At 44.1% G+C, this 62,802-nt stretch overlaps 2 long non-coding RNA genes across 2 annotated transcripts; one reads left to right on the forward strand and one right to left on the reverse strand.

The window, feature by feature from the left end:
- Positions 1–2,559: 2,559 nt before the first annotated feature.
- On the reverse strand, positions 2,560–21,117 carry LOC143841738 (uncharacterized). Its single transcript, XR_013232772.1, has 3 exons — positions 20,976–21,117; positions 4,300–4,557; positions 2,560–2,885 (listed from the first exon to the last, which is right to left on the reverse strand). It is a non-coding gene; the product is annotated as an uncharacterized LOC143841738 (long non-coding RNA).
- A 122-nt stretch (positions 21,118–21,239) lies between these two features.
- On the forward strand, positions 21,240–30,444 carry LOC143841739 (uncharacterized). The gene is made up of 2 exons (XR_013232773.1): positions 21,240–21,324; positions 30,056–30,444. It is a non-coding gene; the product is annotated as an uncharacterized LOC143841739 (long non-coding RNA).
- The last annotated feature ends 32,358 nt before the right edge of the window (positions 30,445–62,802 follow it).

The following is a 62,802-nucleotide window of genomic DNA, read 5'->3' on the forward strand; positions in this document are numbered from 1 at the left end:
TACTCAGTGATCTCTCCCATTGATCCTTTTATGACTGAGTCAAATAGATGATGATTATCACTACTTTTTCTACATGCCCAGAAAAGCCATTGGGGAGCAGCATATAATTTTGATGGCACTTTCATGGCTCAAGTCTGTGTAAGTGCTCTACCATCTGCTTAAGAAGTGAGCAATGCATAGTCTTCCTAATTTTTCTTCTGTTGCTCACTCATAAGAGAAGTGCATTCTGCAGATGTATCCTCCTAATCAAATCTGATTAATTCATAGAGTTGGAAAAGACCTCCAGGGCCATCTAGTCTAACCTCCTGCAGAATGGAGCAATTCGGACCTTTTTTAAAAAAGGGGGATGATGGGGGTGGTGGTCAAAGATGGAGAGGATATTCATAAATGGACATGGTTACAAGAACAGGAATATGACAAGCCTACAAGAGAGGGCAATATAATGCTGTCATTTCCCAGCTCTAGTTCGGAACCAGGGTATTCACCATTCAGTATCCCAAACCAATTAGCTCCCAGATCAAAGCGTACCACACAGACAACACAATTATTTTATTTGAGATTAGAAGCACAGTGATCAGCCTGCCACAGTGCTGCCTGGAATGGCAATGTGGTGAATGAGCAGAAATAGAAGCAAAGTATTTAATTCACTCATTAGATGGGGAAAGCACATGAATGCCAATTGCTGCCTAATTGCCAGACATCTGAATCTAGGAGACGTCACTGAAAATGAACGTGAGCAGCCCTGTCTGAGACAAATGAATAATCCTCCAGTCTCTGTCACTGACAGATTACTACTGTGAGAGATGTTAAGGGAACAATCTGTCAGGAACTCCTCCCACTCAAGGCCCACTGGAATGAACACCACTTGCAAAGACATACATTCCAGTGATCCCTCTTTACCAGGGATAGTTCTGCTTTCCAGTACCTGTCCCCAGTGAGCCACACACATGTACATACCTATGAAGTTGCCTTATACTAAATCAGATCCTTGGTCCATCATAGGACACTCACAACAACCCTATTGCTCATCCACTGTAACCTGCCACCCCCTGGAGCCTCCACAGAATCAGCCTCTCCATCAGATGGCTATCCAGCCTCTGTTTAAGGATGCTGATAGTTACCGAGGGACTAATGCAGCTGCTTATTGGTGCATCAACAGGTGGTGGCTGGGCAACTTCAAGCAATCCTGGATTACGGAGATTATTTGGATGTTTGGATGCATTTTGCTGACTGTCAGGAGAAGACTGAGAACCTCCCTGACCTCATCATAGAATCATAGAGTTGGAAGGGATCTCCTGGGTCATCTAGTCCAACCCCCTGCACTATGCAGGACACCCATAACCCTATTGCTCATCCACTGTAACCTGCCACCTCCTTGAAGTCAGTCTTGTCTACTCAGACTGGCAGCAGCTCTCCAGGATCTCAAATAGAGGTCCTTTCAACTGGAGATGCTGAGGACTGAACGTAAGCCACAGTATTTCCCTATCACTGTCCCTGTTTTAACAAAGACAACTGTGATGCTTTTAAGAGTAATAAATTGGCATAAGTTTCCATGTCAGGTTCACAGCAGGGATATATTCTGCAAAGCTACAAACATGAGAAAGTAGAGGAGTGATTACACAAAGAGGCTAGAATCCTGAATTTCCCAGAATAAGGTTCATTTAAGTATATAGCAAAGCAAAAACCAAATTAAGAGGGTAAACAAATCCACACAAAATGGAGCAGTCCCAACTGCATAGCTGAGATAGTATAGCCCAGTGTTAGTACTGGACAAGGACTGGGGAAAACCAAGTTCAGCTCTCCATGTTACTATGAAACTAGCTGTTGGACCTTAGACTGGCCCATCTCTTCTGGCCAAATCGACTTTTCAGGGTTGTTAACAAGGAGAAATATAAATAAATTGATGTAACCCACCTTGGGTGGCCATTGGGATTACCTCTTCCATTATGTCCCCCAATGTGCATTATGTTGTAGCAAACAAAATCTGTTTCAGATCCTCGGCCCCAAGGGAGTCAAATTGGCCTCCAAGAGGCCCAGGGCCTTTTCAGCCCTGGCCCCAGCCTCTTGGAATGCTCTGCCAAACGAGATCAGGGTCCTTTCAAGTATTAAACAGTTCTCTAGGGCCTGCAAGACAGGAGGTGCTCTGCCAAGCCTGTTGTTGATGCCATGAAATTATATCAGAATTCTGACCTCCCTACTTAAAACATCCAACCTACATCTACCACCAATGATATGACCACACTTTATGTGTTCCTCTATCAAAGTTAGGCTAAGAAAAAGAAGAAAAAACTATAGTTTGCTGGCCACCCTGTCTACAGCCCATCCAGCTGAAGTCCACCTGAGTGAACATCTTATTCCGCCTCTGCTTTTTTGACTTGGAGAAGGAGGCAACTGGAACCAGCTGGTCTAGTTAGTTGATATTTGATTGTTTTCAATTTTTAAAAACTTAATATTTATTTTCACATTTATATGCCACCCTTCCCTGTAGACTTAGAGTAGCTTACAACATATCATGAGAGAAAACAATGGTTAAAATATTTTAATCATTTTAAAACAATCAGATTTATTTTAAAACAATCAGATTTATTTTAAAACAATCAGGGAACTCACTACCTTCTCTCCAGTAAATGTGAGGTCAAGTTATAGTGCTTTGCTGTTGAATATTAACATTTCTGTGCGTGTTGATTTCAAACAATTTAATTTTTTTTCTTCTTGACAAAAATAACTTGATTCCAATCAGTACCTAGTGTGGTGAAATTATTTTGTAGGGTCCCCAGTCCTGCCAAAATTTGATGTCAATCAGTCTCAGGATAAGCAGAACCATCATTTATCTGTGCCATTTCCCAAATACAGAAGTACCAAAAAGTGTACACAGTCTACCATAACTGCAAGAGAAAAAGGAAATGATAATTATTTATTTTGTATGATAATTATTTGTTTTGTGAGTGTCTTTAAATACATTTTGCATTTTGTTGCATGGTCTCTATACATGTAATGGTCTGGCCAGGTGTGGGTATCAAATTAAATCAACCCATACATCAAATACAACCTTGCATCAAATAGCCAAATTCAAGGGAGGAGACAAGATACAAAGTTGTTTCAGACTAGGGTTCAGGATTCCAAAAGTCAGGCAAGCATGATAGTCTGGTCCAGGGATTCAAGGCTTTGAGGATTCAAGCAAGGTGGCATCTTACCAATGTACAGCTTACATTACATCCGCACCCCACAACTTCCCTCAAGAGGCTTTAACGTTAAATGCCAGATGCTCAGACTTAATCCTGCAATAATTCTTCATCACTTTCAGCAGGTAGCTGATGTCTAGCCATGAGGATGAGAGCTGGCTATCCATGACAGCCCTATCCAAGGCAGATAAGTACAAAATGAGCAGGAGTTTGACTCACGATGATCTGGTGGCCCCCACTAAATGCTGAGAGTTTCTATCACCGGCATCCAGCAGCCCCAACTCACTGGACCCACCCACTCTCACCCCTCTTAAAGTGGATGGGGAAAAGTGGGCAACACAAGTCAGGTGGGGGGCCTGCTCTTTCACTCTCCCCCTTCCATTTCTGGGGGGCCGGGCAAGGGACAGGCCTTCTGCCTCATTTCCCCTTCCTCTAATGGTGCTAGGAGTCCCTTCCAGGGCCACAGTTGCTTCCAAATCTGGCCCTGGATGTTACTGTGCAGCCAAGAGATATGTGGTGACTTTGGCCATGCACAACCTTCCAGCGTCTCATACTGGGGAGATCTGAAGTCAGGTTCCTCCTCAGCTGTGAAGCTCATTGGGCAACCTTGGGGCAGTTGCTTTATTTCTTGGCAAAACCTACTTTACAAGGCTGTCCTGGGAATGAAATGGGACCACATATGTTCTTTGGAAGAAAGGCAGGATAAAATTGTGCAAAGCAGTTATTTAGAACGAGGCCAGTAGGGAAACGGTTGTCTATTTTCTTCCTGACATGTGTATTAACAACATCAGCTTCTACAAACAGTGGTTCATCACTAAGCCAGATCTTTATTTAAAGTGACTGTGCTGCTCGGGGAAGGATGAATTATTCATTTCATGAGCTCTCTTGATAACAAACTCCTCTCAAGAAGAAATTGGTGCAATTTTTGTTCGTAAGAGGAACTACATTTCAGTAAAAGAAAGACTCCCTCCCCACCCCCGCTCCATCCTCAAATCTTCAGGAATTTCCCAAGCTGGCTTTGGCAGCTCCACTCCCCATTCCCTGCCCATAGCCAGGAGGCGTGGGAGGAGAACCTGGCAACCCTACCCTCGTGTCTGGACTGAGCCGTAATACTTACATAGTGTATTAGAAGTGACAACTCAGCCCATCAGAGTCTCATTCTTATGCAGAGGAAAAAAAACATATCTATTTTTCCTCGCCAGCAGAAGTTCCACTCCCAAAATTGTGGATCGACAACTTCCGCCATAGCTGAACAGCCAACAAGAGTGGAAGGCAAACGGCATCATGCTGTACTCAGAACCTCATAAGAGAAACAGCCATGAAGGATGACAGCAGAGTCAGAAGGCAAGCCAGAGGTCATTGCCCAGTAGTCAAACTGCAATAAAACATATGATATGTTTAGAGCAGCTCTCAGCAAATCATTTACTGCTAGTGCTGTAGGTGTTTTCTGTTGCTGCTGTTGTTTAGTCAAAATGCCCATTTGGATGTGGAGCAGTTCTTAAGGCCTTACGCAAATACCACAGCCTTCTCCTCCTGAATCCTTCTGTTTCACACAAAGGCTGCACAGACAATCTTCTCAGCCCCTGGGTCTGATCACCCATGAGTGGCTGCTTTGGGTGCTTCTCCCCCTTCTTAGATGCCTCATGAAATTCAACAGTTGGGGGGGGGGATATTACGACCTTTGGACAGGAGTCCTTGCCATTGCTTCAGATTATATGCTTATGTTTCCTGCATCAGTACAAGAAGAGAAGGTAGCCTATTTGAGATATAAACACAAAGGCTACTTCTCCCCAAAACCAGGTTCCCTCTATAAGCCTTTTAAGAAGGAGGCTGAAAAACATAATTAATAAATAGATTTTAATTTAAATATTCCAAATCTGTTTCTTAATGGCAGTTACCTTGCAGGCTGGAATTGCCAGGTTGTACAGAGGACTTGGACAACAATGCTTTGGGGCATGTTCTGGCCACAGCTTTATTGTGATGTACATGAGTGTCAGCAAATACCAAAAGCTATATAGCTCCCTCCCTCGTAGCACTGTGGAACTTTTTTGCATTGGCAGTTTCCCTTGCTTTTGCAGTGCATTTCCATAGGGTGTTTTTACCCATTCTGCCTTTGCTTTCACTTTCAATACATATCTCAGTTGGGGTTAAATTTGCCTTCTACCTTGATTTCCCTCATTTCAGCTTCTCAGCTTACTTTCTGGTTGCTTTCTCTCCAGCTTATATGAGAGAGCTTTTGAGGCACTCCCCCACCCCGCCAGAATCAATCAGAAGCCAATCGATTGTAATCGAACACTGTTTTTCTTTTCTGCATATCTTAAAAATAAAAATAATTTTTAAAGAAGCCAAAGTTAAAACAGAAGCATAAAAATTCCATTGGATTTGTTCTCTCCATCCCTTTTACACCCTTCAGAGGATATTTCTCCACTTATCTACTGTCTTCATTGGACTCTTGCCTCCCACTCCACACCATTGCCCTGCTCCCCCTTATTTGGTTTACAGTCTTCATCTGTTCCCATTTCCCAGTTTCAAAATATTTGCTTAAAAAACAAAACTCCATAGACTCTCCCAGCCTGGCTGCACAGCTGAGATGCTCAATGGTCCACCTTCTCCTGTGACGAGAAGCGGCTCCCTTCCCAGTTTGCCTCCTCCTTTTATAGTGCTTTTGCGATACTACCTTGTAAGAGTGTTGGCAAACACATCTACTTGCCTTCACAGTCAGTGACATCTTTCTGTTCACTGACTGGGCAGGATTATGAGTTGCCAACCTGCAGGTGGGCAATCAGGCAAACAAGACAATACACAGGAAACAACAGGCAGAAAATGGAAGTCGTATACACATAAGCAACTGTTGACCTTAAGAGCCAGATAACCAAAACTGTGCGTATTATTTGTTATTGCAGAATGAATTTAGTTATGTTATGATCCACGTAAGTTATTTTTTTATAAAGATTAATTCTCAACAAAAGCATATGTTTTTCTTTCTTCTATTTCAGCGTCATGCTTTGGAGTTGAAGGCTGGGCCCAGGTTGCATCAAAAGCAGAATGAAATACAAGACAGAAACATATGCATGTTTTTGTGGAGAACTGTAACATAACTAAATTCATTTTGAGATAACAAAAAACGTGCATATAATTCATCATCTTTCTTTTTAGGACAACAGTTGCTGTGTAGATAGTACCAATAGGCAGGTGGGGCCTGGAGATCTCCCACTTTTACAATTCTTCTCTAGATGAAAGATATCAGTTCATCAGAAAAAAATATTGCTTTGGAGGATGAACACCGTGGTACTATATCTCACTGAGGTCCTTCCCTTCCCTAAACCCTGCCCTCCAGGCTCAATTCCCCAAAATCTCCAGGAATTTCTCAACCTGGAATTGGCAACCCCAATTCAGCCATGTGATTTGTCCAGAAAACAGTAGCAGCTCAGAAGGGAAATGGACCACATTGGGCTACCAAAAAAAAAAAAAAAAAAGTGTTCCCACAATTGGAGTGTTCCTTGGGGGAAATCTGACTCCTCCCAAAAGTACAAGCTGTGCTTGGCAGCTGTCAATGAACATATTTTCAATACCAGCAGTCAGGAGCAAGGTGCATAAGAGAAAGTGGCATAGCTCTCCAGCCAAAGACTCCTCATCCTTTTCCAGTCACAGGACTCTTATAGAATCTTCTTGGCAGGGTCACATTTTGGGGGGGGGGGGAGGAGGAAGGCATGCTTCAATGATCATCCTAGTTTGTGATCAGCAGCTACATGGGCTATGTGCCAAGTAGAGCAGGTGGGGGGATGCATGAGGAGGGAAATCCCTGCTTGCATGATGAAATAAGATCCCTCCCTCCCCCCCTTTGGGAGGCTGGCAATGAGAAGGGAGATGAGAGGGGCTCCCCCCCCCACTTGGATGGGCTGTGGCTTGGAGGAACTACCAGGCAGTGGGGTAGGTGGAGGATTCCCCCCCCCCTTTCAAGGCTGGCAACATTTCAAGTCAGTCCAAAGGATGGTGGAAGATGCAAAGAAAACTGAAAGTGTGTGGGCATTCATGGCAGGAGGAAGGCACTCAAGAAATGGCGGAAATTAACTAAAATACTGATTGAGTAGCATCTTCTAGCTCTCATAATACAATTTCATTCCTCCACTACCTGTCAAATCAAGTATAACCAGAGATGGGAAATTGCCAGAAAAGATTTCCACCAACAAAGGTGTAAAGCAGGGTTTCCCTATTGTGCCCATCCATTTCAATCTTTTATTGTACAATCTAGCCTCCACTTTGCTTTCAGGAGATGATCATGCCCCATCAATTGCCTTCAAGAGAGTACCTATACTCCTCTACGCTGATGACACAATTATTCCCGCGCATGCCCGTATAAGACCAAAAAGGCTACTAAAAATGGTGTGTATGAATATTGCTCAACAAGTGAGTTTCTTGTATTGTTTTCTATGTTTTATGTAAACTGCCCTGAGCCTCTGGGGAGGGTGGTATATAAATATAATAAATAAATAAACAAACATGTTAGAACTCAGTTCCAACAAATCTAAGATCATAGTCTTTAAATAAGTGCAGAAAATGCACAAGTGGTCAGGAGAATGACAAGATGTAGAACAGGTTAAGTCCCTTAAATATCTTGGACTTCACCTCCATCGAAATAGTTCATTGTCAACTCATAAAAACATGGCAATCAATAATTCCAGGTAACGAAGGGGAAAAAGGGTTGATCAGTGCTTGAACCCAAAGCCCCACCCTGCACAAGTCACACATGACATTGCAATTCAATTTAAGAAAGCTGCATTGTTGGGGGATGGAGCATAAAGGCAGAATTCGAATCTGCAGACAGCCATTCCTGTTGAAAAGCCCCTGAATGGGTATCAGACGACAAGCAGAAGGCTCATTGCTCAAGAAGCATATCAGAACAGAAGCACAGTGTGCAGGGAATGAAAAATCATGATTCTGCTAAACGGCTGGCTTTTCTATTGCTGCTGGCTAAACATGCTTCTGCCTGCAGCTTCTTTTGTGATGCCAGCTCCAGTACACAGCTGCATCAAACCGAGTGCCTGGAACTTGGCAAGAACGCGACATATCTCTCTCGCACACTGGCCCACTATCACGCAAAAAGCATTCTAAAATGGCAATGGACCATTCACTTTCTGAAATAATGAAATGGGAATCATTTTCTCACTGTTCTTTGGCTAAATGAAATGGGCAGCTCTGAGGGGCCACCGACTGATTCTACTGCCCACCTACTTTCGGTGTTGCTAATGCACTTTTTAATGTGGCTGATTTTAGAAACAATGCAGGGAAATGACCTGTTCTATAACTGGAGTGCTTCATCCTGCAAAATGGTTAGCAAAGCAATGCATGCTGAGGTTTAGCCGACTCTGCAAAATAAATAGTCTCTTGGTAAGTTCACAAAAGATCTCATCATGGCCCCGCTATTGTGTGGTTACAGCCTTGTGAGTGCCATATGCAGTCATCGACAAAGCTACACCAAAGTGGGGATGCCTAGGACTTTGCTGAGAACATCACTCCCCCTTGTCAGACAATGGATGGATTGGTATTTTAGTCCGCCGTCAGATACTTGGGTTATATTCTAATTATATATTGTTTTATCGGGGGGTTATTGTTGTAACCCACCACGAGCCTTTATAGGGAGTAGCGGGCTAAAAGTCTAAATAATAATAATAACATGGTCACCAAGCAAATGTACCTTGCTCAAACTGTCTCCACCAACTCCTTGATTGTACTCAAGTGGATCCCCTGATCAGATGGCTTTGATTTTGTTGTTCATGTCTACTCAAACACCATGCTGATAGATTCAAGTGGGTAGCAGTGTTGCTTGCAAGTGTTTTGCTTGCTAGTGAGTGACAGAATAAGCAAAAGACACATTTGTTTCAGTGGTTTTACAATGCTTTTATGGCCGGGGAGTAAGAGATCATAACTCTTATGGGGTTATGGATTAGGAGACATGCATAAGCATGTGTGGATCTGGATATGAACAGGTCAGCAGTCATGGTGAAGAACACTAAAGGAATTAATTCTGGCACTAAATCTCCCCCCCCCCCTCCTCCTCACTAGCATTATATGTTTTTGTGTTGGGGGTCATGTTGTTGGATAGATATGAACGGCACATTGATAATTTGTGTCTCTCAACACTACCCCTGAAGAGGACATCCATCAAACTAACAAGAAACTGACCGCCTCTTCACCAAAGCAGAAGATGAAAAAAGCCCTTCTCTGATCATCCACAGACAACTGCATATTCTTATTTAAGGAAATGTGGCAGGGACATCACTGTCTCCACTCCATCACTTTCTGCCACAGGCTATGAAGTGTCCTCTAATATACTGGAGGATAAAAGAAAAACACAAATCGAAGGAGAAGAGGAATTCACCAACAGGTTCTTCAACGACCACATGAGCCAGGCTTCTTTCTGGTGCTTCATTTCCATGAGAGATGGACATTCTAATAAACTGAACAAAGGAGAGACTGTGCATTTCAATGTTAATTCCCCTATGCTTCATCTGGACTGCTTGATTTGTCTGTCTGACTGTCATATAATAATATCTATCAATCATCTATCAATTTATCCTATCTATCATCTATCTACCTACCTACTTATCTACCTACCAATCTATCTTATTTTCTTGAATTTCTATACCACCCTCCCATAAGGCTCAGGGCAGTTAACATAAAACGTCCTGAACCTACATCATAATCTAGCGGCAACAATCATAACAATGGTCCCAAAATTGATCTCAACAGATTATAACAAAATACTACAACAGATTCACAGTGTGACAACAACTCTCCACTTTTAACATGAACCCATGGGAGGTCAGCATGGCTCAGGTCATGGAGGGGGGTGTTTGGGGGACCAATAGATGATGTTGAGTCAGCTGGCTTCAACCCAAGGCCTGGTGGAGGAGCTCCCTTTTATATGCCTTTTGGAATTGTGGTCATTTAGGAAGGGACCTGATCTCTTCAGGTAGCTCGTTCCACCAGGTAGGGGCCAGGACCAAGCAGGCCCTGGCCCTGGTTGAGGTCCATCATGTTTCTTAGGGGCCAGGGATCACCAGCGAGTTGGTGGTGGCAGAGCACAGGGCTCTTTAGAGGGTATAGGCAGAGAGAAAGTCTCTCAGGTACACTGATCCCAGACCGCATATGGTTGCAGGCTACTGTTGTTGGTTGTTGATATTCTTAATTTTAAGGTGTTTCAGGAAGGTCAGAATGATGGTGGAGACACTTGCTACTTTAAATAAGCATCTGACAAAGATCCCATCTCACAGAGCTGAAGAACATCATGGAATCATGGAGTTGGAAGGGGCCATACAGGCCATTTAGTCCAACCTCCTGTTCAGTGCAGGATCATCAATGTCAGGATAGTGCTCGAGTGGGAACAAAAGGGAGATCAAATGGCAGGAGGATGGAAAAGCCAACGAAAGGACTAGTGGAGGACAGGAAATGTGAGAGAAAACAGCTGAGGAAGGGAACAAAAAAAGGGAGAGAATCCCTCTCCCAATGATGCTTGTGTATTTGAGTTTACAAAGTAGCAACATAACCTCTGCCTATCATAGTCACATGTTAAGCATGCTTCAAAGGATTTATACTTGCATATTGATTTACTCTTTTTATGACCTTCTGTCATTTCAGATAATTTTGTGCAGAGCGGAAGCCTATTCATGAAGACAGCCTCAAGGAACAGTGTAACTAAAGGGTCACATACATAACCTGGGTCTTCCTAGATCAGTGGTTCTCAACCTGGGGGTCAGGACCCCTTTGTGGGTCGAATGACCCTTTCACAGTGGTGAAGCAAGGCGAGCAGCTTGGCCGGGGGGGGGGGGTGCCGCCACTGTTGCCGCTCCTCCTGCAGGGGTCTTTCAGGAGCAACGGAGTACCTAGCCTGGAATGCCATTTCCTCTCCTGCTAATGCTGAAGAAAATTCAATCTACATGAGAATACACAATCAAAACAGCATTTACATAATGCATACCATTTTAATCCTTGATTGTGCTGCTGGTAAAGCACAATCAAGCTTTCCTTGTTAACGAATTTTTGAGTTGAGATACACACTAAATCCATATCATAATTATTGGGAGAAAGTTAAGGTGATGATTAATTTTACCAGCATCCCTCTACATGTCCCTGACTGAACAGGAAAGGGCTTGATCCCTCTCATAACCCTCTAAATAGTTGCAGCCAGAAATTTGCTGGGCAGGATTTGAACCAAACCCTGCTCATTTGTAAATATCAGAAAAGATGAGTCAGGAAGGTTGGAGACCTCTCAGTGAAGCAATTATTCTGCCATCTCACTACCTGGTTTAATTTTCCAGGGCAGCAGTAAGGGGATAATGACTCAACATGGAAGTGTCTGAGAAAGATCTCATCAAACCAGGACATCATCCTAGCAAACAAAATGTTCCTATTTGGTATCTTCGTTAATCCTTTTTCTATCAAAGGACTTCTAGCATGCTTAATAGGAATTCCATTCATTCCTATTTACCCACACTCTCCCTGAAGTGCAACAATCTCTTTGAATTAATTCCATTTGGATCCAAAGAGAACTTCAAAGAGAGGATGGGTTTGCAAAATTTCAGAATTTCCCTGCTTTGAGACCGGCAATGTTTTCCCAAGCTTTCCTATGCTCATTCTAGGACATTTATCCTGGTTGGGCAGGAGGGAAACAGGTTACATCCACATGTGATTTTTCCATTAAAACCAGTAGGAATCTACCTTCTAGTATGATTTATCTTTAAATGAGATTTCTAAGACTTTGACTCACATTGAAATGGGATGTGGCCAATATATGTATGCACCAAACCAGGTGTTCATAGAAACTGTATAATTTCAAGATTTTTGATTGGATCAGCCAGTAGTCTCAAATTGTTTCAAACTTTTCAGCCCAAGGATTGGTTTGCAAATTAAATTCTGCAGGTGTAAAATGTTAATTGTTATCTCATTCATCTGATTTTCCAAATTTTTCACCCATGAGCCATCTGAAACTTCACCTGTTTTGGTTTAGGAATAATAAATCTAATGTCTACAAAATGTAAAATATGAAGAAGTTTTAAAAGCTCTTAATCTGGTAGGTCAGTGTTCCCCAACCCCCGGTCTGGGGACCGGTACCGGGCCGTGGATCAGTCGATACCGGCCCGTGCTCCTCCTCGTCCTCCTCCCCAACTGCTGCCTCGGGGGCTGCCCTGCCACTTTTGTGCTCTCCAGCGGCTGCCACGGCTGGGGCTCCATCTCGGCGTGGCACTGTGCAGCTGCTGCTGGCAGCGCTCCCCAGTGGGTGGCGGGATGTCAGGGGCGCCGGCGGGAAAACAAGTGGAGCCGGGGCTCAGGTGGCGATGGCGACATCCCTCGGCAAAACACTACTGCCCCGGGCCTCAGTAAAATTGTCAAGCGTTGACCGGTCCCCGGTGATAAAAAGGTTGGGGACCACTGTGGTAGGTAACCATGCTGGTCCAAAGTCAAATACAAATATAGAAGTATATCACTCCTTTGATCATGAATCAACCAAAATCAGACAAAACAGCACGCAAACTTGAGTTTTCTGAAAGACTTCATCAGGTTGGTAGTTCAAAGGGGGAAGGGGGAGAAAGGTGACTTAGGAATGCACCTTTATGCTCCACCTATTGAGAATTACCTTACATTATGCATCAAATGTACATTAGAGGACTTAAGATCACCTTGTCCCATTTTTTAATCTCCAGCCTGCTAAATGGTTCTAGAGTGGCCAAAAGCTTGCACACTGTTTTGTTTTATTTTGGTTGTTCTTAATGAATGGCATGGCACAATCTATGTTTTTCATACATAAGCATGTGATAAAAAAAGATTAAAAATAAAGTTAGATGAAATTAGTCTTAGAATCAGGTAAAGAGGTCATTAAGTGATAACACCCCCGATAATAATTCTGCTTGCTCATTTTTGCAACGCTGCCTTAAAAATACAAAGTTTGGAAGAAAAATAACTTCTGGTTTCAAGTTTTATTTTAGGATTTGTTTTACTTGCATTATATATGGTAATATGTATGTATAAGACTGTATTGTTTCCAGCCATAGGCCATTACAATGCAATCAATATCATATCAGTTGATATAAAAACAGTAAAAGAATTGGAACAATACATGCGGTAGTCCAGAGATAATAAAAGACAGTAAGAATTCAGGTTTCTAGCTCTCTGGTGGGGTAATTTTGGCTTGAATTTTCCTTGCTGCTAATACAAATAGTGAAACATAACTAATTATGGGGTTGGTATCCGATAATAAAAAGACTATTTTGTCCAAATTCGCTAAGAAGTTCTTGCCACTCAAAATCTCTCAATATATTTGGTTCTTGGCTCCACGTATACTGGACAATCCAAAACATAATGATAAAGGTCTTCAACAGCAGGTTCTCTACAAATACATAGGTGAAGGGCAAAAGGTACACCGGAAAAACAGCCTGAGAGTAGGGCTGATGGCATAACCTGAAAGCGTAAATGAGCAAACGCCATTCAAAGTTTTTGTACAGAAATGGCTACTAAAGTCTGATATGAGATGGGCTGTTTTGAATAGTTTAAACAAAGGAGAAAAGTTAGATTTTATTATTGTTTGCCTGTCCAATATGGCATCAGTATTAAAGACCCAATCTCTCAGATTAGATGCATAGGATTTCTCCGACAATCTAATTCACGTCTTTTAGTAATTCCACTTCCTATGGATCACTGGATTCCTAAAGAAGGAGAGTCCTGTAGCATCTTAAAGACTGACAACATTTGCGGCAGGGTATGAGCCTTCATGAGTCACTGCTCACTTCTTCAGAGCAGTGACTTATGAGAAGCCCATGCTCTGCCACAAATGGTGGTTGTCTTTATGGACTTCTCTCCTCTCTCTCTCTCTTTTTTAACTAACATAGCTAGACTGACAGGACTACCCATCTTGATCTGGTTTCCAACAGAGTGCTTATCAGGTGGTTCTAACATGGTGCACAGTGTGAAAAATAGTTCCCAGAACATGTGGCATTTGCCTGACTCCCTCTTTGCTTTCTGTTTCTCCTCCAAATTTGAACCAAATTTGAGCCCTGTAGCACCTGTAAAACCAACACAGTTTTATTCAAGATAGGCACTTTAATTGATTCAACGGGGCTTGCTCTCAGGGACACGAAAGCTAATACCTTGTTGGTCTTAAAGGTCACAGGACTGAAAACATTCTTCTCCTGCTTTGGACCAACACGGCTACACACCAGAATCCATCTACTTGAAATGTTAAGGGAGAAGATGCCTCCTTCCAGAAACTACGTCTAACTTTAAGCTTTGGAGGGGATACTATATTTCCCAGAGTGCACTGGGCTCCACGGATATGCAACAGCCCCAAGGGGAAAGACAGTCTTCAAGCAAAGGTTGGATATACACTTTTCTTGGATGCCTTAGGATGTTTTGGGCTGATCCTGCGTTGAGCAGGGGGTTGGACTAGATGGCCTGTATGGCCCCTTCCAACTCTATGATTCTATGATTCTACAGAGAAGTGAAGGAGGTCTGGAATCTCTTATCTCTGATCTGCCTCCATCTTCCTGCCCACCAGAGCAGCCACAACAAATACATTGGAGACTGAAAGAGATGGAATGTCCTGATGTTCACCTCTCTTTGAAGGGGAAAACTCATAAGTGGCTTAAGATCATACTTTAATCCGAAGGAGGACAAGCTTCAGCAACATCAGTATGTCACCACAGACATTGTACCACTGCGAAGCAGCCCAGAGTCGAACGTGCTGTCAAGTACTACACATTCTCTCAAGTCATTAGGGGGGGAAATGCTCATTTCATCCCTGCCTTCAATTATGTGAGGTGCGTCTGATCCCAGTTTAATCTACAAACCCGACTTTGTAGTCTAATACCGCCTTGTCCCTGCTGCTAAATCCACCTGCCATAAAGCTCAGCGAGAAAAGTTGTGTAAGAAAGAGTTTGACTGACTCCCTGCCTTGATCCCCTTTCTACACACCTCCTTTTTCTAAGATGATTTGAAAGTCCAGACTCAGTGCATTTCTTTTACTTGCTCCTTTTCAAGCGTTGCTTTTTGATGCTCACCTCAGTTACTTTTCTTAGGGAAAAAAGAAATGCCCAAAGGTTTTTCTTCAGGGACCACCTTAATGATCTTCCTAACAAGGTCCCTCGTTAAGCTTAACAAAGGGGAGCTCAAGTTTAGGAGCCAATTTGGTGTCTGAGTTGAACTCCCTGCCCTCTTTTTCTCTGCTGCTTTCTGGAAGAAGCTGAATGAGACTCACCACCTTAATGCTCCTGAAAATGCCATGCCTCTCTCCTGCAGTCAGTGAGAAAACCAATTGCTTGTACTGGGGAAGGGGGAATGAAATGAGAACCTATAGCAGAGATCTTCCCAGTCTCTGTTCAAGTAAAACAGCAGTCTCCAAAGAATGTACTGCCTCCGAGCAATAAAAGACACTTTTCTAAATGACCTAAGGCAGCAATCCTTAGGTAGAGTGGACTACAATGGGACTTCTGAGTTGCCCTAATTAGCATTATCCCCTTTGTGCTCAGATTTCGGGCCCAATTGGGGTCACTGTGGGCGGGCAGGTAGTTGTGAATTTCCTGCATTCTGCAGGGGGTTGGACTAGATGACTGTGGAGATCCTTTCCAACTAAATGATCCTGTGACTCTAAGTATGGTTCTACCGGAATTTTAATTGAACGCCAGGTTACATAGATTGATTCCCTTAGAGGAAATGGCAGCTTTGGAGTATGGATTCTATGGCATCCCATCCCTGCTGTGATCTCTTCCCAAACTCCACCCTGCCAAAGCTCAGCCTCCAAATCTCCAGGAATTTTCCAATCTGGAGTGGCTAGCCCAATGCTGAAGCCAGTTTTAACAGTCTACATGTGGTAGGATCCAGATGGAGCAAGTTGGAGGAAGCAGGTTTTAGCACTTCACTTTTCCACTGGCCATCTCTTGCATACTCCCAAAAGCTATTGCTGTAGATGGAGGAGAAGGACTCTAGAGCAGGGGTAGTCAACCTGTGTTCCTCCAGACATCCATGGACTACAATTCCTATGAGCCCATGACAGCATTTGCAAATGCTGGCAGGGGCTCATAGGAATTGTAGTCCATGGACATCTGGAGGACCACAGGTTGACTACCCCTGCTCTAGAGCACCATTTTATGCAGCATGGGGAGTGTTGAAAGGAACCACTTTCCCCCATTCTTGATCAAGCAGGGTCATCACTTGCCATCACTTGGATCCAGCTGGGCCATTGTCTTCATCCCAAGCAAGGGATGTAACTCTGTTGCCTTCTCCTGTGCTGTTTCATTGTGGTTTGGCTTGGACACAGTGGACAGCAATACAGATCCAGGAGAAAATTCCCGTTAGGTGCCATAAATGGCCAGGAGTGAGCTGAGCCCCTTCAATGAAATGATGCCTTCTTCATCCCCACCAGTCATTTGGTCAAATAAGCAGCCCTGAGAGTGAACTCCAGATTGAACTCCAGACATCCAAATATTGCCTGCCTAAGAATGAACATACCAAATTCTGCAGATCCCCCTCCCCCAAAAACTCTGCATGGCCTATGTCGAGAACGACTAGTTTGGGCAGCGCGGGGGGTCCGGAGAAGGAGCGTGAGGACAGGAGCGGAAACCTAAGAAAGGAAGATACAGAGGAAGAGATCCCGACAGACCCTCTTTGGATACGAAACTTACATAAAGGGATGTGGGGAATCAGTTCGCCAGGGGTGGGGGAAACGGTAGCACAGGGGCAGTCAGTACAAGCGGGGAGAGCAAGGGAGAAACCCAGGGTGGGGTGGGGGCGGAGAGACGCGGAGTCCCGGAAGGGCGAGGTCCGCCTGAGAAGCCCGGAGGGTGGAGACAGGGGCTAGAGAGGCTACTTAAGGAAGCGTCAATGAGGAGACGGGGTTGGAGGTGGAGGTGTAGTGAAGGAACTACCCTGAACCCAGGAGCAGGAGAGAGAGTACCGACTCCGTTCTGAGACGCTGTTTCCTACAGATAAAGCCTTCTAGTCCCGGGTCTCCCTCACCGAACAACGTGGCGGACCCAAAGCGTGGCAAAGACCCTGCGGACCCTGACAGCCCACCACTCTGGAAGACAGCCAATACTACAACACTGATAATGGGAAGGGTAAGATGCCATTCATGCAAAAATACATGCCTATTTGGGTTTTTTTTTTGGGGGGGGGTATCTCATCTGCCCACCCACAGGGGATTTGTGGCAGCTATGATCCTATTACGACATTCTAATCTAGAACGAGAATAAAGATCCAACAAGCTCAACCGAGCAACTAAAAGGAAGCAGAAGTTATGGCTGCCAGTAGTGGCACACAACAGCAGGCGGCCCTAACTATGACCGAGAGTTATATAGCCTTTTGCTTCTGCTTGCATCTCCTATGAGGCACTGTTGCCAGTTCCCTTGCTCAGTAGACCAGGGGTAGTCAACCTGTGGTCCTCCAGATGTCCATGGACTACAATTCCCATGAGCCCCTGCCAGAGTTTGCTGGCAGGGGCTCATGGGAATTGTAGTCCATGGACATCTGGAGGACCACAGGTTGACTACCCCTGCAGTAGACAACAGTCATAAACACGCCCAAGGCAAGGCAGTATGGGTGCTCTATCATGTGTACCTTTATTCTCCCAGCTTTTCTGGAATCCTGGAAATATCTCATTGAACCCATCCTTGGATGCTTGTCACTCAAGCCACAAAACGCATCAAATGTTTTTAATCCACAAAAAGCTGGGTACGTGTGGGGAAACAAACGAGACTACCAAGGCAACAGGAGTGGAACTTCCCCGTGCCTTGTCACAAACATGAGGTAGTGTAAATACAGTATTTGCTGGTGTATAAGACTACTTTCCCCCCCCCTGAAAAACATGCCTCCAAATGGGGTGGAGGCATACTATACGCCGGGTGCACTTCAGTTGGGATAGACATAGCTGCCCATAGTGGCCCATATTACTATAATGTAATGTAACGAACTCTATATTTTGAGTGGAAATGTTGGGGGGTCGTCTTATACGCCGGCAAATACAGTAATCAGGAAGTGTGTGGCAGAAGCATTACATGTCGCTTTCAATCACATCAAACTACACTGTAGCGGCTCAGTTCATGGATAAAACCATTCACCACCTGTTTTCGCCTAAGCATTTGCATATAGTTATTTGGCTGTCTTGGGTTCCCTGCCCCCATACCCCAGGGTGAAAAAACGGGATGAGTGTTTCATGGTGCAGTCATTTGTACATGAAAATGAAATACCATCCCTTCAGAGGAGCACTGATCAAGGGCAGCTGCTAGATCCTGACCCGTAATTGGTGCAGCTTTATAAATCAGAAAGGAAGTTGGTTGGTACTGTACTTTAGATATAAGCACCATGGCCCACTCCAATTTCAATATTGATTTATTTAGAAATGGTATCTAGCGATTTTGGAGTGGGAGCGGAGCAAACAATCCAGAACGATGTCCCATGTGCCTCTGCTTTAATGTTGGGGGGGGGGGAGAGAAGATGGGGTGGGCAGGATTTGGGGTAGTGAGGAGCTCAGTGGAATATAAAACTATGGAGTTCACTTGCTGGGCGGTTATCACCACGTTACATAATTTTATGTGGGTTGTATTGTGGGGTTTAAAACTGCGTTTTAATATGGATTCTTGTAATTTTACAATGACTGTACCAGTACTCGACCTGGCCAGGATCATATTATAAATAAATAAAAACCAAGCAGCCATTTTCTTCATGGTAACAACTGAACTCTTTAGTATGGAGATGAACAATAATTCCAGGGGATCTTATTAATTCATTTTGACCCAGTTCTTCCTCAAAATAGTGGCTCTGATTGGGCAAGCGCTTCACTTCTTCCACAAAAAAATTGATTAAGTTCCTCTGACACCTCCCCATTTTCCTTTTGTTGTCCATGGCCAACTTGTCTCCCTGGTGGGTTTCCTGATGCATTTAAATAAATGTTTCCTGTTTGTCTTGATGTTTCTACCAGTCTCCTCCTCAAATATTCTTTTTGCTCACTTCATTATCAAATTTGCTTTGCAAAAACCCATGCAGCACCTCAGTCAGGCACACCTTCTACTTTTTAAAGAAAGCCCTTTTTTTCTTTCATGGCTTTCTATGAACCATGCAGGCATCCTTTTAGACACAATACTTTCTGTGACTTGAGGTATACATTCCAGCTGAGTCTCATTTAGTGTAATTCTGAAAAGCTTCCAAGGCTTGACTCTCTTCATCATTATCCTTTTTAACATCCTTCTGACTAGTCCTCTCATTTTTGTCCTCCTTTTGAAATTAAACCAAGCTTGATTGGTTTAGACTATGGGTGCATCTTTCCATTGCCATGAATGCTGAAGTTAATGGCACAGCAGACACCGTAGTGGTCAAGAGCTGCAGACCCTAATCTGGAGAAATGGGTCTGATTCCTCCCTCCTCCACATGAAACCTGCTGGGTGACCTTGGGCCAGTCACAGTTCTCTCAGAGCTCTCTCAGTTCCACTGAGTGACTACTGCAGTCTGAGGACACAAGGGTAGGTATAAGGGGAGGGAGGAAAAACTCCATAAAGACAGAACTGGGGGGAAATTGGCCACAGCTTATACTTGAATACAGCATAAGGAGACACTCTGGAAGGCTGGTGAGGCTGAGAGAGCTCTTGACAGGACTACTTGATCAGAGCACCACCAGGGCTGTGACAAGCCCAAGGTCACCCAGCTCAGGGGTAGTCAACCTGTGGTCCTCCAGATGTTCATGGACTTCAATTCCCATGAGCCCCTGCCAGCAAACACTGGCAGGGGCTCATGGGAATTGTAGTCCATGAATATTTGGAGGACCACAGGTTGACTACCCCTGACCCAGCTGACTGCATGTGAGGGAGCAGGAAATCAAATTCAACTCCTCAAATTAGAAGTTGCCACTCTTAACCACTACACAAAGCTGGCTTATTTTATAGATATAATTAAAATTCAATAAACTATTAAATACATTTCTACAATAGTGTTTACTGCAGGGGTAGTCAAACTGCGGCCCTCCAGATGTCCATGGACTACAATTCCCAGAAGCCCCTGCCAGCAAATGCTGGCAGGGGCTTCTGGGAATTGTAGTCCATTGACATCTGGAGGGCCGCAGTTTGACTACCCCTGGTTTACTGTATATTCCACAATTGATATGCATATAAAGAGAAAGGATTCATACTAGTGTCAAATGGAGCATTTTAAAAATGAACATGTCAGCTATAATATTATTCTGAACTTCAGCCGACCAAATTTATCCTTGTGTCATGAAAACATAACCAGTGGAAACGGTATCAGAGATTTTTGCTTACACAATTCAATTTTTGTCATTGTGACATACATAGTGGGGTTCCTGAGAGGCTTTTTTTGTTGGTATTTATCTTTTAAAAAAATCTGATAAATAATTAAGCAGTCAAAAAAGCTCTTGTAACAACAGAGGAAAGAAAATTAAGTTGGCAAGAGTGTGATTTCACATCTCAGTTTACAGGATAAGCTCATCTTTAACTTTCTCACCATTCATGGAGACAAAAGCAAGGCTGGGACATTTTATTAATAAATAAAATAAGACAATAAGGTGATGATGGAAAAGCTTAATCAGCATGTTCAACAATTATTCTGTTTTTCCTTTCATCAGATACAAGTATGCTAAGCAATAATATAAAAAGCTTCAACTAACAACAGGTAAACATTAGGGGAGAATTCAGGGGTCCACATGCTTATGCCCTCAGAAGCTCCATTTTTTCACACTTTTCCCCATTCTGCTTGGACTTGCAGAATTTCAGATTTGGAGAGAAGAGAGGCTCATAATACCTGGTTCTTCCTGATCCCCGGGTGTCTGTCCGTCCCACATGCAGCCTGAAAAGAGAACCCAACCATCTCTTCACTAGCCTGTTTCTAAGTTCCTGGAGCAGCTGCCACATACTCAGCCAATTCCCCTGAAGCCTCATGAGCACTAACAAAGGCCTCTGGGGCTGCACCTGCAGCCAATTTCTCCTTCTCATGCCCTTGCCTAAATTGCTAGCAGCTGCTGACAAGCATTGCTTCTCCCTGCTGCTGTCCTGGCTGGTTGGGCTGCTGGTGGGTGTGGTTGAGATGGGGCTTTAAAGAGCCCATTCTGGGATACTGCTGTATAGGCAGTCTCCATGTTGCTTCTGGCTTGGTGAGTTCTCGAGTAGTTATTCTGGAGAATTCTACGGGTGGTGGGCCTGCTCTTGGGCAGTTACGCAGGACCTTCTTATTGCACCTTTTCCTAACAAAACACCTAAGGTAGTGCATTTATGGTATAAGAGAGCACCTTGGTTTTCACTGCATATCTGTAGAGTTGTGTCCAGAGCCTGTAGGATGGGCTAGTCCTGGCTCTGGTTGATCAGTGGGCTGAGACTGGTTGAAGTTTCTGAGGGAATGACTGCAGGTTTCCTTCCCATGGGTCCAGCTTATGGAAATGTTCATAAGTCTCATCTATGTTTCTGATTGGCAATGTGAAGCCTGTATATCTCTGATTAGTTCATGATTCATGCTCAACAGGCAAGAGGGTCAAGCAAATGGTATTTGCAGTGGCATAGAAGGAATGCCACTATTACTGTTTATAGCCCCCTTTTCTCAGTGAAACTCAAGGCAGATGACAAAATATGATGAAATGATTCAAGCAGGTAATTCAATGAACTGTAAAGATTTCTGATTAACAAACAAATCCATTGGGGTTAAGACTGCGGTGCAGGAAAACAATACACACAACCAAAATCTCTTAAAAGCAGCAACCAACTCTCAACAGTTTTGCATGCCATATTGAAGAGGCAGTTACAAAAGCAGAATGCAAAGAACTGTGGTATAATACTATTATAAGTTGGGCTGCCAGTCCTCTGGTGGGACCTAGGGATCCCCAGGAATTATAGCTCATCTCTAGGTGCCAGCTATCATTTTCCCTGGAGAAAACGCCTGCTTTGGAGTGGACTCCATAGCATTATACTCCATGGAGGTTCTTCCCCACCCAAATCCTGACCACTCCTGGCTCCACCCCCAAAGTCTCCAGGTATTTCTCGATTCAGAGCTGGCAAACCTTGACCTCCTGAGCTGATCTATTATAGTCGGAGAAGCTTTTGAATACGGAGTCTGTTCAGAGCCACAAAATCCCCACTTAAACAGAGAGCCTGGCTCACCCCTTCCCATCTAGTGGAAATTTCTGGGCTCTGATTGACTGACAATCATTTGGATTTGCACAAATCACAGCTATTGGTTCGGAGTCCTGAAGAAGAGGTAGGATTTGGGGGCATGATTGCTACCCTCTTATGTACAATTTCTCCAGCATTAACATAAATATGTATGCTTAGTGACTTTACCAGCTTACTGTATTACGCTGGGCCAACAATGGAATTGTTTGTGTTAAACCTTGTAAGTATTCCCTCATTTCAAACTTATTTAAATTTTAATAATGTTTTTCTCTATTTTGCCTGAGTGATAATATTCATGGTCGGTTTAAGCAAACTAAAAAGACTTTTTTATAATATTCTTTTTCTTATTACTTCAGATCCAAGGTTCTTCTGTATTGCTCCCAGAGAATTAGACAAAATAAGAGGAAATTTGTCTGAGGCTGTTTTTACAGCTCATATCTTACATTTGGGTGATAAACAATGTTAGCGAAAAAACCCACACACTTATCCCTTGGGTGGAATTATGACTGCCATGTATTCTAAACTGGGGGAAATACAGTTTAGAAATTATATGCTCTGAATGAGGCAATCCCAGAAGCTTTGCTGTGGTAGCCAAGACCAAAACAAATATGATAGAAATAACAGATCACTTTTTATCTATCTGTTTTTTGGGAATTGCCCATGGTGTCATCGGTGTTTTATTAGCTAAAAATGCCCACCCTTTTCTCCCTTTGAAATGTTCTAAAAGTGCAGGGAGCTTAGTTTCAACAACCAAGCTCTGAAGGGCTAAGTCTCTTCTCTGCATCTGTTGTGGTGCAATACAAATTACAGCCACACACACAAATTACAGCCACACACAAGAGAACCATCATTTTTTTTATCATGCCTCTGTGCTGTCAGCGGTAGCATGAATCCACTGGCAATGTAATACCTTACAGGAAACTTACCTTGCATTCCTGTAAGAGTAGATATCATCTTGGTTGCTGCTAGCCAGTCCTGCCTTTCAACCCAAGGACTTTTAATGTGTTTGTTGGAGCAGTGACTCACATTTGTGACTGTCCCATTATCAGTCTTATACTCCTGAGAAAAGCAAACTTGAAAAGTTTGATAGTGAGTCATGTGCATGTACTAAAAATGCAATTCGGCTACTACTCTCAGTTATGATAATTGAGATGGTTTTGACTCATGAGTCATGTTTGCTTGATTCGGATGTCACAAAATCTAATAGTTTAGATTCAAGCGGGTTGCCGTGTTGGTCTGAAGCAGCAGAACAAATTTAGAGTCTGGTGGCACCCTTAAGACTAACAAAGTTGTATTTGAGGTATGAGCTTTCGTGTGCATGCACAGTTCCTCAGGTACAGTGTCATGGAATGGAAGTAATTAGTTCAAACCTTTAGGTAGTATGAGAGTAAATTAACATACAGCATAATGAAAATAGTTAACAGTTGGAATCTGTTAACCATTTTCACGTGTGCATGCACAAGAAATTTTATACCTTGAATAAAACTTTGTTGGTCTTAAAGCTACTGCACTCTAAATTTGTTCTGCCGCATATTTTAATTCAACCTGGTTGTATAGAAGTAAAGTAGGAAGTTCCCTTGGGATCCTGAAAAAGTGGAGTTCAATTTATGCATTCAATTTTATATCCATTCACATTGATATCCAGTCTCCAATCTAGGCCTTAGGTCTGTGGTTCTCAACCTGGGGGTCAGGACCACTGAGGGGGGTCAAACAACCCTTTCACAGGGGTTGCTGCAGGGCAAGCAGCTTGGCCTGGAGGGGCACCATCCACCCGACAGCCTTGCGGGGTAGATTGAGTTAGAGTGTTTGTCTGACTGGAGCGGTGGATAAGAGCGAAATCAGCATGGTGGGACAAGAGGCAGAACTGAGAAACCCAAAATTTATATACAATCATGAACAATGGATCTTCACGCCATTGGTTAGTTTCGGTTTCCATCAAGGAAGTACAGGGCTGCTCTGCTGAAGAAGGTACAGGCAAATCTCTTATGGGTATCTTTTGCCTTGGAAACCCTCCAGGGTCTGCCTGCACCTGGACAGGGCAAGCTCTGGCTCGTAGAACTGTGCAGCTCTCTCTCTCTCATGGATGACTTAAATGGCCCAGTCCACTCCTGACAGGCTGCAAATTTCATACAAGCCTGCTGTCCTCTTGAAAGACCAGCGCCTGTGTTAGGTTGCTTTACAGCACAACCACAACTTTCCATGAGAGATTTTTGCTAATCCTTTTGTTTATGCTAGAAATGAAGGCAAGATGAAGGATGGAACCTCAGGGGCTCAGTTTCTCTGCATCAGGAAATCACAGTTGTTTTAAAAGCTGTAATTCTACCAAAGTCAGTATGTCTCTTACAATTTGCGGTCCTCCTGCTGGCATAGAACTCAGGAGCAAATGATAGGAAAACGATAAAAGAGTGAGTCTTGCTCGTGTGCACCTTTAATGAGCAATTGCATCGCGAGGAGTGGAATCCACTGAATTATTCAGACAGCTGTGTGTTCTCCCTCACATGGTAACCCTGCTTTACTTCCTAAGCTCTATCAAATAGTCCTTTGGAGGAGGAGACACTGTGTTTGCTTTTATGATTCATTAAAAATCACTTTGACAATTCCATTAGGATGTTATAGACTCTCCTGCAAAGCCCTAATAAGTTAACTCTGTTTTGAGTCTGAGCGATTGTCCTTGTCTAACACAGGCCTTGTCCTGTCAGACTTGGAAGAAGCTATGATGATATGTAGGAGGGGGTCAGATTTAGATCTGATGCAGTAGAATTTACCATTTAGACCAGGGGTAGTCAAACTGCGGCCCTCCAGATGTCCATGGACTACAATCCCCAGGAGCCCCTGCCAGCGTTCGCTGGCAGGGGCTCCTGGGAATTGTAGTCCATGGACATCTGGAGGGCCGCAGTTTGACTACCCCTGATTTAGACAGACATTCCTTTATATTTGATGGTGTTGTGGATCACACAGGAAGCTGCCTTATAGACTCAGGTCACTGGTTCATCACAGTCAGTATTGTATTAGACAACAGCTTTTCAGGGTCTCTGTCATGGTGAAGAACACTAAAGGAATAAATTTTGGCACAAAATATCCCCCCTCCCCACCAGCATTATATGTTTTTATGCTGGGGGGTCATGTTGTTGGATAGATACCACTGGCACATCAATCATTTGTGTCTCTCAACGCCACCCCTGAAGAGGACATCCATTAAACTAACAAGAAACTTGACCGCCTCTTCATCAAAGCAGGAGATGAAAAGAACCTTTCTCTGATCATCAACAGACAGCTGCATATTCTTAAGGGAATATGGCAGGGCCATCACTGTCTCCACTCCATCACTTTCTGCCACAGGCTATGAAGTGTCCTCTAATATACTGGAGGATAAAAGAAAAACACAAATTGAAGGGGAAGAGGAATCCACAACAGGTTCTTCAATGACCACATGAGCCAGGCTTCTTTCTGGTGCTTCATTTCCATGAGAGATGGACATTCTAATAAACTGAATGAGGGACAGAGTGTGCATTTAAATGTCAATTCCCCTATGCTTCATCTGGACTGCTTGGTTTATCTTATTTTTCTTGAATTTCTATGCCACACTCCTATAAGGCTCAGGACAGTTTATATAAAACATGAATCTACATCATAATCTAGTGGCAACAATCATTACAATGGTTCCAAAACTGATCACAATGGATTATAACAAAATACTACATCAGATTCACAGTGTGATAACAACTCTCAACTTTTAACCTCATCACATCACCTACTGCCAGATTCTTTAACCTGGGATTTTCTGCAAATGAAGAAGAAGAGTTGGTTCTTATATGCTGGTTTTCTCTACCAGGAGTCTCAAAGTGGCTTGCAATCACCTTCCCTTTCCTCTCCCCACAACCGACACCCTGTGAGGGAGGTGAGGCTGAGAGCCTTGATATCACTGCTCAGTCAGAACATCTTTATCAGTGTTGTGGTGAGCCCAAGGTCACCCAGCTGGCTGTATGTGGGGGAGTGCAGAATCAAACCCAGCTCACCAGATTAGAAGTCTGTGCTCCTAACTACTACACCAAGCTTGGAGTAGATCCTCTACTACTGAGCCATGGCCCATCCCCTCAAGGTTTTCAGGATGAGTAACCCTTGAAAATCGGGAAAATGATGGTGATGATAAAATATACAAAGCAGGGTAATTAACATATTTACCAGTGGTGGGTTAGCACATGCTAGGTATATTGGCACAATAGAGGAATAAGGTAAATTATGTGCTATTAATGTGTGCCTATTAACAATATCCCAGCATCATTCATTTTATGTGGCCCTGGGAACAGATTACAGCAGCAATTAGAAAAATATGCTAATTATATTACCCAACACTAAAAAAGATTTAAAAAATGGCCATCTCGTTGTAAAAGAAGAGTTGGGAAATGACAAGGCACATAATGGACATTTTTGCTTACCTTTTAGTCTAGCGTGTTTGTGAAATTTATGAGCCAACTCGATAGCTCATTCCAACTCCCTACTCAACTCATTACAAAAGGATTCCAGAGCTTGCTGGAAGTATACCTGGTAGAAGTGCTTTAAACTGTCCCCATTTCATTCTGATGAGTTAATTAATCTCAGCTTTAATTACCAAATCATCTTTGCCAAATGGATCATCAGCATCTGCAGCTGGGCTGAGATGTCATATTTTCGACAACCAGCATGTGGATGAACCAGTATAACTGCACAGAGCCTAGGCTGATTTTGATGGATGTACATTGGACTATATTTATTTCTTTGCCTGCCGCTTCTCACAGTATCAGGTCCCCCAAAGCTGAAAATTCCCTTGTGATCATAGTGCAGATCTCAGTTTTGTCCATCTTCCATTGCAATATCAGGACATTTCCAAGCATTATAATTATGAATCTTGAGAGCTCACCAATCAAGTGTCATAGGTGTGCATGCTGGGTATATTTGTATAGTTTGTACAGTTTCAATACATCTAAAATAACCACCAGATTTTCCAGGATTCATGTTCATATATACTCAGGCCAAGTCTGTGTGAAAAATACATTTTCACCCAATTTTTTCAAGTTAGTCTGCCTCTCCTAATCACTTGAGAGCCAGCTTGGTGTAGTGGTTAGGGGTGTGGACTTCTAATCTGGCAAACCAGGTTTGATTCCCACTCCCCACATATAGCCAGCAGGGTGACCTTGGGCTCACCACAGCACTGATCAAGCTGTTCTGACCAAGCAGTGATATCAGGGCTCTCTCGGGATCACCTCCTTCCTAGGGTGTCTGTTGTGGGGAGAAGGCAATTGGAAGCCACTTTGAGACTTCTTCGGGTAGAGAAAAGTGGCATATAAGAAAACTTTTCTTTTTCTGCACCAAGGAGAAAGCTAGCTTGGTGTTGCGCTTAAGAGCGGCAGCCTCTAATCCGGAGAACTGGATTTGATTCTTCATTCCTCCACGTGCAGCCAGCTTCCATATATGGTAAGCCTAATATCAGAAGAGTCTTCTTTCCACCTGATGATTCTTTCATCTTTGATCTGATCTTTCAAGATCTTAAAAAAAATTGTGTCAAGTATTTAGGATAGTCAGGTCCCCTTGTCTACCAACAGGGGTAGGAGGAAAGGACTACCAGATACAGGCTGGGAAAGTCCTGGAGATTTGGAGATGGAGTCTGGGGAGGAGTGAGACCTCAGTGGAGTACAATGGCCCCCTCCAAAGCACCCATTTTCTCCAGGGGAACTGTAGTCTGGAGATGAGCTGTCATTCCGGGGGGATCCCCAGGTCCCATTTGAAGGCTGGCATTCTTACTACTGTTGTATCAGAATAAAGGTACACTGAATGAAGCAGATCTGTAATGCTGTTTTTGCAGCCGGTCCTAATGACTCTGGGCACTCCCAGGCAGGGGGAAAATGTGCTTGTTTTCAGGCTTTGTTACCCATTGACTTATTTCCCTACAAGTGGGTGGGCACCATTCAATCCAATGGCAGAACTGAAGTTATACTTTGGGGGAAAGAGTGAAGTGAATGTGGTGGAATGGTACAGTATAGCCTGATCTCATCCAGACTTGGATTGGTTGGGTTTTGGATGGGAGACTACCATGGAAGACTTTGTAGAGCAGTGGTCCCCAACCCCCTTGGTGCCGGGCCGCGGCTCCTTCCCTCCCCCCCGAAGTGAGAAGCTCGCCAGGCCGCGAGCAAATCGGCCGCCAAAGAGGCCGATTAGCTCGCAGCCCGGCAAGCTTCTTGTTTCGGGAGTGGAGGTAAGAGAAGCTTGCCGAGCAGCAAGCTAATGGGCCACTTTGGCGGCAGATTTGCTGGCGGCCCTGAGAGGCCAGGAGGGGGAGCCGCGGCCGCCAGTATGGCGGTGGCGCAAACACGCATGCGCGGACTGCGTTTGTGCTGGGGCTGCCGCGCGTGCGCGGGCCGCCCTCTCCCCCCACTTCGGAAGCAGCAATCCGCGGCAGCCGAAAGGTTGCGGACCGCTGTTGTATAGGAAGGCCATGTCAAACCACCTCTGCGTAATCTATTACCTTGAAAACCCCAAAGGGTTGCTATAAGTCAGATGCTACTCTACACACCCTACACACTTATGCCCTAATGCAGGGATAGTCAACCTGTGGTCCTCCAGGTGTTCATGGACTACAATTCCCATGAGCCAGTGTTTGCTGGCAGGGGGCTCATGGGAATTGTAGTCCATGAACATCTGGAGGACCACAGGTTGACTACCCCTGCCCTAATGCATACCCCACCGTTCTCCCAATAAGGAAGCCACACTGGCTTTCAATGTTCTCTTCCTCCTCAGCTTTACCCTCATCGCAACAGCACTGTAAGGCAGGTGTGGCTGGCAGGAAGAGTGGCCAAGGTCACATAGTTGGCTTCTATGGTACAGTGGAGGTTTGGTTCAGACCCAGTTTTCCCAGATCCTAATCTAACACTCCAACCACAACACAATGCAGGAATAGTCCAGGAGTTTTTCTCCGCTTTAGATAGAGTTGCCAACCCAGTGTGGCCCCCCAGCAGGAATTTGGGGAAGGTACACAAGATGTGGGGCTCCCATTGCAATGTCCATTCCAGTTGAAACCCACTTTAAAACCCATAGAGTTTTAGGAGAATCTTAAAGCGCCACACCAACACGATCATGCCATTTCCTAGTTTGTGCCGGAAGTGACATTGCAGTGCCTCTACAATGCCTATTCTCCCCATGCTTTCCCCATACCTCATTGTACTGAGTGGTGGTGAGAAATTGGGGCTCCAGGTGGGGAGGTCTTCGGCCAGCCCTACCCTGAGTCCGAGGAAAGTTGCTGCCAGCCAGAGAAAACAATAGAGACCTATGTGGGCCAACTGTGAAAAGACAACTTCATAATTCAGTATTCAAGGCTTCCTGTCTCCACAGAAAAACCAGCTACGACAGGCATTTTGCTTGCAAACGCTGAAATCTGGCTGCAGAAACACTTGAGGCATCTAGCTGAGTTGTCACTCATAAATTTAAGTTTCCAACTGAAAACATAAAAATTGACAGGAGAGAGGAAGTCCACTTATTGGTAAGCATCTCGAATGTATTTATAAAGCTATTCCAGGACTCTGTGGATGCTCTATTTAAATCAGCCCAATGAATAAATAACTCCTCACGTAAAGGCCTCCACATTTCCTCTCAGCAAGAGATTGTGTTTGGCACCAGCCTCGTCTTGTCTTGCGCTTAATGTACTGAGCTTTTCAGAGCAAGTCGCAAAACTAAATTATTTCTTCTGTGCAGGGCACTCAAAGGGAGTGAACTGCAGCAGTCTGTAATCAAAGCTGAAGTGTGAAGAAAAAAAATTCCAGAGGACGAGGAATGGATTTGAAAACGTGGGAAGTCGGAAACTGCTCCAGCTGGGAACGCCAAGAGTATTGAGACTGGGAGACAATCTGATTCTTGAATTCAAAGCACATTTAGTTAACAAAGAACTTTAGATTACAGAAAGCTGTCATTTATTTATGAGCAAGACGTGCCTTTGAGAAAAGAATTGCAAATGTAGAGGGAGAAGGCGTTTATTGTTACAACTGTGCTATAATGAAAAGGAGCTGGTTTTCACTGTGCTATAGTGAAATGGAGCTGGTTGCAAGAATTTTTCTTCATTCATAACTATGATTCTTAAATTATTATTGTTATTGTTATTCTTGCTGTTGTTATGTGTTACCCACTGCTCCCAAACTAGTTGCCTCATGGCAGGTTACATGATAAAAGCTCAACATCTTTAAACAGCCCCGTGGCGCGGAGCGCCACGGACTGTATAAAGGAGTAAGGGCACTGTGGGAGGAGTTAGGGCGGGACCGGTCCGGGATAAAAACTCGGAGGGGCCAATCAGGAGCCGCGAAGCGGCTCCTGATTGGCCCCTCCAAGTGTCCATCCCGCCCCAAGCAGCCAATGGGGAGCCGCGCGAAGCGCGGCTCCCCATTGCCTGCTTCAGCCGAGCCGCACAGACAGCCACGGGTCAGCGGTTGGCCGCACAGCCTTCTCCCGGCCGCTGGAGCGGCCTCGCGGCGTCGTAGACGCCGCGAGGCCGCTCCGCCGACCGGGAGAAGGCTTGGGAGAGCCTCGGGGGCCGGGTGGCCTTGGCCTCCTTCTCCCGGCCGGCTTGGCCTCCTTCTCCCCACCGCCGGAGCATCTCCCTTCCCTCCCCAGAGCCTCACTGCCAAAATAACAGACTACGACAGACCGGGGCACCTCCACGATCCTCCCCCCCTAAAGCCGCCCTCGGGACAACGCGCTTCCCACTCGCCACGCCACAACTGACTAAAGCCGCCTGCCGGGAACCCTCAGCCCGTGCCGTCACCAACCTCCAAACCTCGCTCCACCCCCACGGTAAGCCTGCCCGACGCCCACGACCCCAGCCAACACACTCCCACCATTAAACACCCGTGTCCCCACTCCCGATACCTTCACCCAGCCGCCCACACGCCTCGCCGACACCCACCCCCCACTTCGGCCGCCCCCCCAATGCACTCACCCTTCTCCTCCATCGCCCGTTTCTAACGCGCCCGTCTGCCGCCCGAGCGACCCGCACACAAGAAGCCGCTGCATTGCACTGAAACACGCATGCGCGGAGGCCTGCGCGTGCGTGCTTCCTGCCTACCAAGCCCTGCTTCCTGCTCCGCCCCGCTGACCACGCTGTACGCCTCCTCTCCTCCGTCAACCTCCACCACCGCCGGAGCCAGCTATGGTCGCCGCTCGACCCACCCACAGGCCTGGAAGAAGGCTCCTGAGAGCCACGTGTGCGGGGTGGGCCGCGGCGCCTTCTCCCAGCCGCCGGGGCGGCCTCTCCCCGCCAAGCTGCTAGGCCCCAGCGCCGCGCCTGCCCTGCTGCCGCCGCGCTCCAGAACATCGCTGCGTTATATCTATCGTCCCCGCTGCTCCCGGCCGCGCAGGAGCCGCGCGCCAAGACAAAAGGTAGGCCGTCTTTCACTCACCCCCAGCCGCGTGCAAGCCTTCCCACCCAGTGGCCAGCAGGATAACAGCTGCTGCGGACCCACAGATGGCGCGCCACGCCTTGCTACCCACGCTGGAGCCTTTGGGGGTTGGGAGGGGGGGTCCCCTATGCCATCTAGCGCCCATTTCATTTGAATGTGAAATGGGCTTTAAATCTAGTAAAATCATAAAATCCCATTAATCCCCTTCTCCCCATCGGCAATTAGCATAAACTCCCAACCCAAACTGACCATCCAACCCGACAGACTTACCTACTGTGCCTCAGGGGTTTTGGAAGCAGGCCTGATGTTCTGGCCATTGGAAGGGCCCTTGTTCTTACATGTCCCAGCTTCAACCAAATGTCTGGTGGAAATGTTACCAGAAACACACACACATGTGTCCAAAGACATGTATATTTAGCAGTGGGCAATAGCTTTGCAAGAGGTTTGGTAACGTAGCGATGGAATTGTTTGCCAGTATTTACAAGATGACTCCTCAAGGCAGACAGCAGATAGTTATAGTAAAATAATAAAAAGAAATATGCCTAGCACACTAATAGAAATCTGAAATAAAAAGGGGGAAAGGATTACAATCAGTCCTGGAGAGTCCAGAGGCAGAGATATGTCACAGCCAGCCAGCAGCATGAAGAGTGGTCTGATTGGCTCCCAGATCAGAAGCACAATTTGGCTTCAGAAAGCCAGTGTTTAAATATATTTTTGGGACAGGGGTAAGTAGGTAAGCAGAGGATAGAATTTCCTATAGGTGAGGAGTTGAGAAATGGCTTGTCTGGGATAAGAGATGGCCAATCTCTGACCTGCCTGGCTGACAATTTCATTTATCAAATGGTAGATGAACCCACAAGAGGTTCAGCCATACTGGACTTAATACTGACCAACAGGCAAGAGTTCGTGGATGAGGTGAAGGAGGTGGGGACCCTAGGGGGAAGTGACCATGTCCTCATAGAATTCCTTTTGAGATGGGGAGCCAAGGAAGCTTGTAGCCAGACGCGGATGTTGGATTTTCGTAGGGCAAACTTTAATAAACTCAGAGACATGATGAGTGTCATACCATGGACGAGAATGCTGGAAGGGAAGGGAGCATGTGAAGGGTGGACGCTACTCAAACAAGAGCTATTGCATGCTCAATCAATGACTATCCCAGAAAGACGAAAACACTGCAGGAGCTCTAAGAAGCCTATTTGGATGAACAGAGAACTTCAAGAGGAACTAAGAAAGAAAAGGAAAATGTTCAGGAAATGGAGGGAAGGACAGAGCTCTAAAGAAGAATACCTACAGGTTACTAGGCACTGTAGATCAATCATCAGAAAGGCCAAAGCTGAGAGTGAGCTAAGATTGGCCAGGGAAGCCCATTGTAACAAGAAAAGATTTTTCAGTTATGTGAGGAGCAAACGTAAAGGAGGCAATAGGCCAACTGTTGGGTGCGGATGGACAAACTCTAACGAAAGATGCAGAGAAAGCAGAAAGGCTTAGTGCCTATTTTACATCTGTTTTTTCCCACAGGTTAAAGTGTTTAGGCACATCTAGAGATGGCTGTAGCCAAAGGATAGTGTCTGGGTGGCAGGTTAACATGGATAGAGAGGTTGTCGAGAGGCATTTAGCTGCACTGGATGAGTTCAAATCCCCTGGTCCGGATGAAATGCACCCGAGAGTACTCAAAGAACTTTCCAGAGAACTTGCACAGCCCTTGTCCATCATCTTCGGAACCTCTTTAAGGACTGGAGATGTCCCGGAGGACTGGAAAAGAGCAAACATTATTCCGATCTTAAAAAAGGGAGGAAGGATGACCCAGGAAACTACAGACCAGTGAGTCTGACCTCTGTTGTGGGGAAGATAATGGAGCAGATATTAAAGGGAGTGATCTGCAAACATCTGGAGGACAATTTGGTGATCCAAGGAAGTCAGCATGGATTTGTCTCCAACAGGTCCTGCCAGACCAACCTGGTTTCCTTTTTTGACCAAGTAACAGGTTTGCTGGATTGGGGAAATTCGGTTGATGTCATTTACTTGGATTTTAGTAAAGCTTTTGACAAGGTTCCCCATGATGTTCTGATGGATAAGTTGAAGGACTGCAATCTGGATTTTCAGATAGTTAGGTGGATAGGGAATTGGTTCGAGAACCGCACTCAAAGAGTTGTTGTCAATGGTGTTTCATCAGACTGGAGAGAGGTGAGTAGCGGGGTACCTCAGGGCTCGGTGCTCGGCCCGGTACTTTTTAACATATTTATTAATGATCTAGATGAGGGGGTGGAGGGACTACTCATCAAGTTTGCAGATGACACCAAATTGGGAGGACTGGCAAATACTCCAGAAGATAGAGACAGAGTTCAACGAGATCTGAACACAATGGAAAAATGGGCAAATGAGAACAAGATGCAATTTAATAAAGATAAGTGTAAAGTTCTGCATCTGGGTCAGAAAAATGAAAAGCATGCCTACTGGATGGGGGATACGCTTCTAGGTAGCACTGAGTGTGAACGAGACCTTGGGGTACTTGTGGATTGTAAACTAAACATGAGCAGGCAGTGTGATGCAGCGGTAAAAAAGGCAAATGCCATTTTGGGCTGTATCAACAGAGGCATCACATCAAAATCACAAGATGTCATAGTCCCATTGTATACGGCACTGGTCAGACCACACCTAGAGTACTGTGTGCAGTTCTGGAGGCCTCACTTCAAGAAGGACGTCAATAAAATTGAAAGGGTACAGAGGAGAGCGACGAAGATGATCTGGGGCCAAGGGACCAAGCCCTATGAAGATAGGTTGAGGGACTTGGGAATGTTCAGCCTGGAGGAAAGGAGGTTGAGAGGGGACATGATAGCCCTCTTTAAGTATTTGAAAGGTTGTCACTTGGAGGAGGGCAGGATGCTGTTTCTGCTGGCTGCAGAGGAGAGGACACGCAGTAATGGGTTTAAACTACAAGTACAACGATATAGGCTAGATATCAGGAAAAGGTTTTTCACAGTCAGAGTAGTTCAGCAGTGGAATAGGCTGCCTAAGGAGGTGGTGAGCTCCCCCTCACTGGCAGTCTTTAAGCAAAGGTTGGATACACACTTTTCTTGGATGCTTTAGGATGCTTAGGGCTAATCCTGCGTTGAGCAGGGGGTTGGACTAGATGGCCTGTATGGCCCCTTCCAACTCTATGATTCTATGATTCAATAATGGCTTTAAACAAAAGAACCGTCCTATCTCAATGAGTCTAGCTATGGAGATGGGGGAGCAATCTTCCCTAGCATATTGACCCCTCCAGGGTCATCAAGCAACTCCAGGGTTTCACAAAACTCTGGTTGAAAAGGCCTGAGTTAAAGTGAAAGGTCTTGCCTTTCAGCCCTGATGAACAAAGCCATGTTCCCACCAGTTAAGGAGGTATTGATGACCACTGAGAAACCATTCATGTTATCATCTGGGTTGGACTGAGCCATGGCAATTAGAGGCCAAGCTGTGGAAGGGTCTGCAGCAGGGGAGGAAGCCAAGGGCCAGCAGAGGGTTGAATAGAGCAACTGTTGTTTGTGTGGGGAGGAGATGCCATTAGGGTAGGGTACACAACAATAACCTCAATAAGGTCTTTATGAAGTCATACCATGTTCTTTCATACAAGTGTATATCCAATGTGAGCGAATAGAGTCATTTTGTATGTTACCGACTCAGTCTGAATTGATACAAAGGAACTATTTTTGATCAAAATTATTTCTGTCCCAGCCAAGAATCTTTGTCACATGGGGTGTGCACAAAAGGCAACAAAATGTCCTGGACAGTGTCCTTAACTATCTGCTGAAAATGCACCAACATCCACTTATGGAAATCACTGCACAGAAACCTGCTAGGAGCCACAGCCTGAGACTGGCGTACTCCCAGAGCAGCAGAAAGCATACAGGCAACTGGTCAGAGTTCTCATACTACAAAAAGACATCGATGCCACTGAGAAAGCTGCACATTAAAAAATACTTTCCTTGTCTAATTGGATGTCAGCCTTTTATTCTATTTTCAATTTGTTCCCTGTTGTAGTTTATGATTCTCATTTCATCTGAACTAGCCTATTGTTAAACATTATTGATTCATGACTCTTCATCCAGTTATTTACTGAAATATGGGCACATTATTCCGAGTAACACTTTACTAAAGGGGCATGCCCCTGAAATACGTCAAGCCTTTTGGCTTTTCACAGAAATCCCTGTAAAGCAGGTCTTTGTATTGCAAACATGTCTGTGGTGATAAGAATGACCCAGCATTCCTTGCTAGAGCTACCAATGGATCCATGGTTCAGCTGAGGTCATTACCGAGGAATCAAATTAAGATAGCTGTTAAGACGTCCCATGGATTTTCTAAGCCTCTGCAGCCATTGCATTACATTCAAGGGTACTGGGAGTCTGCCAACCATACCTGTCATGAGTGTCTAATCTCTGTGATTCACCCAATGTGTGTGGTTGCTGTTTAGTTCGGATTCATGTGAATGGAGGTAAAATTAATACATGATCCTTTTCACACAACATGGCAGTTGTGTGTATTGGATGCATTGTGGAAACTCTATGCACTTGATAAGTCCCTTTGATGGTCACTTAGTTCACATGAACAGACTGCCCTCAAAAGTCTTCTATCTAAGGACCAGATAGATCCTGTGCCAAATCTAATTTGGTTGTAGCAATGATTGTGGGGGGGGGGGGAGAAGGGTTTTTAATCCTTTCCTTTGTTTCATTCCACCATTCGAATCAACAGCTATATTTCCCCCATTGCAGGGTAAACAAGAGCTAGCACACAATGATATAGAAATGGCATGCAGGGAGAGGAATAGTGTGGGTAAGGGGGAAAGAGGGGTGGGCAAGGGAGGAAGCATTATGGGGCAAGTAGGATCCTAGCTGTGATCAGATGTGAGGTTCTTGGGGCTGCCCTTCAGCTTTCAAAATGGGGAGCAATCTCTTCACCATGGGTGTCTTGCCTAATGTGTACTTCGACCTGAACTCATCATCAGAAGAAGAAGAGTTTGTTCTTATATGCCGCTTTCCCCTACCCGAAGGAGGCTCAAAGCGGCTTACAGTCGCCTTCCCATTCCTCTCCTTCCCATTCCTCATCAGCTCAATTGAGCGATGAAATACAAACTTGGCAGGGGTTGATATGGTCATGGCTCAGCAGATGGAAATGCGGGTAAGGTCATGTTAAAAAAAAAGCCTATTTCATTTGTTAATTCATTTTTTTATTTACTGCTTCTTTCCCTCCAGTGGGAATCTTAAAGCGGCTTACATCCTTTTCTTCTTCTCCCATTTCCCCTCACAGCAACCTTGTGAGGTGGGTTGGACTGAAAGGGTGTGGCTGCATCAAGGCCACCCAGTGACCTTCCGTGGCACAAGTGGGTCTCTCAGAAACTTAACTATTGCTCTCTCAACTGTTACATCACACTGAGACTTGTACAAAATGAGCTTTCAGCAGTCCGTATTTATAGAGAGAGCTGCATTCAGCAGCCATTTGCACCCTGTTAATATCTTGGTCCCGGGGGGCATTGTCAGTGATTTCCTCTCTGGCTTTGAACTGGAAGTGACAGATCCCATTGATTAACTGTTCAGCGCTGGAGTAAAAATGCCTCACTCTGTGGCTCAACGTAGCAGCCAATATAACTCGGCAATAGCAGAGCAGGAGGTGGCCTCCCAGCAGGCTCACTGGGTTGCCTTATCTCTTGCAGGCTGTTGCAAAAAAGATGATTTTGACTTTCTCTGGCTTGAGTTAGATATCAGGGCAGACCATGGGGCTCCTGTTGCAAGCGAGGACTCTGCCTCCCATCCTCTGGGGTCTGCCTAGTGGTACAAGATTGTGAGGGGACCTCATCATGAGCCAATTTTGCTCAACTCTTTGAGAAGCACCCAACTATACTGGATGGGGCTCAGAGAAATTCACAGGGCAACAACCTCAAGTCAGGCATTGGCTCTTGCTGCAGATTATGGCCCTGACCTGGGACAGCCCAAACTAGCCTGATCTCATCAGTAGTTAACCAGGGTTGACTGATCAGTGTTAAGATGGTAGACCACCAAGAAATACTGGGGTAGGGGCAATGCAGAGGCTTGCAATGGCAAATTACCCATGAGCATCTCTTGCCTTGAAAAGCCTACAGTTTGGTTGGCCTCAACCAGGGCCAGGACATTTTGGGCCTGGCCCCGACCTGGTGGAATAAGCTCCTGGATGAACTGAGGTCCCTGTGGAAGCTTCCAGTGTTCCACAGGGCCTGCAAGATGGAGCTCTTCCACTGGGTCTATGGTTGCCAGCTCTGGAAGATCTGACAACCCCCTTGGCAGATGAGAAGGAAAGAAAGATCTAGAACTGGAAAGCTCCCACTAGCCAACCATTGCTGTGGGAGATGGGTCGACACTCGGGGTCCCCCTTGAGACCTATTGATAGCTAGTGCTATGGGATTTGGAATTGTTGCTGCCATAGGGTTATTTTAATGGTTGTTTAATGGGATTATATTATATGTTTTTTTTGGATTTTTTATTGTGACCTGCCACGAGCCAGCTTGCTGGGAATGGTGGGATATAAATTGAAACATAAATAAATACAAACAAATAAGTCCATTGCAACTTGATAGCAAAAAAACAAAACAGAATTAAAACAGTTTATGGGGACGGGGCAGAATGAAGAGCTGTGGGACTGCTGTTTTGAGAGAGAGCTATGCTTCAGTCATGGCATTAGTCCCAGCCTTGCTGCGATTGAAGGACGTATTGCCCTTCCTATCATCTTAAATCATGATCTCATCTTAACAAATTCCTCTACTGCAACTGTGCAGTGAGTGGTTTGGAAGGACAGAACTTTCTCATTGGTGGTTCCTTGGTTCTAGAATACCCTTATACTTGCAATTCATCTGCCCTGTCCTTCACAATAATTTCCAGCAAATCATGAACATTTCTGTTCCCCCAGATAATTTTATAGACTTTTGGTATTTTAACTCCCTATAACAATTGTTTATTAAAATATTCCAAGTGACTAAATTAATTTTATCAGGTGAATCTTTTCCCAGTGTCCAGCTGCAGTAAAGGGAACAGCTTTGCTCATGAATGTCCTAGCTTTGTAAAGCACAGGGGCTCTAACAGAGAAACAATGTACCCCTCCACAAGTGCTGTCCAGTGAGTGGATGTTGACCTAGCCTTAGTCAAGGTTAATCCAATCACTCCTCATTGTTGATTCTTGGATCTTTGAAATCTGAAGCTTGTGTTTCTTGTGTTTGGCAATGAATTACTGGCTCAGAGCAGAGATTGTCCCTGAACTAGCTGACTCTTGGCTTCCTGGCCTATTGGACCACCTTACTGTCTATCCAGCTTGGACCTGACCATAAAGCTCAGCTTGTGAGCTTGTCCATTTTTCTTCTGATGAATGCAATGCATATGAATCACTGTTCCTTTGACTCTTGATATATTAAACTATTTTTCTTTTAAAAAATCCCTCCAGAGCACTAGTAATGTAATAGTAAATACATCACATTTATACTTCAATTCTTCTAAATGGAATAGCCTTTTCCCTCTGAGAGCAAAGAACAGATTTTTTTTTTGCTTTAGCTCCAAAGAGTTTCAAGAACAATTAGGAAGATCTGCAAAGCAGCAGATGAATCTGAACAAATATTCTCTGAGCTGTCAACGAAACCCAGTGTTTGAATGTCAATTTCATTCTGATCAAACATTACAGACAAAGATGGCAATTCAGTAGCTCTAAAGCAGCTCCTTCCGCCTGATTACCATCTGCACTAGACACAATTTCAAATCAATCCCATTCTTTCAGTTTATCTTAGCTGAAAAGGAGAAGCCTTTGTTAATTGTACATTATATTGGAAACAATCACAAAGAGGAGCCATCTGAACTGGTACAGGGCAGCAATAAATTGCCCATCGTGTTACTCATAGACAAAGTACCATATGAGGCCACAAATTCTCAGGGTCTTAACAGGTACTGCCATGGCTGAAAGTAATATGTAGTGACGAGTGAATACTATGATCTAGAGCAGGGGTTGTCAAATTGCGCCCCTGCAGATGTCCATGGACTACAATTCCCAAGATGGGAATTGTAGTCCATGGACATCTCATGGGAATTGTAGTCCATGGACATCTGCAGGGGCGCAGTTTGACTAGCCCTGATCTTGAGCCCCATTTTCAAACTTTTGGCCACAGAGGAACCCCTGAAATAATTGTTCAGACTTCAAGGAGCCCCGGATGTGATGTCTGCTGGTCATGGCCCCAGGAGACGCATCACTACCTTAGCCCTCCTTTTGCTCCACCTTTACTACTATGGTAGCTCAGCCTCATGTAGGCCAGAAAGAAGAGTAGGAGCTGAGAAGACAGCCCAGACACACACACACCACTTCAGAGCTCCCACATACTCCTTTCAAGGCTCCCTTGGACTCCTGGTTGGGAATCCCTGATCTAGAGACTGAGCTTCCCTTTTTGCATCCAGGGATGGGACAGCATCATGCCCAGGCTCTGCCCTCTCATGAAGTGACTGGAGAACAGCTTGATGACAGGGAAGTTTTCATGTGTCCATTATTGCTTCCTTAGAGCTCCTGCACCCATTGTATCAGGGCAAATGCAATAATCAAAGATGATTGTTCGCTTTAAATATTTGAAAGGTTGTCAGTTGGAGGAAGTCAAGGAGTGGTTCCAGTTGGCAGCAGAGGATAGGATCCACAGTAATGGGCTTAAACTATGTATAGAACAATATTGGCTAGATATCAGGGGAGGAAAAATCACAGTCAGAGTAGTTCAGCAGTAGAATCGGCTTCCTAAGGAGGCAGTGAGCTCTCCCTCACTGGTGGGCTTCAAGCAGCAGCTGGACAGATACTTGTCCTGAATGCTTTAGGCTGATCCTGGATTGAGCAGCAGATTGGACTTGATGGCCTTGATGGTCCCTTCCAAATCTATGACTCCACCCTGAAGGTAGTGCAATAGGTTCAACTTCCCATGCCACTCTGTGAGTGGTGGGTGGAGTCAGTATCACTTTGAACATCAGCTCGATGGCTATGCTCCTAGCTCCTTGGACCTCAACCTTCTTTGATATTTCTTTTCTCAGCTGAGAGGGCATAGAATATAACCCAGTGAAATTGGCATGCCATTGGTAATGCACCAGCGTCTGTAGTTTAGAAGTGAGCTATGAAACACTTCAGCAGTTGCTTCCTTATCATGACAACTCTCAAATATGCTATGAAAGCGCCCTATGGAGGTTTGTTGAATCTCTGTAAAAAAAATAATAAACCAGCTGATGAAAGGTTTTAAGACAAGCTTACCTATCAGGACAAAGCTATGTTAAAATCTGAAATCAAATAGGCACCAGAAAGCCTGGCTTGGATATTTAATACAGATTTCTTAACAGCTGTGGGAAAACGGTACCTTGTCCTGAATAAGCTAACAGAAATGGCCAGACACCAGATCCTCCATTCTCTGTTTCACTGTTGCTCATTAATGTTCCTGACATTCTATTTCAATGTTGCAATATTTTGCCATGATGACAACTTAAATGTCACGTTTGTGTTGAGAGGAAGTGATCTCTTGATTACAGATGGTAAGGGGAAAAATAACCCTCACAGATGGCTGTCATGCCATACTTTTTGACCTTCCCATAGGCTAGCCCCCTGTTGAAGACAGAAGGCTGGATATAGGGATCACGCATCTGATTCAGCAAAGCAGCTCTTCTGTTCTGATGTTCAAATACATGTGCAAATGAACCAAAACAAACAAACAAACAAGCTGGCAGTAAGAGCCTTCTCCCTTCTTTTCATGGAATTGGTAAAGTTGTGATGGGATGTACCATTTCTGAGTATAAGTAGGGGATTAATATGACTAACATTGCCTCTGTACGCCCCTGAAATTCCTTGCATGTATTTAAATAGATGAAGAAAAAGAGCTGGGTTTTTTAATATATATATCTTGCTTTTCACTACCTGAAGAAGTCCCAAAGCAACTTACAAACACCTTTCCCTTCCTCACAAAGTGTCTGTTGTGGGGAGAGGAAGGGAAGGTGAAGATAAGCCACTTTGAGGCTACTTTGGGTAGAGAAAAGCAGGGTATGAAAACTAACTCTTCTTTTTCTCTCCCTAGATCAGACATGCTGTGAGGCAGGTGGGGCTGAGAGCTAATAGAACTGGTCTGTGAGAACAGTTGTGACAGGCCCAAGGTCGCCCAGCTGGCTGCAGGCAGAAGAGTAGAGCAGGGGTAGTCAACCTGTGGTCCTCCAGATGTCAGTGGACTACAAATCCCATGAGCCCCTGCCAGCAAATGCTGGCAGGGGCTCATGGGAATTGTAGTCCATGGACATCTGGAGGACCACAGGTTGACTACCCCTGGAGTAGAGAATCAAACCTGGTTCTTCAGATTAGACTCCACCACTACACCACGCTGGTTCTAAAACTGGATTACGGTAGCATTCTTCTCCATATACCTATTTTTCTTTAACATCATCTGTCTAATTCTAAATGTGGCCCTGTGGATCAAAACTTCCATACAGTGGGGCCTGGTACCGATGAGGGATATTTCTCTGTAGACCTGGCACAACTCCTCCCCCACTAGGTTACAGAAAAATATTTTTAAAAATGGAAAAGCTAACATTTTGGTGCACATACTGATTTCTAAGATCTTGGCCTCCATTTTTTAAAAGGAAGGAGCAGCCACCTTTTGCCTTGTGAGCTAAACATAAACATCTGAGTGAAAGAGGAAGGAAAGAAGGAGCAGGAGCCAGTGAAGAGAGTGGCCAGGCATGCAAGTGAGCAAGAAGGCATGGAAAGTACAGCAGCTGCAGCAATGGAAGCCAGGCAGACAAAGGTAGCCATATTGAAGGCTACCAAGTGGCTCCCTGAGGGGGTGGGCTGAAGATGGAATTCCCCTTTCTACCCATGAGTTTTGTAGGTCCCCTGATTTTGGGTTGCCAACCTTCAATGGGAGAAGGGGCTGAAAATCTCCCAGAATTACAGCTGATCTCCAGTATACAGAGATCAGTTCCCAACCTGGGTAGGCCAGGCAAGCCTGATCCTCAGAAGCTAAGCAGGTTAGTGCTGGCTAGCATTTGGAAGGGCCAACATCCAAGGAATATTAAGGCTATGACATGGGGGCAAGTAATGACCAACCACTCTGAACATCTCTTGCTGGGTAGCCAGACAATCCTAGGCTCTCCTGGCTATATTACACACATGACATATGATTAATAAATACTTCTCCCGGAGAAAATGGTTGCTTTGGAAGGTGGACTCTGGTAGGACTTTCCCTCCCCAAATCCTGCCCTCTTCAGTGTGTCGTCCCCCCCTAAATCTCTACAAATTTCCCAACCCAGAGTTGGCAAGCCTAGCAGCTTTCCAGAACAGACCAAAATATAAGCTAACTGGAAGATGTAAATTGAACAGCAAAGTCTGCTTCTCGCAAAGGAAGTTAAGTATTTGATCCAATCGACAAGAATTTTGTTTTGCTGCATAAGTCATGCAAATTACAACAGTGATCATATAGCCATTAATGTATTCATGTACTTTATTTACAGCCCACCTTTCTCACTGAGACTCAAAGTGGATTATGTGGTAAAAAAGGATGCGCTCATATAGCATAAAAGATCCTAATAAAAAATGCAACAAGATTGGGATTATCTATATTTGACCCCAACATATTCCATATGCAGAAAGTACAACTTCTGTTTATACTGGCCTCAAAGGCTGTAGAAGAAGAAGAAGAAGAAGAAGAAGAGTTGGTTCTTATATGCTGCTTTTCCCTACCCGAAGGAGGCTCAAAGCGGCTTACAGTTGCCTTCCCATTCCTCTCTCCACAACAAACACCTTGTGAGGTGGGTGAGGTTGAAAGAGCGCTGATATCACTGCCCGGTCAGAACAGCTTTATCAGCGCCGTGGCGAGCCCAGGGTCACCCAGCTGGTTGCATGTGGGGGAGCACAGAATCGAACCTGGCATGCCAGATTAGAAGTCCCCACTACACCAAACTGGCTCTCTGTATGGGATCTCATGCCTACCCAATGATTTTATGATGTGTTTCACATATTGCCAACCATTCTTTACACCCCCCCCAACAGCAAAAATCTACAAATCCCACAAATGTAGCTTTCAAAACTAAGATAAATTAGCACTAATCCCAGGGGATCAAAGGAAGACAATGACCTGGAAGAAGGACAGAGCAAGAATTTATCAAGACCAATCACAGGAAACCTTAGAAAGCATTTATATATGTATTTTATTTCTCTAGAAAAAGGGCTTATGGTGGCTATGCTAGGTTTAGAATGTTTATGAGCATTCCATGATGTCACAGCAATTTAGGTAATGACTAGGAGCGAGGTATTCATAGGTTAAAACAGCAGGCAGAGAAATGTGTAAATAACATCAGCTTTTTTTTGTCACACAATTATCCTACAAGGAGAACAGCAGCAAGGATGTTGAGGTCTCTGTTGAGATCACAGCTTGCGATGACACTATTGGTTAACTATTCTACCAAACTGCTATCTGCTACTTTCCTTACATGTATTTTTTATTAAACTGCAGATGGTTGAAGCAGTCAGGCATTTCTGCCTGGACTGATCATTGCTTTAACTGCAAAAATTTAATTCCAAATAATCTGTACAATGGTGTTGGCTTTTTTCCAATAGAGAAAGAATTATGTTTTCCCAGAATCATCCTCTTCACCCTTGGAAATCAAGGTTGTTAAACAGCATGGATTACACTCTTTAACAGGATACAGTTTTAGAAGCTAGAGTTATCAACTCTGGATTGGGAAATTCCTGCAGATTTCTGGAGATTTGGTAGAAAAACCTGGGGAGAGGTGGGATTTCAGGTGCATATGATTCCATGGAGTACGCCCTCTGAAGCCATGAAGTTGCCTGGCACAGTATTTGCCAGTGTGCTATTCTATAGCTCTTTTTCTGTTCTGCTGTTTCTCGTTGCCCTTGTTTTACCACTTCACAAAACAACACATTTCAATCAGACAGATTCCTGCAAAGAACCTGAAGATTCTCGTCATAAATGCTCAGAGACAGATTCTGCTGGGTTGCTTGGAGTTATGCTGCTGAAATATGAAGGCATCCTTCCATCTGGCACTGTCTGTTGACCAATATAAGCTTGCCTCTTGCTTCTCTCCTATCTTGGCTGTAGCTGCATCACACATGAAGTTGCTGTATACCGAATCAACCCATTGGCCCGTTATCTATTTGGACTAGCAGCAGCTCTCTAGGATGTATGGTGGAGGTTGTTTACACCATCTACTCCCTCATGGTTTAATGTGGGGGTGCATTGAACCCAGAACCTTCTACATGCCAAGCAGACACTCTATCACTGAGCAACATCCCCTTCCGTGTCATCTGCACACATTCACAATGCAGTCCCAAGCTGAGTTACATCCTTCAAAGCCCATTAACTCCCATAAGTTCAGAATGGTGTAACTGTTTAGGATTCCACTGTGAGTACCTTAAACCATATATGAAGTTGCTTTATACTGAGTCAGTCCTTTCCTGTGTGTAGTCTACTGCTGTTCATGCTAAGTATCAGCAACTCTCCCTGGTTTCAACAATTCAAGAATTCCCCTTAGTTTCCCAATCACATTTCTACTATACATATCTTACAACCACTTTCCCATCCTTGACCTCGCCTTCAAGCGTAGATTTTACAACCTTCTTTTTTACTTCTAGTTGTGATACAGCATCTGATACAATGTTCGCATGCTATAAAAAATAGTCTTCATAGGTAATTCAGGCTAGAACTGAGGAATGAGTAAAGTCTTTGAATCGGTTCATCTCACCGTAGTATGGGTTGGCCAAGGGCCAAGCACATACTCTACATCAGGGGTAGTCAACCTGTGGTCCTCCAGATGTTTATGGACTAAAATCCCCATGATCCCCTGCCAGCGGAATTGTATTCCATGAACATCTGGAGGACCACAGGTTGACTATCCCTACTCTACATGAGGAAGATCCCTGGATCAATCCCTTCTTTCTTCACTTATATTGTATAGGAGGTGGGGGTTTCTAACTCTCAGCACGGAGACTGGTGGGTAGGGATGGCATTTGCCCTTGCCCTGAAGCAGTCATGCAGGATTCTTTTGAGGGGGGTCCAAATGTATTTATTGATTGATTTGATTCATTCACTGCACTGGCATAGCCAGCTAGGAGCGATTTACAACATTTAAATAAAATAATAGCTGTTTCTTAAAAACAAAACAAAAAATTGACATCCCACATTAATATAGCATTACAACTCGAAAACAATAAAAGAAATTAACTGTTGGCACACGTTATTCTTTGATGTTTATGAAGTAATTCTGGTTTTAATTCCACATCTAATTTCTGGATGTTGTTTTCCAGGGTGGGTATCCTTGTGGTGTGCAGTTATACCTTGGCAGATTGCTGCTCCTGATACTGCTATCTGCAGAACTATTGATTTTTCAAAAGATTTTTAGATTTTCCTGCAATTTTAAGGGTTCCCTCGGGATGTCACTAAATGGCTGGCCCTGCTGTGTGGATTGCAAGGATGGCTCTCTGTACTGAAAGGTTCTCATTAAAGTAGTAATGGTCATAATGTTCATTGACTGGTTTCGTAGTGTTTGTCTGTCTGTCTCTTTGCCTCTCTATCTATATAACTTTCCCTGGCTTAATTCCTTTCTGTTGCTGAAAACACAGATCAACTGAATGCTTATCCTTCACATTTCCTATTGTTTTCTCTCTTGAATCATGGGCTTGTTTGAGCTTCCTAGCTGAGAGCAAACAGAACGTCTTTTGCCAACAACAGATGGTAGTAAAGGAAGATACAGGATGCATGGATTGGCTCATTTGTTTCTTAGTTATAGTTTGGATACTGATAATTATTTTGTGGGTATAACATTTCCTTTGGGGGGAAAATCTGCCAGGATCCAGCAAAAACCAAGATTTTTTTGAAAAATAAACTCATTAAAATATATGTAATTTATAAATTTTGGATGGATGGAACCAGGAACATTTGCATCCAATGTTTCTTTGCTTATTAATCACAGAGTATAGAAAGAAAAAGAATGTTGATGGAGGATGGTGAAAGATCGGGGTTCAAATTTCAGCTTGGCTTATTGTCTTTGGTTTCATTCTAGCCAGCTGTACAGGGTTGTTGCCAGCTGTCCCCTGAGATAGTTTCAGAGGTGGTTCCGTTAAGGCAGAGGTTCCATTCCACAGCAAGTAATTCTGTGTGAAACTGTTGGAAAGCAGTTAACAAATGCTAATTAATACACATGTAATCACAGTACATTGTATATTGGCTATTTTTAGTGATTTTCATATGCATCTTTTATAGAAGTCATTTTGAGATTTTGTTTTAATGAACCAGAGCTAAAAATAATTAAAGGTTAAAACTCTACTCTGGAGTGGAATATAGAAAGACTAACAAGAAAGATTTTATACAAATATATATTAAAATAAGTGAGTTGCGAAGAATGTGGAGACAGAATTTCCCAGTTCTCTCTCTTTCCTTTGCCCTTTCCACTTGTTTCCATATGCCTAGTCCTCTTGTCCTCCAATTGCCATGGCCAGTACTTAGCTGAAATTGTACAATGGTTGGCTGTTTTTGTTCATTTGGTGAGCCTGGATTGTGGAATAAGTGTCTGTGTGTGTGTGTGTGTGTGTGTGTGAGTGTAAGTCACTTCTTATTTTTGGCAATTTTATGAATGAATGTCCTCAAAGACATCCTACTATTAACAGCCTTGCTGAGATCTTGCAAACTGAAAGTTGTGGCTTCCTTTGTAGAGTCAATCCATCTCCTGTTGGGTCTTCCTCTTTTCTGCCTTCAATTTTCCCCAGTGTTATTGTCTTTTCCAGTGATTCTGTTTTTCTCTTAATGTCCTCAAAGTGCAATAGCTTCATTTTACTCATTTGAGCTTCTAGGGAGAGTTGAGACTTGGTTTAATTTAGAACCCCCTTGTTGGGGTTTTTGACAGTCCACATTCCACAGTATCTATAAAACTCTCCTCTAACACCACATTTCAAAAGAATCCACTTCCTTCTTAGAAGCTTTCTTCATTGTCCAACCTTCACACCCATACAAAATAACAGGAAATATGACATGAATTCACTTGATCATATTCATCAGTGCCACATCCTTACACTTCAGAATATTTGCTAGCTCTTTTATGTCTGTTCTTTCCAGTCTCAGTCCCCTTTGGACTTCTTGGTTCCACTCTTCCTTTCAGTTGATGATGGAGCCAAGGAACAGAAAATTCCCCAGTAGTCATCACTTTTGTTTTCTTGATGGCCTGCTTCAGCACTTTCTGCTTTAACTTTCCACAGTAGTCATTTCAAGTCTTCACTGTTTCCTGCCAACAATGTGGTGCCATCCACATATCTCAAATTGTTAATGTTTCTTCCACCAGTTTTCATGCCACCTTCCTTTACATTTAATTTAGCCTTACTTCTTATATGTTCTGATGGACTCCATTTCTGATGGACTCCATACCTATGGCTTGGAATAGCTCCGTTGAGATCCTGTCTACTCTTGGCGAATTGTTTCTAGCATTTTCTCTCAGGGCAGCATTCATATCACTTTTTAAAACTGTAGGTACTTTTCCAAAAGATTTTAATTGGAAGGGATCTGCCATCCTCTCTTCTCTTCTGTATGGTTCTTCAGTGTATTGTTCCCATCTTTATTTCATCCCGTTCAGTTAATGGATTTCTGTGTTGATTTTTCAGCATGCCTAACTATACTTTAAATGTCCTATGATTTCTTGGTTCTTATGGAGCAGGTCTTTTATTCTTACTCCAGTGGAATGCTGCACTTGGCTCCTGTCAGGAATAAGGCCTTGCATCTGTGAATTGTTTTCTGTATTTTCATCTTACCTTTTCCCATGAGAAAGAGCAAGCAAGAGTCCAGCACCTTCACCTAGGTTTGTAACCTACGTTCTATTCAAAACCCTGGCAAAAAGGCCAGCCTAGCAAACCTGCAGGACATTTCCAGTAATGGCGCTCCCATCACTCCTTTGGGGAACTTGTTCAATGAAGTGGGAGTGATCACCAAAGAGACATTGACTGTCATCAATGACAGATGGACCATCTTTAATGAGGGAACAGCTAGATGGTACAAATCAGAACATCATAGGAACATATGGGGAGAAGTGGCACATTATATATTCAGGTGCTGGGCCTGGGCATTGCCTCATATTGCTTGGTTTCCATGGCAACAGTGCACATTCACTGCCTACCTCCCTTCAGTGAGAATGATTTGTTTAATTTATTTAATTTACACTCCACCTTTTTCCCCAACGGGGACCCAATGTCTTACATCATTCTCCTCTTCTCTAGTTTGTTCTCATACCAGCCTTGTGAGGCTGGTCAGGCTGAGAGGGTTTGACTGGCCCAAGGTCATCCAGTGAATGGGGATTTCAACATCGCTCTCCTCTTCTTTATAATAAGATAAAGAAATATTTTGTTCACATTTGGGACTTGCCCTGGGTGTATAGGAGCCTGCTCTTGTGCTTTAATTATTTATTTTCTTCTTTCATCACCTTCCTTTTTACTGAGTTTCAAGAATAACAGAACTGGGAAGTCATGTGAAAAAAAAAACAATAGAGTAATAACAATAGACATTGCAATAAAACTGGGCAGCAAACCTGGAGAACATAGAGCCAGTTTGGTGTAGTGGTTAGGAGTGCGGACTTCTAATCTGGCGAGCCGGGTTTGATTCCGTGCTCCTCCACATGCAGCCAGCTCGGTGATCTTGGGCTCACCACAGCACTGCTAAAGCTGTTCTGACCGAGCAATAATATCAGGGCTCTCTCAGTCTCACCCACCTCACAGGGTGTCTGTTGTGAGGAGAGGAAAGGAAAGGCGATTGTAAGCCTCTTTGACCATTTATGCAGTGGAGGTTTCATGCCAGGCTGCAGGCTGGAGTTTTAGTCATGGAAGGTTGCCCCACCTCTTCCTGCACCCTCACAGGGGAACATTTGGCCTAGTGTACCTCATCTGCCCCCCGATTTGTGTTCCTCCATGGGAGCTGGGACAGTGAAGTTCCCAGTGTGTAAATGGTCTCTGAGACTCCTTCGGGTAGAGAAAATCTGCTTATAAGAACCAGCTCTTCTTCTCTTCTTCATAGTGATGAAAACAAAGCAATGAAAGGTATGAAGCAGTGGAAACTGCCTAGCTTTTCACAAGCATTAACATCTGTATTCTCTGCACAATTCCTTGAGAGCCATCTTCTGTGTTAAGTGAGAATGGAAGGTGACATTTCCCACCACTGAATTGACTTATCCCGCTGGGTCAAGTTTAGCCATGGGATCATAACAAGAAGCAGGTCTTGGAAAGAACAGAGATGATTTCAAAAAGCAGGGCCCTGATGGAGCTAAAACAGTTCTACAGGGCCTGCAAAAGGGAGCTCTTCCGCCAGGCATTTGGTTGAGACCAGGCACTGGCAGTCTTCAAGCAAAGGTTGGATACACACTTTTCTTGGATGCTTTAGGATGCTTTGGGCTGATCCTGCGTTGAGCAGGGGGTTGGACTAGATGGCCTGTGTGGCCCCTTCCAACTCTATGATTCTATGTTTCTAAAACCAACAACATCTGCAAGGCCCCTGCTCCCTCTCTCCCAGAAATCCATCAATGCATTCTACTCCTGGACCTGTTTGTACTGTTATCACTATTACAATTATCAGTTAGTAGTATTGATGTTATGGTTAAATATATGTTATGCATTGTTTCTTGTATCGTTTCTACGTTTTATGTAAACTGCCCTGAGCCTCCGGGGAGGGCGGTATCTAAATATAATAAATAAAAAATAAATTAAAAAAAATCAGATACTCCAGGACCAGTGAAAACACCCAGAGAGCAGAGGGAGTTTACTTGATTGCCGAAAGCCCAATGGCATTGTGTTTTCCAGTAAAAGTCAGAACTTACTCCTCAAAGTTGCATGGATTTGAATGGATTTTGCTTTCTGCCTTTTTTATCAAGGAGAGCACAACTATGGGTGAATGGTGAGCTGATTGAGGCTCATCAGAGCTACTGTTAGGCACGTTTATGGAGGATTTCTGATCACACCCTGATTCTGGCCATGAAACCTCCCTGGTAATCCTGACTCAATATTATCATCAGTTACCTTTGAACTAAGTCGTGAAAATGCCGCTCAAAAACAGTATATTCAGTCCCTAAATTATACCTGATCAGTGTCTATTATGGACAAAAGTTTGTTGTGAAGAAGCACCATTGATCAGTTTTTGGTTGGCATTCTAACTCATGGCAAAGATTATCAGTGAAGGACTGAAAAAAAGACATAAAATGCTCCTGACCAAGAATAAAGCAAAATGATAATGCAAGCGAGATAGTGATAAATCTTCCAATATCCTGTTTAATATCCAGTATCCTGTTGGCAACAATAAGTGAATCATTATTCAGTAATAAACTGGGCCAACTGCAGATGGATGCTATGCCGGCTAGCTCCTATCCCAATGGAAAGTTAAATCTATTAGTCTTAATTTATAAATACCTTTGTGGAAGCACAAGAAAGTGAATAGGATTGTGATCCTGAGTAAGCTATCAAAACTCAACAGAAAAAGAAATTCTGCCCAGTGATGCCTTTCCTTGCATATGACAATTCACAAAAGTCCAAACTGATTAGTATTATTTACTTAGTACATATTTTGTCTCATCATCCTGCTAAGAGCTCACAGAGGCATATGTTATTCTCCCTTCATTTTACCTCCACAACAACAACCCTGTAAAGTAGATTAGGCTGAAAGATAGTGACTAGCCTGAGGCTACCCAATAAACTCCCTGGCAGGCTGGGATTTAGAAGCTTGGTCTCTCATTCTAATCCAGCACTCAAATAATTAAATTGTGGTTCCTCTGGAAATGGAACTTTGTGACCATTTATGCACTGGAGGTTTCGTGCTGGGCTGCAGGCTGAAGTTTTAGTCGTGGCAGGTTGCCCCACCTCTTCCTGCACCCACACAGGGGTGCGGGCCCAGTGCGCCTCATCCACCCCTGATTTGTGCTCCTGCATGGGAGCTGGGGCAGTGAAGTTTCCGGTGCATAAACAGTCAGTGTGTGTGAAGCAAGAGAAAGCAAAACAGTCCCTAGAACTGGAAAAGTGGGTTGTAATTAAATATGGCAAGTTTCTGCAGGGAAAGAACAGTTCTCAGGGATGGAGCAGAGGAAAGAAACCATCCAGTTCAGAAACAATTGAATGAATCAGGTTTCAGAGCAGAGGTTTGCAACCCATCACTCAGAAACCAAATGGGACTCAGTTCAGGAGCCATATTTAGCTCTTTAAAGAGAAAATAAAATGATTTTTTTTTAATTTTTATATACTAGCTGGATGGAGTCACTGAAGCAGTAGGTGCAAACTTAAATGGACTCCGGGGAATGGTAGAGGACAGGAAGGCCTGGAGGATCATTGTCCATGGGGTCGCGATGGGTCGGTCAGGTGCGATACAGTTATCTTGCCCCAAACCTGCTGCCTTATTAGGTCGTCTAAGTTGGCCTTATTATCAGACTGCACAAAGAAAATGAAATATTTAATTTGTTTCCCCTGACAAAATAAATGTCTGAATGTATATCCTGAGATGCTCAAGAGAAAGTGGCAGTACAAATGCATACAATAGACATAGTTTTCTTCTCAGATTAACATTAAGCCCTGCAAGAGCTGGAGTGGTTATATCCAGGAATAGTTTGGCCACGTGATGTGATAGAGATTACTATAGTGAGAAACCTCAGATCCTTACCATGTCATAGAATCTTGATGGATGACCTTGGGCTGCTCCCTATCTCCCCCTTATCTCCATCACAGGGTTGTTGTTGTTGTCATTGTGTGGATAAAATGAAGGACAGGAAACAATAGAAGATACTTTGGGTTCTGTTGGAGAAAAAAATCAGGGTATAAATAAAGGATTTGTTGTTGTTAGGTGCGAAGTCTTGCAGAACATCTGGAAGTGGAACTGTAACTATACTGCAGATCAAGGTATTGATCATCCCTTCATAAGAAAAAAAAAGAACATTTGTATGAGCAAAGATGCTAGGGAACAGTTTTGGAACTATAAATACATCCAGACCTTATGATTCATTAATAGCCAGAAATTCTCCCATTACAGTTCTTGACCACATGGTGGTCTGTCAGACTGCCTAATGGGGAGCGTTCACCAATTTTGGCTTAATTTAATGGTTCTGAGTAGAGCCTTATCTAGAGTTACCTTACCTCCACCACATGGAAACTTGCGTAATGTCTGAGATAAGATTCAACCTCTTCTTGGTATCTGTTTTGACCTTTGTCACATGGCCTCTTCATTAGATCCTACACAGCACTTTCCCCACAAAGTGCAGGTACAAAAGCAGGTTATATCCGCTTCAGAGTACAAAACAACCTGAGCAGGATGCTCCTTGTATGGAATGCATATTCCTTTTAAATCAGGGGTAGTGAAACTGCGGCCCTCCAGATGTCCATGGACTACAATCCCCATGAGCCCCTGCCAGCGAATCCTGGCAGGGGCTCATGGGAACTGTAGTGCATGGCCATCTGGAGGGCCACAGTTTGACTACCCCTGTCTGAATCTTTGATGAAGAACTATCTACCTGCCCAAAGCAAAGACTACATTTTTAAAACACACCCACAGCTCACTAAGAGTGGGTTTTTCATATTTAGGCAAATTACAGAGTTCAGGATTTGGCAAGAATAAGAAATTATTTCAAACCCTCAGCAGATAGGAGAACATAATGTGGCCCTTGCCCTAATATATGTGGGAACCCTAGTACACGTATATACGCTTAATTCTTGAGGATAATCCGCTGACAATCCTTTATTTTTGGCCCAGGAATCATTCGTGAATCTACCAATTAATCACAGTTATAATTTTCTCCAGTTAATCTATTTTATTTATAGCAATTAAATCTCACGGCTCAATCCAAAGAATGTAAATACATTTTAAAATCAGGTTGCCACCTATTTTGGCCTTTGAGTGAAGTGAAGAGTGGCAAGAGTTGCATCTCCAGGTTTGGAAATTCCTGGAGATTTTGTAATGAAGACTGAAGAGTGCATGGTTTGGGGAAAGGAGAGATGTCAACATGGTCTAATGCCATAGAATTTCCCAGTCTGATTCCGGTAGCCCTACCCCTCCATCCCCCATCAGTGGCTGGGGTGGACCTGTTAACCCTACTAGAGCTCCTTGGAGGAGGGGCATAGGCAGAAGACAATGCCCTCCTCTCCTTTAGCTGATACTAAAGGTAAAGGTAAAGGTATCCCCTGTGAAAGCACCGAGTCATGTCTGACCCTTGGGGTGACGCCCTCTAGCGTTTTCATGGCAGACTCAGTACAGGGTAGTTTGCCAGTGCCTTCCCCAGTCATTACCGTTTACCCCCCAGCAAGCTGGGTACTCATTTTACCGACCTCGGAAGGATGGAAGGCTGAGTCAACTTTGAGCTGACTGCTCGGATTGAACTCCCAACCTCATGGGCAGAGCTTTCAGACTTCATGTCTGCTGCCTCCCCACTCTGCGTCACAAGAGGCTCTATACTAGCTGATACTAGCAGTGCCTTTTTCAGTACCATAGCTGATTCCAACATTAAGACCTTACTCCGTCTACATATAAATTAAGATGAGTTCTTATATTTTAATTAGTAGGCTTGCTTATGCTTTGGCTTTCTAATTATTCTATTTATAATCCTCCACATTCTTGTCATTTCCTCTGCATGACAGCAAGCAACCCATCATAACTGCATCTCTTATGTTCTGTTCTCTCTCACTGAAAATCCATCCTGAACATTGTGTTAAGTGAAGGCCCGTGAGTACTGCATAGTAATTAATTGGCTCATGATTTGAATCTTCAGGGTTAGTAAGTCCAATCTGTTTGAGCAGAGTCACTATCTGGTTCCTAAGGATCAAGTTCAGAACAGAATTCTATCCAAAATTTGATCCAAGACTTGAAGATGCAATCCAAAAAAGATGTGGACAAAATTGAGAGGGTGCGGAGGAGAGCAATAAAGATGATCCAGGGTCTGGGAATCAAGCACTGCGAGGAAAGGCTGAGGGATTTGGGAATGTTCAGCATGGAGAAGAGGAGGTTGAGAAGGGACATGTTTGCTGTATCTGAAAGGCTGTCACATAGAGAAGGGCAGGGAATGGTTCCTGTTGGCAGCAGAGGGTAGGAGCCAGTAATGGGTTTAAACTATGTATAGAAGGTACTGGCTAGATAGTGGGAGGGAAATTTCACAGTCAGAGTAGTTCAGCTGTGAAATTGGATGCCTAAGGAGGTAGTGAGCACCCCGTCACTGGCGGTCTTTAAGCAGCAGCTGGACAGCTTCTGATCATGAACACTTGATCCTGCATTGAGCAGGGGGTTATACTAGATGGCTTGTACAACGTCTTCCAACTCTATGGTTCTAAATTCAAATCCAGGATTGTTTGTTTGTTTGTTTTTGGATTCTAGCTTGTTTGTTTATGCTTGTCTGCACAGAGGTTCACATTCTCTTACAAAAACCAACTCAAGCACATTTTGTTTCTTGCTTATTTGTTGTTTTTTACATTATAGGTGTTACAGACTAGGACAACCGAAATCTTTCTAAGTATCAGCTCTTTCTGCACTTCTGTCAGTTTGACAGCATCAATGTGGAGAAGAGGAGTTTTCACTCGGGGTTTATTAGCAGCTTGTGTCTTTTAGCCTAACCTACTTAACTTGTTATTTCGTGAGATCAAGGAAGCGAGAATTTTAGAGCATTCCCCACGCAAATAATGTGGCGTAGAAATGCTGTTGTTGTTGCACTGGGAATGAGATACATAAAAAGCACCATTGGCATCCTCTAAATATTTCTAACCACGTGGGGCCTCTTGTGAAGTCACCAAGGGATGCATACACCTGTTTGGGAAAACCCAGCTGTAGCATTAATCACATTCGTGCCACAACCTATGTCCAAACAGTTGTAGGGGCATGGCTGAATGCCACAGAAAAAAATCACAAAACTGTCTTTGCTCTGTGGAGAGCACTCTGCCACTGCATGTCAAATGGCTACCCGCTCACATCACCAGAATAAGAAAGAACAACAGGCCATTAAACCCAACTGTCCCCTTAAATTCCCTGAGGTTCAGTGCAGGATATAGCGGTCTCCAAGCAACCATTATCAAGTATAATCTTTGGGACTTCTATGTTTTACATCACCCCCTCCCCCTTCTTTGGATACTTTGGTTTGAATACATTAGAGCAGGGGTAGTCAAACTGCGGCCCTCCAGATGTCCATGGACTACAATTCCCAGGAGCCCCTGCCAGCAAATGCTGGCAGGGGCTTCTGGGAATTGTAGTCCATGGACATCTGGAGGGCCGCAGTTTGACTACCCCTGCATTAGAGGCTAGTTGTAGTTAGAAATTAAAGATCTCTTTTTTTTACTGTATGTTTGAATGTATCTGTGCCTTTTACACTCTATATTTCTGTCTCTGATTCCCAAGGCTCACTTTAAAATGTTGCCTGTTTATTTCTGGGGATGTCCCCACACAGGGCATGCCAAAGCCAGGACCCTGGTATATATGAGGGAGAAGATTCCAGTAATAGACGGAGCTCTTCCGCCAGGTTTACAGTTGAGACCAGGCTTAACATCTATGCCCCCCCGGGACCTGAGGATTGGGATTAGAGACAGTTACCACCAGTATCCCCTCTCCACTTGCTAGGTGGGGAATGGGTAGTTGATTAGCTGCTCTTGCCAGGTAGTTATTAACTATTGATATGTTAATTGGTTTTTAATGTATTTTATGGGGCTTTATACTGTTGTAACCTGCCACGAGCCGCAAGGGAGTGGCGGGTAATAAATGCAATAATAATAATAATAATAATAATAATAATAATAATAATTTCACTGCACCCACTATGGGCAGGTGTGCTTGACATGCACAAAGGAGACGCTCCCATTGTTGAGAGTCTCACATATGTAAGTCATTTGGGTCACACATGCCTATGTTCTTTAGAACTACCAGAATAGCCCTTTTGGAAAAGTAGTGATTAGCTGATTGGATTCCAGATTTAATGTAATCCCAGCCTGCCAAGTAACCAATTAATTTTCTGAGAAGTGATATAGCTCTTATGGCACCCACAGACATATGTATGCAAAGTTGCATACTTATTTGAAACTGCATTTACTTATTTGATTTCTATACCACCCCTCCCTGCAAGCGGGGTCAGGGAAGTTGAAATAAAACACTACCCAGGGCTTTCTCAACCAGGATTTCGTGAAACCCTGATGTTTCTGGATGGCCTTGGAGGGGTTTCCTAAATGGCTAGGAGTTAAATAATTTTTAAATATATTTTTAAAATGTGTTAAAGGTTTGCTGAGGAATATGACTACATATGGTCGTGTTGAACTGCCCCCCCACACACACACAAATGGCCAATGATGGGCCTGGAGAGGGTGGGAAGTAGAGGGGCCCTGGGTTGGCGTGTCCACAGTGCTTCCCAATCATGTTCTGCATAATCACACAACTTCGGGGGTTTCTCAAAGCCTGAAGAATGTTTCAGGGGGTTTTCAATGGTAAAAAAGTTGAGAAAGACTGCAGATTGGTGTAGTGGTTAGGAGTGTGGACTTCTAATCTGGCGAGCCAGGTTCCATTCTGCACTCCCCCACATGCAGCCAGCTTGATGACCGTGGGCTCACCACAGCACTGATAAAGCTGTTCTGACCGAGCAGTAATCTCAGCCTCACCTCCCTCACAGAGTGTCTGTTGTAGGCAGAGGAAAGGGAAGGTGATTGGAAGCTGCGTTGAGCCTCCTTCGGGCAGAGAAAAGCGGCATATAAGAACCAACTCTACTTCTTCTTCTTCACTAGTCTAAGGATTTGGGGGTGATTTCTGTTTCTCTGCTGTTTGCCTGACTTTTTTATCACCGGAATTGTTAAATGGTTTGTATTGTAATGAAAACCATCACAATGGTGGATCATTTAGTTAAACTACCTTGGGTTGTCAAAACAGTGGAATGATATTAAAAATATTACAGCACTTAAAAGAGCCTGAAAGTGCTCCACAGTGCTTCAAAAACAATCCAATATTGATTCTGTGGCTCATGATAATTGTTGTTTCCCTACTTTTCTTGCCCCAGCTGTCAAAACAGGGAACAAAGCATCTGCCTCCAGTTCATTTAATGTAAACGAAAATGCTGGTAGCCTTGGAACTGTCTGTCTTCTCAAAGGCTTTAATGTGTGCACAAAGTCCTTAGCTTTTTTTTAAAAAAAATACCATTTTGATATTTCTTTTCATCAGGACCACATGTTTGCGAACGAGTGTCAGAATTCATAGTTGCATTAATATTGCACTACTGTTCCATATATCAAAAGAAGATTCCTTCAGCGGATTGTGACTGCATCTTCAATCCCATATTTATCCCACCCTTCCTTCTAGAAGTTCATGAAAATGCTATTTTATCCTCAAAACAATTGCAAGGCTAGAGTTGCCCTGCCCCTATAACAGAGGTTTGATGCACAGAAACTGAAGGTTTTCATTACTGCCTAGTTCAGGGATAGTCAAACTGTGGCCCTCCAGATGTCCGTGGACTACAATTCCCATGAGCCCCTGCCAGTGTTTGCTTGCAGGGGCTCATGGGAATTGTAGTCCATGGACAACTGGAGGGCCACAGTTTGACTACCCCTGGCCTAGTTAGTGAATAAGCTTCTATTGAAGAGATGGCACATTTTATTCCAGGTCTTCTGGTAAACCTACATGAGATAGGTCAGGCTGACAGAATGAAGCTAGCCTGAGGTCTCCATGTCTGACTGTTGATTAGAATCTAGGTCTCCTGTATCGAACACTTTCATATGGAATGCAAATCCTTTTCCGTTCTCAGGTATTGCCTTCTAAATTGGAATTTTTCAAGAACATGTTCCAGGCGGTGCTCGGATTATGCAAGGAAGGGTAGAGGTGCCTTCATCAGATCCTCAAATTCTATCAAACTGCAAACTGAATTGAGAGACAGCACTGCATGGTGGCTACTGCCAAATTAAAATCCAGGAGATCTAGGCTCAGAGAGACGGTGGAGGAAAGAAGAATATTGCTGTAGGCTACTTTGGGTCCCTGCTGGGGAGAAAATACAGTACAGACATCAAAATTAATGACTGCTTTTTCTTTTTTCACTTATTCTGTCTCCTCTTACCATTTTTCCTTTAAAACATAGACTCATAGAGTTGGAAGGCACCTCTGAGATTATCTAGTCCAACCCCCTGCAGAACGCAAGAAATTCATAACTATCTGCCTACCCGCAGTGACCCCAATTCCATGCCCAGATGATCTCCCCCCCCCCCAAAAAAAAAAAACAGAATCACTGGCCAATCTGGTCTGGAGGAAATTTGCCTTCTGACCCCAAAGTGGCAATTGACATTTTCCCAGGCATGCAAAAAAGGGCCACAAGACCCAAGCATGGACAGAGTCCCTTCCTGTCCACCCACTCACAAGCTAGCCTGAGGTCTCCATGTCTGAGGGGCTTTTTGCACGCCTTCAAAATGGCACAATGGTTGCTAATTGAAAACGCTATTGATTTGCCATAACGCACGATGTCGCCGACAATCTGCCACACACCTGAAACCAATCTACAAAAAGCGCTTCCTTGTAGCGCTTTCAGGGAAATCCCCAAAAGTGGATTCACCCTCCGGAAAGCGATACACTCCTGCAACCAATCTGCAACACTAGCGAAAAAGACCTGTGCGTTAACATTGTTGCAGTTTCTACAAAGTCCCTCCCCCTGGCTGTCTTCTCTGATCTTCCGGCGAAGCGATCGCCATTTTTTTTTCTCCAAGCGAGCGGGGATAAACGCACCAGCGAGCCTCTTCTGTTTAGAGGCTTCCCTGGCTTCAGTCCTTCCCCTTTAGTCACTAAGCACAAACCACAGAAAAGCCCGTTTGCTGATGTATTTTCCCATTAATTTTTACACATTCATTCAGCCGAAAATCGGGCCCGTGAGAGAGGGGGGGGATTTTTTTTTTCCACTCCGAGGCAGCGTGGCAACGATCAAACGATCAAACGACAGTTCAAACACACCAGGCAGCTGGATGGGTCTCTCCGTTGCAACGAATCTACCCAGATTCGTTGCTATGGGTCTGTTTTTTTTTTTTTAAACCTTTCTTAAAGGGAAAGGGGCTGTTTGGGAGCATGCTAACGGCTGCCCATTGGCTGCTTGACGGCCAGGGGCGGGACAGCTTGGCAATAGCGCTTCCTTTCTAGCGATTTCTGCCGAGACCGGAAGCCTGTGGGAAACGCTACAAAACGCAACTGGATTCCACCACAAAGGCAGGTATGCATAACGACGAATTCCACTACTTTAAATGGCGATTTTTCATTCAGTGACCAATTTGCAACAAAGATCCCGGTGTGTAAAGCCCCTGACTGTTGATTTGAATCTAGGTCTCGTGTGTCGAAAACTTACATATGGAATGCAAATCCTTTTCCAGTTTGGTGTAGAGAGCCAGTTTGGTGTAGTGGTTAGAGTATGGACTTCTAATCTGGTAAACCGGGTTTGATTCCTCACTCCCCCACATATAGCCAGCTGGGTGACCTTGGGCTTGCCACTGCCCTGATAAAGCTGTTCTGACTGAGCAGTGATAACAGGTCCCTCTCAGCCTCACCCACCCCACACGGTATCTGTTGTGGGGAGAAGAAAGGGAAGATGACTGTAAGCTGCTTTGAGCCTCCTTCGGGTAGAGAAAAGCGGCATATAAGAACCAACTCTTCTTCTTCTTCTTCTTCTTCTGCCTAAGTTCATAAAATTAGCATTTCTGTCAGATGGCTATCTAGCCTCTGCTTAAAAACTTCCAAAGAAGAAAAATTCATCACATCCACTGAGGAACTGCACTCTATAGTAGTCACCTCCCCAAGACTGAATAGTTGATGAACACATAACATTTTCTGCACTGTACATGTGCCAAGAAATATGTATAAATTACAAACAGTATATGTATAAATAGTTCATTGTGCATAAGAAACATATATTTGTATACAATATTATTGACTCTACAATAATATAAAAACAAAAATGTCAAAAAATTGAGAAAAATATTGAAAAATGTTTAAAAAAAAGAAAAGAAATGTAGGAACATCCCTGGTCTTTACAAAATGAGATATGAAGCTTAGACTCTAACAGCCATTTTGGCCCAAGTAGAAATGGGCCTGGATCTTGTCATAATGGGTTATGCTCTGTTCCTGGTATCACCACTATCATGAATGACTTTTGGTGAAATTTCCCCCCCTGCCACTAACATCATGGGCTAGAATCTCCCACGACTTCCCAAAATGCATTGCTCCAGCTGACACTCTCAGGCATGATGAGAAGAAAACAGACACTCTAGCCTGTAGTCACAGTGCTCTGGCTCTCACTGCTAATTGAGACACTGCTAATTACTTAGCCTCGCATACAGCTGAAAGCTCACATTTCCAGATTATCACATCCCAAGGCTGAAATCAGTGCATGGCAGAATAGTCACATAGGCACCTTTGTGCCGAGTGGCCTTCAGACACATCTAATTGCATATGCAAACAAATTATCTGCTCATTATGAGCAGGCAGGTTCAAACATTAAAGTCTGGAGTAAAGAATAAATATCCAATTAGCTCTCTGCCACTAGAGGCAAAGGTAGGGTTTTAGGGGGGGGGGGGGTTGTAAGCTTTCTGTAAGTGGATAAAAATGTGAAGAAATATCATGTGTAAATCAGAAACAGGACTCTCCATATTTTCAGTGACAGTACATATCTGATATCAAGGACATAAGCCAATGGGCAACTAACAGTGTCCTGTATCACGTGTGAGAAGGTCTGTAGCCATGGGGGGTGGGGAGAGCTGACAGAGGTGAAGCCCCCACAAATATACCCTCTCCCAATTAGCTTTCCTCCTGCTGTAGTAGGAGCACCACAGTAACTGGCTTGACAGTGCCTCTTCCCTGCAGTCCCATTCAGTTCTATCCTGCAACCTTGCCACCCGAGACAGTAATGCCGGTTTTCTGAGTCCCTGGTCCACTCTTGGCATCTAGCAGAAGAAGGAACCCTCTGTGGGTGGTGCCCCCTTGGGAAGGAATGAGTGGGGGGAGCTGGAGGATTCCCAAAGGGCTCCTTTTTGTCTCCTCTTGCTTGAAGATGCTGGAGAGAAGGAGAGTGCATGAATCCTCGGAACTTGCCAGTCTCACGGTGCAGGGCAAGGGCACGGAACTGATTGTCGTAGGGCTGGGCTTCGTGTTTCACAGCAGTGAGGAATCATAGAGTTGGAAGGGACCTACAGGGTCATCTAGTCCAACCCCCTGCATATTCTGGCCATCCTAACCCCAGTGCTGCACTGGTTGATAGTGTATGTTCCAAACTTTTCTTTGAAGGACATTTAAGCCAAGGTCACCAGGTGGGCATGAGAACAGCCTCTTGAACCTTTCTCCTGAGCTTCTCATCAATGCATCACTGCCTTTGTAACTAATTCTATAAATATCAGTTTCTTTGAAGATCAGCTCAACATCTATGTTTTCTGCCATTTTTGGAGCACAGATGGCATCTGTAAATCTGTAGAATGTGTAGGAGGCCACAGTTATGCCATGAAAGGTTCTCATTAAAGCAGCAGGGGTCATACCCACTGTCTGTGTTTGTAATCTCTCTTTCTCTCTAGGTCATTTTATCCTGTCCCTCCTCCAAGGAGCTCAGAGCACCATACATAGCTCTTCTTTCTCCATTTTATCCTCACAACAACCCTGTGAGGAATGTCTGGCTTGAGAGGCAGTGTCTAGTCCAAGGTCACATGGAAACTTATTTTATTATTTTATTTTTATTTATTAGATTTTAATACTGCTCTTCCATATGGCTCAGGGTTGTTTACATCATGGGGGGATACATGGAACAACCTAACATATAACATAGTCATATGCAACAACAATAACAATAATCTAACAACGGTTCTGAATAACACAATTTCAGTCATCTTAAACAACAACAATATAACTTCATGGCAGAGTGAGAGATTTGAACCTGTGGCTCTCAGGTTCCAAGGAACTACCCATCAGATATTCTTGTATTACCACTATCTACAACTCAGAACATAGGAAGTAGCCTTTATGCCAAGTTAGTTCATGGGCCCATCGAGCTCAGGACTGTGTATTCTGATTGGTAGCAAGATTTCAGGAAGAGA

The sequence above is a fragment of the Paroedura picta genome, chromosome 7 (assembly GCF_049243985.1).
Source record: "Paroedura picta isolate Pp20150507F chromosome 7, Ppicta_v3.0, whole genome shotgun sequence".
Classification (NCBI taxonomy): Eukaryota; Metazoa; Chordata; class Lepidosauria; order Squamata; family Gekkonidae; genus Paroedura; species Paroedura picta.